Raw genomic sequence first — 72,089 nt, forward strand, 5'->3', positions numbered from 1 at the left:
AGGCTGGGGGTCTGATTAGCAGGCCCACAGCCTCAGTAAGTCGAAAACCAGTGAAGCAAAAAGCAAAAATTGGGGTGACCATAGGATAGCAGACCCTACTCTCCTACATAACCCCCCCCCAAACGCAGGGACATTAAACTTAACCTTGACCAGATAAGTCTTCATGTTCTAAGTGGAAGTACCTGGAGAGACCATCTGCATTACCATGGTCAGTCCCTGGGCGGTGCTCCACTGTAAAGTCCATCCCCTGTAGGGAAATGGACCACCTGAGCAGTTTGGGATTTTCACCCTTCATCTGATTTAGCCACAAGAGGGGCTTATGGTCTGTCTGAATTAGGAAGTGAGTACCAAACAAGTATGGCCTCAACTTCTTCAGGGCCCAAACCACAGCAAAGGCCTCCCTCTCAATAGCTGACCAACGTTTCTCCCTGGGGGTCAGCCTTCTGCTAATAAAAGCAATGGGCTGGTCTTGACCATCTTGATTAAGTTGTGAAAGCACAGCTCCCACCCCCAACTCAGAAGCATCTGTCTGTACAATGAACTGTTTGGAGTAGTCAGGACTCTTCAGGATAGGTGCAGAGCACATGGCCTTCTTCAGGTCATCAAATGCCTTTTGACAGCTAACTGTCCACTGAACCTTTTTGGGCATCTTCTTGGATGTCAAGTCATTCAATGGTGTCACGATGGACCCATAGTTCTTTACAAATTTTCTGTAATACCCAGTCAGGCCCAAGAAGGCTCTGACTTGTGTCTGGGTAGTTGGAGGAGCCCAGTCCTGTATGGTCTGGATCTTGCTCTCCAGTGGTTGAACTTGACCCCCACCTACTAGGTGGCCCAAGTACACAACCTTGCTCTGCCCTATCTGGCACTTAGTAGCCTTGGTAGTCAGGCCTGCCTTTTGCAGGGCCTCCAGAACCTTCTTCAGGTGGATCAGGTGATCCTCCCAGGTGGAGCTAAAGACAGCAATATCATCTAGATATGCTGCACAAAAGTCATCCAGCCCAGCAAGGACTTGGTTCACCAACCTTTGGAAAGTGGCAGGTGCATTCTTCAAGCCAAAGGGCATTACCACAAATTGATAATGTCCACTAGGGGTCGAAAATGCTGTTTTGGCTTTTGACTCCTCAGCTAGTCTGATTTGCCAGTAGCCAGCTGTCAAATCAAATGTGCTCAGAAACTTGGCAGAAGCCAATTTATCAATGAGCTCATCTGCTCTTGGAATGGGATGAGCATCTGTCCTAGTGACAGCATTGAGACCTCTGTAGTCCACACAAAACCTCATTTCTCTCTTCCCATCTTTGGTATGAGGTTTTGGCACAAGGACCACTGGGCTAGCCCATGGGCTCTCTGATGGCTCAATCACTCCAAGCTCCAACATCTTTTGCACCTCAGCCTTTATACAATCCCTGACATGGTCAGGTTGCCTGTAGATCTTATTCTTCACAGGCAGATTGTCACCAGTGTCCACCTCATGGGTGCACCAGTTAGTCTGACTGGGTGTGAGTGAAAACAATTGTCTGTGGGCCTGCAACACCTGTCTGCAGTCCACCTGTTGCTGCTCAGTGAGGCTGCCTGCCAAGGCTACTCCTTCAACTGAACCATCATCAGGGTTCTGGGAAAGCAGGTCTGGGAGAGGGTCACTCTCTTCCTCCTGTTCCCCATCTGTGGCCATGAGGAGACTCATGTCCTCCCTGTCAACAAATGCTTTCAATCTGTTCACATGGAGCACCCTGTGGGGGCTCCTAGGGGTACCAAAGTCAACCAAGTAGGTGACTTCTCCCTTCTTTTCAATGATAGGGTAGGGTCCAGTCCATTTGTCCTGGAGAGCTGCTGGCCCCACTGGGTCCAACACCCACACCTTCTGTCCTGGCTGGAACTCAACCATAACAGCCTTTTGGTCATGCCAGGCTTTCTGTAATTCCTGACTTGCCTCAAGGTTTTTGGATGCTCTCTCCATGTATTCAGCCATCCTGGAGCGGAGACCAAGTACATAGTCCACAATGTCTAGTTTAGGCTTTTTGAGAGGTAACTCCCATCCTTCCTTCACCAAACTCAATGGACCTCTTACAGGGTGGCCAAACAAAAGTTCAAAAGGGCTGTAGCCAACCCCCTTCTGTGGGACCTCTCTGTAAGCAAAGAGCAAGCAGGGTAAAAGGATGTCCCATTTCCGCCTAAGCTTCTCTGGTAAACCTTTTATCATTCCCTTTAGGGTCTTGTTGAATCTTTCCACAAGCCCATTGCACTGTGGATGGTAGGGTGTGGTAAACTTATAGTTTACTCCACACTCTTTCCACATTGCTTTTAAGTATCCAGACATAAAGTTAGTACCTCTGTCTGAAAGAACCTCCTTTGGAAAGCCCACTCTTGAGAAAACTGCAATGAGGGCTTTTGCCACCACAGGAGCTGTGGTGGTCCTCAGGGGAATTGCCTCTGGGTACCTGGTGGCATGATCCACTACCACCAGTATAAATCTGTGCCCAGATGCTGTTTGAGGATCCATGGGACCCACAATGTCTATTCCAACTCTTTCAAAGGGTACCCCCACCACAGGTAGTGGTATCAGGGGGGCCTTTGTGGTGCCACCTGACTTACCACTGGCTTGGCAAGTGACACAGGAGCGACAAAACTCCTTGACATTTTCTGACATGTGAGGCCAGTGAAAGTGTGGAACAAGCCTGTCCCAAGTCTTATTCTGGCCTAAGTGTCCTGCAAGGGGAATATCATGGGCCAAGGTAAGAAGGAAGCCCCTAAACTTCAAAGGTATAACCAACCTCCTGGTGGGGCCAGGCTTGGGGTCTCTAGCCTCTGAATAAAGGAGCCCTTCATCCCAATACACCTTATGGGTACCTTGAGCATTCCCTGCAGCCTCAGCAGCAGCTTGCTGTCTGAGGGGTTCAAGTGAAGGGCAATCTAATTGGGCCTGCCCCAGGTCTGCCCTTGAGGGTCCCCCTGTCCCCAGAAACTCAACCTGTTCAGGTTCAAGCTCATCTGAGACAGTCTCCTCTTGAACTGCAGAATCAGTTTCCTGTGAAACTTGATCCTCAACCTGGGGCAAGTGGGAAGGCACAGCCTTAACCCTCTTGCTCCTCCTCTTGGGTTGTGGTTGGTCTATTGTTTCAAGATCCACCACTGGTTCAGGAAGGCACTTCTTAGCCTGAGACCTTGTCACTGCAAGGACATGAGCTGAAATCCCTAGCATTTCTGCATGAGTCCTGTACTCCACTTCTGACCAAACTGAGCTTTCAAGATCATTGCCTAACAGACAGTCTACTGGGAGGTCTGCACTCACAACAACTTTCTTTAGGCCATCTACCCCTCCCCAGGAGAAGTTCACAACAGCCACACTATGGGAAGTAGTGGAGTTGCTTGCATTGGTCACTAGGTAACTTTCACCTAGTACAATCTGTCCAGGGTCCACAAAGCCAGGTGTCACCATTGTGACACTGGCACAAGTGTCCCTGTAGGCCTGAGCCAGTTTCTCATTAATTAAGGGAGTCTGCCTATATTTGCCCAGATTACTGGGGCTTACTGCAGTGGGCAAAGATAAGTCCACATCATATAGGAGAACTGCCTGTGTGGGGATTCTGACTAGGCCAGATTCCACCTCAGTACCCAGGGTCAACCCTACTAAACCCTTTGGCTGTGTACCACCACTGCTGACTGTACTAGGGGGTGCAGTTGCTTTAGGAGCTGCAGTGGTGGGGACTGGATTTTTCTTAGTGCATTCACTGCCCCAGTGTGAAACTGATTTGCAGGTATTACACCAAGGTTTCTTTGGGCCATCATTCTTCTTTTTCTTGTTTCCATTTTGGGAACCCCCCTCCTTATTGCTAGTTTGGGGGCCTGAAGACTTCTGGTCCTTTTCTTTATCTTTCTGATTCCCACCCTTCTGGTCTGTTTTCTTCTGGTCACCTTGGTTCTGGTTTTTCTGCTTAATCCTTGTTCTGACCCATTTGTCTGCCTTCTTTCCCAATTCTTGGGGAGAGGTCAAATCAGAGTCAACAAGGTATTGATGCAACAGCTGGTTCTGACAGTTATTAAGGATCTGCTCTCTCATCATAAGATTGTACAATCCTGTATAGTCTGAAACTTTACTTCCCTGCAGCCAACCCTCCAGAGCCTTAGTGGCACAATCTACAAAATCAGTCCAGTCCTGAGTCTGTGCTTTTTGGGTGTCTCTGAACAACAACCTGTATTGCTCAGTGGTTAGGCCAAACCCTTCAATAAGAGCACTCTTCAGAACAGAGTAGTTTTTGGCATCCTCAGGTCTAACAGTGAGGAGCCTGTCCCTCCCTTTCTCAGAAAAGGAGTACCATAAAATTGCTGCCCACTGATCCTCAGGGACCTGCTGTACCATGCAGGCCCTCTCAAGAGCAGTCATCCATTTGTGGATATCATCCCCTTCCTTGTAGGGGGGCACAATTTTTGTCAGGTTTCTATTGTCATAGGCCCTGTCTTTTTCTTTAGGAACTTTGCTGCCACCAGTGGCATCTAAGCCACACAATTTTCTCTCTCTTGCTAAAGCAAGTTTAGCTTGAGCCAAGGCTACCTCTTCCCTTTCTATTTGGAGTTGGACAGCCCTCATCCTGGCCCTATGCTCTTTTCTCTGGGAGGAAGTCATTCCTCTTTGAGATTCTCTTGAGGCACTAGAAAGGTGAGAGTCCCTTGACAGAGATCTCTCCCTTCTATTGCCTGGGAGAATTAGGTTGTGAGATCTGGGGTGGTGCTGGCCCCCCCCATTCCCATGTAGGTCCAAGTTGGCCTGGTTAAGGCTGGCAACCTGTACCTGGTTTCCCCTCTGATCCTGATCTTCAGGCTCTTCTAAATCAGAGCCTTCCTCTTCCTCTTCCTCCTCCACTACATCATCATCTGGAAGATCCTCATTCTCAGGGGAGTTTATCCCTTCACCTGATTCTAAGGGAGCCTGACTCACCTTATCTAGGTCATCCTTTTCTAGGAGAGCTATTAGGGAAGGAATGGTAGGGCCTCTGCCCTTTTTTAGCCCCCTGGCTGTGCACAAGGCACTCAGGTCTTTGTGGCTAAGGTTGTCATATCTGGATGTTGTCCCTATAGGATCAACTTCTACAGGAGCAGAACCTGAGGGTCTACCTGTATCAGACATGACTGCTAGTGAGGTGTAAGTGGTGCACTTACCTACACTAAGTGGTTTCCTACTGTACCTTGCTAGTGAGTTGTAGTCAGGGTGTGCTAATCCCTTTAATCTACAACTACTAAGTTCAGTAGAACTTAATATGCTAAGCTTTTGATTTATATGTACCTAGAGGTACTTGATGTGATCTTTCAATTTGATAAAGATTGCAATGGTAAAACAAACAGCAAGCTCAAATCCGCACCGCTGCACACCAATGTGAGAAGTTGGCCTGATATGTAGTGTTTCCAATTCTGGAACCACTGGGTATCAGTCCAAACAAACCCCAAAGATGTCTGGTTGTAAGTCAACCTTGTTAGACAAGCTATCCTAGTGGTAGCATGGACTAAGCAGCCTAAAGGCTAAACTTAAGAGGTCGTGTTAAGCGAGCTGTTTTACCACATACAATCCTGTAATCAAATGAAAGGACACCACACAAGTGTATTGTAAAAATATATGTATTTATTTCTAAATTACTCCCCAGTACTCTTTATGAGGAAAGGGGCACAAGCGTTAAATCAAAAGCACTGTTAAACATATAAAGTTGGCACAATTATGGCTGAGGGCGGGGGGCCACTCAGACCATATACTAAAAAAATGGTATAAGTAACACTTATCGAGCAATGGTTAGGCCTAGGGCCTAGAGATTCGCTGGGAGCAGTCAGGACAAGCAATGAAGAAGTCGGGAGTAGCCCACAGGATACGGGTGCAGCACGGAAAGTGCGGCGCGCACCAATGTAAAGTCAATGGTGCGTAAAAGTTAGTTAAAGTGAATTAAATGATACTTCCGCTGAACCTAGGAACACAAAACTTCAGACACAGACCCTAGAGGTGTGTGCCAGTGTAAGGACACCGGCGTTGCAAAGTTACCTCACCCACAGGCCGTGGGTGCACAGGGTCGAAGTGGCGTCGGGTTCTGTCACGCAGGTTCTTGGTGCTTGGAGCTGTTGCAGCTGCAGGCGCTGTGAAGCAGAAGTGTCCGGTGCGATCCAAGGGTGGATCGAAGTAGAAAAGTACCTGAAAGCAGAGGGGACAGAGTCTGGGTCACTCAGCAGTGACCAGGGTGGAACCAGGACGGAACCAGGCAATGTCGGGCGCAATCAGGCGGTTGTCGATAGGCTTCTCTCCGCTGTCACGTGGGCTCTGGGGCATCTGCGACGTCCAGGAGCAGGTCACGATCTGTCCCACGTAGGCTCTCGCCGTCAGCACCGTCGGCTTGAAGATTGTAGCAAACAGCACTTGGCAAAAGCAATCCACGCGGAACCGGGAGATTGCTTATCACTCGAACCAGGAGGGTCAGAGTGGGTGCTCCTTTTCACGGGAGCTGGTGCAGATCTGGAGCAACCAGAAAAGCAGGTCGGATTTCAAGTTTCGTCGGCACAGGGGCCACAAGCCAGCTGGCAAGTGACCGGGCCAACGCGTCGAGCACACACAGGCAGAAGGGCCCCACGCAGCACTCGTCGAGTGTGGAGGGGTGAGCTTTGGTGCAAGTGGAGCTCGGGGCTGGGGCTTCTCAAACCCCGGTGTACAGCTTCGAGGGTCACTCGTGGGCTGCACGGTCAGCGTCTCGTGGCCTTTTCAAGATGGCGTGCCCCACGCTTCCGGTCGCCTCCACGGGTCTCAGCTCTGCAGGGACTGTGGATCGGGCAGGTAGAAGGCAGGCAAGCTTGATCTCGTCGATCTCTGTCGCTCGAGTTCCGGCGGGAACTGCAACAAAGCAAGGGTCGAGGGCTGGATGGTGCCTGTTTGCACAGGGTGGTCACTCCTTGACCACAAGGGAGATTCTTCAGTCTTCTCACGTCGTGTAGAAAGTCGAAGGGTCCAGATTTCGTTTCTTATGTTTCTTCAGGATGATCTGAAGTCCGTTGGGACTGCTCCCCCTCTTATTCGAATCTAGGGGGTTGGACATCCTGCTAGGTCCCCTCCTATGGGTGGGACCCAGGAAGGGGGTGGTTACACCCCTCTCCTTTGATCCTGGCCGCGCTGGGACAGGGGCTGGGAGGCCCCAGAACCGGTTTGGCCGGATCCTGCAAGGGGCAGCCTTGTGCTCCCCAGGCAGTGTCTGGTTTCTTTGAAACCTCCCTACTCCAATCCACTATCTCCTGTCTGGGGTGGTTTGACACCGCCCCGTGACAGGAAACTCTTTGTCCAGGCCTCCTCTGCCGGGTTTCGGTCAGCAGCAGGAGGCCAGACCCGTGTCTGTGGCAGGGGCATCCATTTTGTGGATCTGAGGCTCATTTTAAATCAACCGCGTTTCAGTAAAGTAACATGTCTTCTCCCTCTAGAAGGGTGGAATGCTACCCCCGTCGCCAGAACTGGCGAGGGGGTAGTATTCCAATTCGTATGACACCTTACACGACATGTTTTGATAAAGCCAAACCAAAGTTGCTATATAACCGCGAGGATTATAAGGCGCTTAAGAGTATATGGTATGGCATTATCCCGGATCAGCTTAGGGAGTTGTTCCCGACAGCTGCAGACAGGCTCAGCTCATGCCAGAGCTCCATCTCACATAAAACCACGCACTCTGCCTCCAGGATTGATGAGGCCTTCCATAGGAGTGGCTCACAGGTTATATATGTGTCCAGATATAGGTTTAGATATAGGTATACTATATCTAAGCAAGGGGTGGTTACACCCACTTGCCCCAGCTGAGTGATCAGCCAGTTGTGTCAATTTAAGAACCAGCCAGGGGTGGCAAAAGCTATGCTTCAGCCCCTGGTAGGCCTTGGTGGCACCTATGCCCTGAGCACCTATAGTGCATGGTACAGGGGCTGACAAGGAGTCCATTTCCAATTGTGGTATGTACCTATAGCACATGTATTATAAATTTAGAGAGAGAACAGCAGGCTGGGGGTCTGATTAGCAGGCCCACAGCCTCAGTAAGTCGAAAACCAGTGAAGCAAAAAGCAAAAATTGGGGTGACCATAGGATAGCAGACCCTACTCTCCTACACTTACTACTGCCATGGGATGATTTGTTTGGATGCCATCAATGTTTGTTACCTGGTATGTGGCACCTGGTAAAAGTTGTTTAGAGGGGACTATACAGTCAGCCACCATGGTGATGCTAGCCCCTGTGTCTCTAAAAGCTTCAACTTTCAAACCATTGATGATGGGTTCTTGTCTATATTTGCTCAAGGTATTTGGGCAAACAGAGAAGTTGGCAAACCCCATGCCAGTCTCATGAACAAGATTATTTGGGGATGGGGACCTGGATAGGCCAGGGTCCCCTTGGGCTCCAAAAGTAAACCCACCCAGATTCCTGGGTGTGCTCCCACTTCCTGGGGGATTACTGCTGACAGTAACAGGAGGTGTTGGAGCTGGCTTTGGAGGTATGTTTTCTTTATTGCCATTCTTGGGACAACAGCTTTCTGTTTTGTAATGCCCAACCTGTTTACAGGCATGGCAATAAGGCTTTTTCTCTGTTGAAGAAGTGTCTTGGGACCCACCCCCCTTCTTGGAGTTTTGGGGCCCTGGGGAAGTGTTTTCCTTACTTTTATCCCCACCCTTATCTTGAGGCTTGGTAGACTCCTTCTTCTGGTTATTGTCCTGATTCTTAGGCCTAATCCTGGTTCTGACCCACTTATCTGCCCTCTTTCCCAATTCTTGGGGAGAGGTCAAATCTGAGTCCACCAGGTGCTGGTGTAAGAGCTGGTTCTGACAATTACTAAGGATCTGCTCCCTCATAATCAAATTATACAATCCTGTGAAGTCATGTACTTTGCTGCCATTCAGCCAACCCTCCAGAGCCTTAGTTGCACAATCAACAAAATCAGTCCAGTCCTGAGTCTGTGTCTTCTGGGTATCTCTGAACTTTAACCTGTACTGTTCAGTGGTTAAGCCAAACCCATCTATTAGGACACTCTTCAGGACTTTGTAATTGCTGGCATCCTCATGTCTGACAGTGAGGAGCCTATCTCTCCCTTTCTCTGAAAAGGAGTACCATAAGATTGCTGCCCACTGTTCCTCAGGAACCTGCTGTACCATGCAGGCTCTCTCCAGAGCAGTCATCCATTTGTGGATGTCATCCCCTTCCTTGTAGGGGGGCACAATCTTTGTCAGGTTTCTACTATCATAGGACCTGGGTTTCTCTTTAGGATTTTTGCTGCCACCAGTGGCATCTAAGCCACACAATTTTCTTTCTCTTGCTAAAGCAAGTTTAGCTTGAGCCAAGGCTACCTCTTCCCTTTCTATTTGGAGTTGGACAGCCCTCATCCTGGCCCTATGCTCTTTTCTCTGGGAGGGAGTCATCCCTCTCTGAGATTCTCTTGAGGCACTAGAAAGGTGAGAGTCCCTTGATTGAGATCTCACCCTCCCGTTACCTGGGAGAATTTGGTTATGAGATCTGGAGTGGTGCTGGCCCTCTCCATTCTCATGTAGGTCTAGGTTGGCCTGGTTAAGCCTGGCAACCTGTACCTGGTTCACCCTCTGATCCTGATCTTCAGGCTCTTCTACATCTGAGCCTTCCTCTTCTTCTTCCTCCTCTTCATCTTCTGGAAGATCCTCATTCTCAGGGGAGTGTAACCCTTCACCTGATTCTAAGGGAGCCTGACTCACCTTATCTAAGTCATCCTTTTCTAGGATAGCTATTAGGGAAGGAATTGTAGGGCCTCTGCCCTTTTTTAGCCCCCTGGCTGTGCACAAGGCACTCAGGTCTTTGTGGCTAAGGTTGTCATATCTGGATGTTGTCCCTATAGGATCAACTATTACAGGAGCAGAGCCTGAGTGTGAGAAGTTGGCCTGATATGTAGTGTTTCCAATTCTGGAACCACTGGGTATCAGTCCAAACAAACCCCAAAGATGTCTGGTTGTAAGTCAACCTTGTTAGACAAGCTATCCTAGTGGTAGCATGGACTAAGCAGCCTAAAGGCTAAACTTAAGAGGTCGTGTTAAGCGAGCTGTTTTACCACATACAATCCTGTAATCAAATGAAAGGACACCACACAAGTATATATTGTAAAAATATATGTATTTATTTCTGAATTACCCCCCAGTACTCTTTATGAGGAAAGGGGCACAAGCGTTAAATCAAAAGCACTGTTAAACATATAAAGTTGGCACAATTATGGCTGAGGGCGGGGGGGCCACTCAGACCATATACTAAAAAAATGGTATAAGTAACACTTATCGAATATTGGTTAGGCCTAGGGCCTAGAGATTCGCTGGGAGCAGTCAGGACAAGCAATGAAGAAGTCGGGAGTAGCCCACAGGATACGGGTGCAGCACGGAAAGTGCGGCGCGCACCAATGTAAAGTCAATGGTGCGTAAAAGTTAGTTAAAGTGAATTAAATGATACTTCCGCTGAACCTAGGAACACAAAACTTCAGACACAGACCCTAGAGGTGTGTGCCAGTGTAAGGACACCGGCGTTGCAAAGTTACCTCACCCACAGGCCGTGGGTGCACAGGGTCGAAGTGGCGTCGGGTTCTGTCACGCAGGTTCTTGGTGCTTGGAGCTGTTGCAGCTGCAGGCGCTGTGAAGCAGAAGTGTCCGGTGCGATCCAAGGGTGGATCGAAGTAGAAAAGTACCTGAAAGCAGAGGGGACAGAGTCTGGGTCACTCAGCAGTGACCAGGGTGGAACCAGGACGGAACCAGGCAATGTCGGGCGCAATCAGGCGGTTGTCGATAGGCTTCTCTCCGCTGTCACGTGGGCTCTGGGGCATCTGCGATGTCCAGGAGCAGGTCACGATCTGTCCCACGTAGGCTCTCGCCGTCAGCACCGTCGGCTTGAAGATTGTAGCAAACAGCACTTGGCAAAAGCAATCCACGCGGAATCGGGAGATTGCTTATCACTCGAACCAGGAGGGTCAGAGTGGGTGCTCCTTTTCACAGGAGCTGGTGCAGATCTGGAGCAACCAGAAAAGCAAGTCGGTTTTCAAGTTTCGTCGGCACAGGGGCCACAAGCCAGCTGGCAAGTGACCGGGCCAACGCGTCGAGCACACACAGGCAGAAGGGCCCCACGCAGCACTCGTCGAGTGTGGAGGGGTGAGCTTTGGTGCAAGTGGAGCTCGGGGCTGGGGCTTCTCAAACCCCGGTGTACAGCTTCGAGGGTCACTCGTGGGCTGCACGGTCAGCGTCTCGTGGCCTTTTCAAGATGGCGTGCCCCACGCTTCCGGTCGCCTCCACGGGTCTCAGCTCTGCAGGGACTGTGGATCGGGCAGGTAGAAGGCAGGCAAGCTTGATCTCGTCGATCTCTGTCGCTCGAGTTCCGGCGGGAACTGCAACAAAGCAAGGGTCGAGGGCTGGATGGTGCCTGTTTGCACAGGGTGGTCACTCCTTGACCACAAGGGAGATTCTTCAGTCTTCTCACGTCGTGTAGAAAGTCGAAGGGTCCAGATTTCGTTTCTTATGTTTCTTCAGGATGATCTGAAGTCCGTTGGGACTGCTCCCCCTCTTATTCGAATCTAGGGGGTTGGACATCCTGCTAGGTCCCCTCCTATGGGTGGGACCCAGGAAGGGGGTGGTTACACCCCTCTCCTTTGATCCTGGCCGCGCTGGGACAGGGGCTGGGAGGCCCCAGAACCGGTTTGGCCGGATCCTGCAAGGGGCAGCCTTGTGCTCCCCAGGCAGTGTCTGGTTTCTTTGAAACCTCCCTACTCCAATCCACTATCTCCTGTCTGGGGTGGTTTGACACCGCCCTGTGACAGGAAACTCTTTGTCCAGGCCTCCTCTGCCGGGTTTCGGTCAGCAGCAGGAGGCCAGACCCGTGTCTGTGGCAGGGGCATCCATTTTGTGGATCTGAGGCTCATTTTAAATCAACCGCGTTTCAGCAAAGTAACATGTCTTCTCCCTCTAGAAGGGTGGAATGCTACCCCCGTCGCCAGAACTGGCGAGGGGGTAGTATTCCAATTCGTATGACACCTTTCACGACATGTTTTGATAAAGCCAAACCAAAGTTGCTATATAACCGCGAGGATTATAAGGCGCTTAAGAGTATATGGTATGGCATTATCCCGGATCAGCTTAGGGAGTTGTTCCCGACAGCTGCAGACAGGCTCAGCTCATGCCAGAGCTCCATCTCACATAAAACCACGCACTCTGCCTCCAGGATTGATGAGGCCTTCCATAGGAGTGGCTCACAGGTTATATATGTGTCCAGATATAGGTTTAGATATAGGTATACTATATCTAAGCAAGGGGTGATTACACCCACTTGCCCCAGCTGAGTGATCAGCCAGTTGTGTCAATTTAAGAACCAGCCAGGGGTGGCAAAAGCTATGCTTCAGCCCCTGGTAGGCCTTGGTGGCACCTATGCCCTGAGCACCTATAGTGCATGGTACAGGGGCTGACAAGGAGTCCATTTCCAATTGTGGTATGTACCTATAGCACATGTATTATAAATTTAGAGAGAGAACAGCAGGCTGGGGGTCTGATTAGCAGGCCCACAGCCTCAGTAAGTCGAAAACCAGTGAAGCAAAAAGCAAAAATTGGGGTGACCATAGGATAGCAGACCCTACTCTCCTACATAACCCCCCCCCAAACGCAGGGACATTAAACTTAACCTTGACCAGATAAGTCTTCATGTTCTAAGTGGAAGTACCTGGAGAGACCATCTGCATTACCATGGTCAGTCCCTGGGCGGTGCTCCACTGTAAAGTCCATCCCCTGTAGGGAAATGGACCACCTGAGCAGTTTGGGATTTTCACCCTTCATCTGATTTAGCCACAAGAGGGGCTTATGGTCTGTCTGAATTAGGAAGTGAGTACCAAACAAGTATGGCCTCAACTTCTTCAGGGCCCAAACCACAGCAAAGGCCTCCCTCTCAATAGCTGACCAACGTTTCTCCCTGGGGGTCAGCCTTCTGCTAATAAAAGCAATGGGCTGGTCTTGACCATCTTGATTAAGTTGTGAAAGCACAGCTCCCACCCCCAACTCAGAAGCATCTGTCTGTACAATGAACTGTTTGGAGTAGTCAGGACTCTTCAGGATAGGTGCAGAGCACATGGCCTTCTTCAGGTCATCAAATGCCTTTTGACAGCTAACTGTCCACTGAACCTTTTTGGGCATCTTCTTGGATGTCAAGTCATTCAATGGTGTCACAATGGACCCATAGTTCTTTACAAATTTTCTGTAATACCCAGTCAGGCCCAAGAAGGCTCTGACTTGTGTCTGGGTAGTTGGAGGAGCCCAGTCCTGTATGGTCTGGATCTTGCTCTCCAGTGGTTGAACTTGACCCCCACCTACTAGGTGGCCCAAGTACACAACCTTGCTCTGCCCTATCTGGCACTTAGTAGCCTTGATAGTCAGGCCTGCCTTTTGCAGGGCCTCCAGAACCTTCTTCAGGTGGATCAGGTGATCCTCCCAGGTGGAGCTAAAGACAGCAATATCATCTAGATATGCTGCACAAAAGTCATCCAACCCAGCAAGGACTTGGTTCACCAACCTTTGGAAAGTGGCAGGTGCATTCTTCAAGCCAAAGGGCATTACCACAAATTGATAATGTCCACTAGGGGTCGAAAATGCTGTTTTGGCTTTTGACTCCTCAGCTAGTCTGATTTGCCAGTAGCCAGCTGTCAAATCAAATGTGCTCAGAAACTTGGCAGAAGCCAATTTATCAATGAGCTCATCTGCTCTTGGAATGGGATGAGCATCTGTCCTAGTGACAGCATTGAGACCTCTGTAGTCCACACAAAACCTCATTTCTCTCTTCCCATCTTTGGTATGAGGTTTTGGCACAAGGACCACTGGGCTAGCCCATGGGCTCTCTGATGGCTCAATCACTCCAAGCTCCAACATCTTTTGCACCTCAGCCTTTATACAATCCCTGACATGGTCAGGTTGCCTGTAGATCTTATTCTTCACAGGCAGATTGTCACCAGTGTCCACCTCATGGGTGCACCAGTTAGTCTGACTGGGTGTGAGTGAAAACAATTGTCTGTGGGCCTGCAACACCTGTCTGCAGTCCACCTGTTGCTGCTCAGTGAGGCTGCCTGCCAAGGCTACTCCATCAACTGAACCATCATCAGGGTTCTGGGAAAGCAGGTCTGGGAGAGGGTCACTCTCTTCCTCCTGTTCCCCATCTGTGGCCATGAGGAGACTCATGTCCTCCCTGTCAACAAATGCTTTCAATCTGTTTACATGGAGCACCCTGTGGGGGCTCCTAGGGGTACCAAAGTCAACCAAGTAGGTGACTTCTCCCTTCTTTTCAATGATAGGGTAGGGTCCAGTCCATTTGTCCTGGAGAGCTGCTGGCCCCACTGGGTCCAACACCCACACCTTCTGTCCTGGCTGGAACTCAACCATAACAGCCTTTTGGTCATGCCAGGCTTTCTGTAATTCCTGACTTGCCTCAAGGTTTTTGGATGCTCTCTCCATGTATTCAGCCATCCTGGAGCGGAGACCAAGTACATAGTCCACAATGTCTAGTTTAGGCTTTTTGAGAGGTAACTCCCATCCTTCCTTCACCAAACTCAATGGACCTCTTACAGGGTGGCCAAACAAAAGTTCAAAAGGGCTGTAGCCAACCCCCTTCTGTGGGACCTCTCTGTAAGCAAAGAGCAAGCAGGGTAAAAGGATGTCCCATTTCCGCCTAAGCTTCTCTGGTAAACCTTTTATCATTCCCTTTAGGGTCTTGTTGAACCTTTCCACAAGCCCATTGCACTGTGGATGGTAGGGTGTGGTAAACTTATAGTTTACTCCACACTCTTTCCACATTGCTTTTAAGTATCCAGACATAAAGTTAGTACCTCTGTCTGAAAGAACCTCCTTTGGAAAGCCCACTCTTGAGAAAACTGCAATGAGGGCTTTTGCCACCACAGGAGCTGTGGTGGTCCTCAGGGGAATTGCCTCTGGGTACCTGGTGGCATGATCCACTACCACCAGTATAAATCTGTGCCCAGATGCGGTTTGAGGATCCATGGGACCCACAATGTCTATTCCAACTCTTTCAAAGGGTACCCCCACCACAGGTAGTGGTATCAGGGGGGCCTTTGTTGTGCCACCTGACTTACCACTGGCTTGGCAAGTGACACAGGAGCGACAAAACTCCTTGACATTTTCTGACATGTGAGGCCAGTGAAAGTGTGGAACAAGCCTGTCCCAAGTCTTATTCTGGCCTAAGTGTCCTGCAAGGGGAATATCATGGGCCAAGGTAAGAAGGAAGCCCCTAAACTTCAAAGGTATAACCAACCTCCTGGTGGTGCCAGGCTTGGGGTCTCTAGCCTCTGAATAAAGGAGCCCTTCATCCCAATACACCTTATGGGTACCTTGAGCATTCCCTGCAGCCTCAGCAGCAGCTTGCTGTCTGAGGGGTTCAAGTGAAGGGCAATCTAATTGGGCCTGCCCCAGGTCTGCCCTTGAGGGTCCCCCTGTCCCCAGAAACTCAACCTGTTCAGGTTCAAGCTCATCTGAGACAGTCTCCTCTTGGACTGCAGAATCAGTTTCCTGTGAAACTTGATCCTCAACCTGGGGCAAGTGGGAAGGCACAGCCTTAACCCTCTTGCTCCTCCTCTTGGGTTGTGGTTGGTCTATTGTTTCAAGATCCACCACTGGTTCAGGAAGGCACTTCTTAGCCTGAGACCTTGTCACTGCAAGGACATGAGCTGAAATCCCTAGCATTTCTGCATGAGTCCTGTACTCCACTTCTGACCAAACTGAGCTTTCAAGATCATTGCCTAACAGACAGTCTACTGGGAGGTCTGCACTCACAACAACTTTCTTTAGGCCATCTACCCCTCCCCAGGAGAAGTTCACAACAGCCACACTATGGGAAGTAGTGGAGTTGCTTGCATTGGTCACTAGGTAACTTTCACCTAGTACAATCTGTCCAGGGTCCACAAAGCCAGGTGTCACCATTGTGACACTGGCACAAGTGTCCCTGTAGGCCTGAGCCAGTTTCTCATTAATTAAGGGAGTCTGCCTATATTTGCCCAGGTTACTGGGGCCTACTGCAGTGGGCAAAGATAAGTCCACATCATATAGGAGAACTGCCTGTGTGGGGATTCTGACTAGGCCAGATTCCACCTCAGTACCCAGGGTCAACCCTACTAAACCCTTTGGCTGTGTACCACCACTGCTGACTGTACTAGGGGGTGCAGTTGCTTTAGGAGCTGCAGTGGTGGGGACTGGATTTTTCTTAGTGCATTCACTGCCCCAGTGTGAAACTGATTTGCAGGTATTACACCAAGGTTTCTTTGGGCCATCATTCTTCTTTTTCTTGTTTCCATTTTGGGAACCCCCCTCCTTATTGCTAGTTTGGGGGCCTGAAGACTTCTGGTCCTTTTCTTTATCTTTCTGATTCCCACCCTTCTGGTCTGTTTTCTTCTGGTCACCTTGGTTCTGGTTTTTCTGCTTAATCCTTGTTCTGACCCATTTGTCTGCCTTCTTTCCCAATTCTTGGGGAGAGGTCAAATCAGAGTCAACAAGGTATTGATGCAACAGCTGGTTCTGACAGTTATTAAGGATCTGTTCTCTCATCATAAGATTGTACAATCCTGTATAGTCTGAAACTTTACTTCCCTGCAGCCAACCCTCCAGAGCCTTAGTGGCACAATCTACAAAATCAGTCCAGTCCTGAGTCTGTGCTTTTTGGGTGTCTCTGAACAACAACCTGTATTGCTCAGTGGTTAGGCCAAACCCTTCAATAAGAGCACTCTTCAGAACAGAGTAGTTTTTGGCATCCTCAGGTCTAACAGTGAGGAGCCTGTCCCTCCCTTTCTCAGAAAAGGAGTACCATAAAATTGCTGCCCACTGATCCTCAGGGACCTGCTGTACCATGCAGGCCCTCTCAAGAGCAGTCATCCATTTGTGGATATCATCCCCTTCCTTGTAGGGGGGCACAATTTTTGTCAGGTTTCTATTGTCATAGGCCCTGTCTTTTTCTTTAGGAATTTTGCTGCCACCAGTGGCATCTAAGCCACTTATTTTTTTTTCCCTTGCCAAGGTAAGTTTAGCTTGTTCCAAGGTAAGCTTAGCTTGAGCCAGGGCTACCTCTTCCCTCTCTATCTGGAGTTGGACAGCCCTCATTCTGGCCCTATGCTCTTTTCTCTGGGAGGAAGTCATCCCTCTTTGAGATTCTCTTGAGGCACTAGAAAGGTGAGAGTCCCCTGATAGAGACCTCTCCCTCCTATTACCTGGGAGAATTAGGTTATGAGATCTGGGGTGGTGCTGGCCCCCCCCATTCCCATGTAGGTCCAAGTTGGCCTGGTTAAGGCTGGCAACCTGTACCTGGTTTCCCTGCTGATCCTGATCTTCAGGCTCTTCTAAATCAGAGCCTTCCTCTTCCTCTTCCTCCTCTACTGCATCATCATCGGGAAGATCCTCATTCTCAGGGGAGTTTATCCCTTCACCTGATTCTAAGGGAGCCTGACTCACCTTATCTAGGTCATCCTTTTCTAGGAGAGCTATTAGGGAAGGAATGGTAGGGCCTCTGCCCTTTTTTAGCCCCCTGGCTGTGCACAAGGCACTCAGGTCTTTGTGGCTAAGGTTGTCATATCTGGATGTTGTCCCTATAGGATCAACTTCTACAGGAGCAGAACCTGAGGGTCTACCTGTATCAGACATGACTGCTAGTGAGGTGTAAGTGGTGCACTTACCTACACTAAGTGGTTTCCTACTGTACCTTGCTAGTGAGTTGTAGTCAGGGTGTGCTACTCCCTTTAATCTACAACTACTAAGTTCAGTAGAACTTAATATGCTAAGCTTTTGATTTATATGTACCTAGAGGTACTTGATGTGATCTTTCAATTTGATAAAGATTGCAATGGTAAAACAAACAGCAAGCTCAAATCCGCACCGCTGCACACCAATGTGAGAAGTTGGCCTGATATGTAGTGTTTCCAATTCTGGAACCACTGGGTATCAGTCCAAACAAACCCCAAAGATGTCTGGTTGTAAGTCAACCTTGTTAGACAAGCTATCCTAGTGGTAGCATGGACTAAGCAGCCTAAAGGCTAAACTTAAGAGGTCGTGTTAAGCGAGCTGTTTTACCACATACAATCCTGTAATCAAATGAAAGGACACCACACAAGTATATATTGTAAAAATATATGTATTTATTTCTGAATTACCCCCCAGTACTCTTTATGAGGAAAGGGGCACAAGCGTTAAATCAAAAGCACTGTTAAACATATAAAGTTGGCACAATTATGGCTGAGGGCGGGGGGGCCACTCAGACCATATACTAAAAAAATGGTATAAGTAACACTTATCGAATATTGGTTAGGCCTAGGGCCTAGAGATTCGCTGGGAGCAGTCAGGACAAGCAATGAAGAAGTCGGGAGTAGCCCACAGGATACGGGTGCAGCACGGAAAGTGCGGCGCGCACCAATGTAAAGTCAATGGTGCGTAAAAGTTAGTTAAAGTGAATTAAATGATACTTCCGCTGAACCTAGGAACACAAAACTTCAGACACAGACCCTAGAGGTGTGTGCCAGTGTAAGGACACCGGCGTTGCAAAGTTACCTCACCCACAGGCCGTGGGTGCACAGGGTCGAAGTGGCGTCGGGTTCTGTCACGCAGGTTCTTGGTGCTTGGAGCTGTTGCAGCTGCAGGCGCTGTGAAGCAGAAGTGTCCGGTGCGATCCAAGGGTGGATCGAAGTAGAAAAGTACCTGAAAGCAGAGGGGACAGAGTCTGGGTCACTCAGCAGTGACCAGGGTGGAACCAGGACGGAACCAGGCAATGTCGGGCGCAATCAGGCGGTTGTCGATAGGCTTCTCTCCGCTGTCACGTGGGCTCTGGGGCATCTGCGACGTCCAGGAGCAGGTCACGATCTGTCCCACGTAGGCTCTCGCCGTCAGCACCGTCGGCTTGAAGATTGTAGCAAACAGCACTTGGCAAAAGCAATCCACGCGGAACCGGGAGATTGCTTATCACTCGAACCAGGAGGGTCAGAGTGGGTGCTCCTTTTCACAGGAGCTGGTGCAGATCTGGAGCAACCAGAAAAGCAAGTCGGTTTTCAAGTTTCGTCGGCACAGGGGCCACAAGCCAGCTGGCAAGTGACCGGGCCAACGCGTCGAGCACACACAGGCAGAAGGGCCCCACGCAGCACTCGTCGAGTGTGGAGGGGTGAGCTTTGGTGCAAGTGGAGCTCGGGGCTGGGGCTTCTCAAACCCCGGTGTACAGCTTCGAGGGTCACTCGTGGGCTGCACGGTCAGCGTCTCGTGGCCTTTTCAAGATGGCGTGCCCCACGCTTCCAGTCGCCTCCACGGGTCTCAGCTCTGCAGGGACTGTGGATCGGGCAGGTAGAAGGCAGGCAAGCTTGATCTCGTCGATCTCTGTCGCTCGAGTTCCGGCGGGAACTGCAACAAAGCAAGGGTCGAGGGCTGGATGGTGCCTGTTTGCACAGGGTGGTCACTCCTTGACCACAAGGGAGATTCTTCAGTCTTCTCACGTCGTGTAGAAAGTCGAAGGGTCCAGATTTCGTTTCTTATGTTTCTTCAGGATGATCTGAAGTCCGTTGGGACTGCTCCCCCTCTTATTCGAATCTAGGGGGTTGGACATCCTGCTAGGTCCCCTCCTATGGGTGGGACCCAGGAAGGGGATGGTTACACCCCTCTCCTTTGATCCTGGCCGCGCTGGGACAGGGGCTGGGAGGCCCCAGAACCGGTTTGGCCGGATCCTGCAAGGGGCAGCCTTGTGCTCCCCAGGCAGTGTCTGGTTTCTTTGAAACCTCCCTACTCCAATCCACTATCTCCTGTCTGGGGTGGTTTGACACCGCCCTGTGACAGGAAACTCTTTGTCCAGGCCTCCTCTGCCGGGTTTCGGTCAGCAGCAGGAGGCCAGACCCGTGTCTGTGGCAGGGGCATCCATTTTGTGGATCTGAGGCTCATTTTAAATCAACCGCGTTTCAGTAAAGTAACATGTCTTCTCCCTCTAGAAGGGTGGAATGCTACCCCCGTCGCCAGAACTGGCGAGGGGGTAGTATTCCAATTCGTATGACACCTTACACGACATGTTTTGATAAAGCCAAACCAAAGTTGCTATATAACCGCGAGGATTATAAGGCGCTTAAGAGTATATGGTATGGCATTATCCCGGATCAGCTTAGGGAGTTGTTCCCGACAGCTGCAGACAGGCTCAGCTCATGCCAGAGCTCCATCTCACATAAAACCACGCACTCTGCCTCCAGGATTGATGAGGCCTTCCATAGGAGTGGCTCACAGGTTATATATGTGTCCAGATATAGGTTTAGATATAGGTATACTATATCTAAGCAAGGGGTGATTACACCCACTTGCCCCAGCTGAGTGATCAGCCAGTTGTGTCAATTTAAGAACCAGCCAGGGGTGGCAAAAGCTATGCTTCAGCCCCTGGTAGGCCTTGGTGGCACCTATGCCCTGAGCACCTATAGTGCATGGTACAGGGGCTGACAAGGAGTCCATTTCCAATTGTGGTATGTACCTATAGCACATGTATTATAAATTTAGAGAGAGAACAGCAGGCTGGGGGTCTGATTAGCAGGCCCACAGCCTCAGTAAGTCGAAAACCAGTGAAGCAAAAAGCAAAAATTGGGGTGACCATAGGATAGCAGACCCTACTCTCCTACAACGCCCCTTTGAGAGACCCCCAGTTTTTTCATCCCACTTAAAGCCCTGCATATATGACACATATGACATATATGACACATATGACACATATGACATATGACACATATGACATATATGACACATATGACATATGACATATATGACATATGACACATATGACCTATATGACACATGACATATATGACACATATGACACATATGACACATATGACACATATGACATATATGACACATATGGCACATATGACATATATGACACATATGACATATGACACATATGACATATGACATATGACACATATGACATATATGACACATATGACATATGACATATATGACATATGACACATATGACCTATATGGCACATGACATATATGACATATATGACACTTATGACACATATGACACATATGACATATGACATATATGACACACATGACATATGACACATGACACATATGACATTTATGACACATATGACACATAAGACATATATGACACATATGACATATGACATATATGACACATATAACACATATGACACATATGAGAGATATGACACATATGACACATATGACAAATATGAGACATATGACATATGACATATATATGACATATATGACATATATGACACATATGACATATATGACATATATGACACATATGACATAAGACATATATGACATAAATGTCATATGACACATATGACATATGACACATATGACATATATGACACGTATGACATATATGACACATATGTCATATATGGCACATATGACATACATCACACATATGACATATGACATATATGACACATATGACATATATGACACATGATATATATGACACATATGACACATATGACACATATGACATATATGACATATGACACATATGACATATATGACACATGACATATATGACTGTGAGAAGTTGGCCTGATATGTAGTGTTTCCAATTCTGGAACCACTGGGTATCAGTCCAAACAAACCCCAAAGATGTCAGGTTGTAAGTCAACCTTGTTAGACAAGCTATCCTAGTGGTAGCATGGACTAAGCAGCCTTAAAGGCTTAACTTAAGAGGTCGTGTTAAGCGAGCTGTTTTACCACATACAATCCTGTAATCAAATGAAAGGACACCACACAAGTATATATTGTAAAAATATATGTATTTATTTCTAAATTACTCCCCAGTACTCTTTATGAGGAAAGGGGCACAAGCGTTAAATCAAAAGCACAGTAAAACATATAAAGTTGCACAATTATGGATGAGGGCGGGTGGCCACTCAGACCATATACTAAAAAAGTGGTATAAGGAACACTTATCGAACAGTGGTTAGGCCTAGGGCCTAGAGATTCGCTGGGAGCAGTCAGGACTAGCAATGCTGAAGTCGGGAGTAGCCCACAGGAGACGGGTGCAGCACGGAAAGTGCAGCTCGCACCAATGCAAAGTCAATGGTGCGTAAAAGTTAGATAAAGTGAATTAAAAGATACTTCCGCTGAACCTAGAGGAACAAAAATTTAGACACAGACCCTAGAGGTGTGTACCAGTGTGGGAACAACAGCGTTGCAATGTTACCTCACCCACAGGCCGTGGGTGCACAGGGTCGAAGTGGCGTCGGGTTCTGACACGCAGGCTCTTGGTGCTTGAAGCTGAAGATGCTGCAGGCGATGGGAAGCAGAAGTGTCCGGTGGATCCAAGGGTGGATCTGAAGTGGTGAAGACCTGAAAGCAGAGGGGACAATGTTCAAAGTCACTGACCAGTGACCACCGTGGAACCAGATTGGAACCAGGCAAAGTCGGGTGCAAACAGGTGATCAGCGGTTGCTTCTCTCTGCAGCTGCGTGGACACGAAGAGGTCAAGGACGTCCAGGAGTCGAACAAGAGCTGTCCCTCAAAGGCTCTAGCTGATGGCGGTGTCGGCAACTCGATTGAAGCAAACAAGCCTTGGCTAATGCAAGCCACGGGGAAAGTGAAAAAGGCTTATTACTCGGACCAGCAAGGTTAGAGCGGGTACTCCTTTCTACAGGAGCGAGGGCAGATCTGGAGCAACCAGACCCACAGTGTAAATTGTAGGTTTCGTCGCCAAGATGGCCGCTGACCACGTGACAAGCGGACGGGATGGCGAGTCGAGTGGCACAAAACAAAAGGGCCCCACGCAGATCGTGGAGATGCTGGAGGGCTGATCTTTGGTGCAAATGCTGCTCGGTTATGGGGCTTCTCAAACCCCAAAGCACAGAGTCGAGGGTGCCTCGGGTGCTGCGCAGTCAGCGTCTCGGGGGTCTTTCAAGATGGCCGCTCCCACGTCTCTCGGTGCCTCCACGGGTCCCTTCTTTGCAGGGACTGTGGATCGAGCTAGGAGAAGTCTGGGAAGCTGTGTCTTGTCAGGCTCTGCACTCGGGCTCCGGCGGGAGGCGGCGGCAAAGCAGACGTCGAGGTGCTGGGTGGTGCCTGTGTTCACAGGGTGGCCCCTCCTAGGCCACAAGGGAGATGCTCTTCAGTCTTCTATCATCAGAATGTCGAAGTCCAGTCGTCTTCTTAGTTTAAAGTTGATTTCAGGATGATCTGAGTTGCATTGGCACTGCTCCCCCTCTTATTCCAATCTGAGGGGTGGATCTCCTGCTAGGTCCCTCCCCTATGGGTGGGACCAGGAAGGGGGGTGGTTACACCCCCTTTCCTTTGTCCAGGTCTCACTGGAGCTGGGGCTGGGCTGCCCCAGAACCGGTTTGACCGGATTATGCAAGGGGAAGCCTTGTGCTCCCCAGGCACTGTCTGGTTTCTTTCAAACCTCCCTGCTACAATCCACTATCTCCTGTCTGGGGTGGTGTCACACCTCCCTGTGACAGGAAAGCCTTTGTCCAGGCCTCCTCTGCTGAGTTTCGGTCAGCAGCAGGAGGTCAGACATGTGTCTGTGGCAGAAGCATCCATTTTGTGGATCTGAGGCTCTTTTAAAAATCAACCGCGTTTTAGCAAAAGTAACATGTCGTCCCCTCTAGAGGGGTGGAATGCTACCCCCGTCGCCAGGACTGGCGAGGGGGTAGTATTCCAATTCGTATGACACCTTACACGACATGATTTGATAAAGCCAAACCAAAGTTAACATATAACCGCGAGGATTATAATGCACTTAATAGTATATGGTTTGGCATTATCCCGGAACAGCTAAGGGAATTGGTCCCGACAGCTTGTGAGAAGTTGGCCTGATATGTAGTGTTTCCAATTCTGGAACCACTGGGTATCAGTCCAAACAAACCCCAAAGATGTCAGGTTGTAAGTCAACCTTGTAGACAAGCTATCCTAATGGTAGCATGGACTAAGCAGCCTTAAAGGCTTAACTTAAGAGGTCGTGTTAAGCGAGCTTGTTTTACCACATACAATCCTGTAATCAAATGAAAGGACACCACACAAGTATATATTGTAAAAATATATGTATTTATTTCTAAATTACTCCCCAGTACTCTTTATGAGGAAAGGGGCACAAGCGTTAAATCAAAAGCACTGTTAAACATATAAAGTTGGCACAATTATGGCTGAGGGCGGGGGGCCACTCAGACCATATACTAAAAAAATGGTATAAGTAACACTTATCGAGCAATGGTTAGGCCTAGGGCCTAGAGATTCGCTGGGGGCAGTCAGGACAAGCAATGAAGAAGTCGGGAGTAGCCCACAGGATACGGGTGCAGCACGGAAAGTGCGGTGCGCACCAATGTAAAGTCAATGGTGCGTAAAAGTTAGTTAAAGTGAATTAAATGATACTTCCGCTGAACCTAGGAACACAAAACTTCAGACACAGACCCTAGAGGTGTGTGCCAGTGTAAGGACACCGGCGTTGCAAAGTTACCTCACCCACAGGCCGTGGGTGCACAGGGTCGAAGTGGCGTCGGGTTCTGTCACGCAGGTTCTTGGTGCTTGGAGCTGTTGCAGCTGCAGGCGCTGTGAAGCAGAAGTGTCCGGTGCGATCCAAGGGTGGATCGAAGTAGAAAAGTACCTGAAAGCAGAGGGGACAGAGTCTGGGTCACTCAGCAGTGACCAGGGTGGAACCAGGACGGAACCAGGCAATGTCGGGCGCAATCAGGCGGTTGTCGATAGGCTTCTCTCTGCTGTCACGTGGGCTCTGGGGCATCTGCGACGTCCAGGAGCAGGTCACGATCTGTCCCACGTAGGCTCTCGCCGTCAGCACCGTCGGCTTGAAGATTGTAGCAAACAGCACTTGGCAAAAGCAATCCACGCGGAACCGGGAGATTGCTTATCACTCGAACCAGGAGGGTCAGAGTGGGTGCTCCTTTTCACAGGAGCTGGTGCAGATCTGGAGCAACCAGAAAAGCAAGTCGGTTTTCAAGTTTCGTCGGCACAGGGGCCACAAGCCAGCTGGCAAGTGACCGGGCCAACGCGTCGAGCACACACAGGCAGAAGGGCCCCACGCAGCACTCGTCGAGTGTGGAGGGGTGAGCTTTGGTGCAAGTGGAGCTCGGGGCTGGGGCTTCTCAAACCCCGGTGTACAGCTTCGAGGGTCACTCGTGGGCTGCACGGTCAGCGTCTCGTGGCCTTTTCAAGATGGCGTGCCCCACGCTTCCGGTCGCCTCCACGGGTCTCAGCTCTGCAGGGACTGTGGATCGGGCAGGTAGAAGGCAGGCAAGCTTGATCTCGTCGATCTCTGTCGCTCGAGTTCCGGCGGGAACTGCAACAAAGCAAGGGTCGAGGGCTGGATGGTGCCTGTTTGCACAGGGTGGTCACTCCTTGACCACAAGGGAGATTCTTCAGTCTTCTCACGTCGTGTAGAAAGTCGAAGGGTCCAGATTTCGTTTCTTATGTTTCTTCAGGATGATCTGAAGTCCGTTGGGACTGCTCCCCCTCTTATTCGAATCTAGGGGGTTGGACATCCTGCTAGGTCCCCTCCTATGGGTGGGACCCAGGAAGGGGGTGGTTACACCCCTCTCCTTTGATCCTGGCCGCGCTGGGACAGGGGCTGGGAGGCCCCAGAACCGGTTTGGCCGGATCCTGCAAGGGGCAGCCTTGTGCTCCCCAGGCAGTGTCTGGTTTCTTTGAAACCTCCCTACTCCAATCCACTATCTCCTGTCTGGGGTGGTTTGACACCGCCCTGTGACAGGAAACTCTTTGTCCAGGCCTCCTCTGCCGGGTTTCGGTCAGCAGCAGGAGGCCAGACCCGTGTCTGTGGCAGGGGCATCCATTTTGTGGATCTGAGGCTCATTTTAAATCAACCGCGTTTCAGTAAAGTAACATGTCTTCTCCCTCTAGAAGGGTGGAATGCTACCCCCGTCGCCAGAACTGGCGAGGGGGTAGTATTCCAATTCGTATGACACCTTACACGACATGTTTTGATAAAGCCAAACCAAAGTTGCTATATAACCGCGAGGATTATAAGGCGCTTAAGAGTATATGGTATGGCATTATCCCGGATCAGCTTAGGGAGTTGTTCCCGACAGCTGCAGACAGGCTCAGCTCATGCCAGAGCTCCATCTCACATAAAACCACGCACTCTGCCTCCAGGATTGATGAGGCCTTCCATAGGAGTGGCTCACAGGTTATATATGTGTCCAGATATAGGTTTAGATATAGGTATACTATATCTAAGCAAGGGGTGGTTACACCCACTTGCCCCAGCTGAGTGATCAGCCAGTTGTGTCAATTTAAGAACCAGCCAGGGGTGGCAAAAGCTATGCTTCAGCCCCTGGTAGGCCTTGGTGGCACCTATGCCCTGAGCACCTATAGTGCATGGTACAGGGGCTGACAAGGAGTCCATTTCCAATTGTGGTATGTACCTATAGCACATGTATTATAAATTTAGAGAGAGAACAGCAGGCTGGGGGTCTGATTAGCAGGCCCACAGCCTCAGTAAGTCGAAAACCAGTGAAGCAAAAAGCAAAAATTGGGGTGACCATAGGATAGCAGACCCTACTCTCCTACATAACCCCCCCCCAAACGCAGGGACATTAAACTTAACCTTGACCAGATAAGTCTTCATGTTCTAAGTGGAAGTACCTGGAGAGACCATCTGCATTACCATGGTCAGTCCCTGGGCGGTGCTCCACTGTAAAGTCCATCCCCTGTAGGGAAATGGACCACCTGAGCAGTTTGGGATTTTCACCCTTCATCTGATTTAGCCACAAGAGGGGCTTATGGTCTGTCTGAATTAGGAAGTGAGTACCAAACAAGTATGGCCTCAACTTCTTCAGGGCCCAAACCACAGCAAAGGCCTCCCTCTCAATAGCTGACCAACGTTTCTCCCTGGGGGTCAGCCTTCTGCTAATAAAAGCAATGGGCTGGTCTTGACCATCTTGATTAAGTTGTGAAAGCACAGCTCCCACCCCCAACTCAGAAGCATCTGTCTGTACAATGAACTGTTTGGAGTAGTCAGGACTCTTCAGGATAGGTGCAGAGCACATGGCCTTCTTCAGGTCATCAAATGCCTTTTGACAGCTAACTGTCCACTGAACCTTTTTGGGCATCTTCTTGGATGTCAAGTCATTCAATGGTGTCACAATGGACCCATAGTTCTTTACAAATTTTCTGTAATACCCAGTCAGGCCCAAGAAGGCTCTGACTTGTGTCTGGGTAGTTGGAGGAGCCCAGTCCTGTATGGTCTGGATCTTGCTCTCCAGTGGTTGAACTTGACCCCCACCTACTAGGTGGCCCAAGTACACAACCTTGCTCTGCCCTATCTGGCACTTAGTAGCCTTGATAGTCAGGCCTGCCTTTTGCAGGGCCTCCAGAACCTTCTTCAGGTGGATCAGGTGATCCTCCCAGGTGGAGCTAAAGACAGCAATATCATCTAGATATGCTGCACAAAAGTCATCCAACCCAGCAAGGACTTGGTTCACCAACCTTTGGAAAGTGGCAGGTGCATTTTTCAAGCCAAAGGGCATTACCACAAACTGATAATGTCCACTAGGGGTCGAAAATGCTGTTTTGGCTTTTGACTCCTCAGCTAGTCTGATTTGCCAGTAGCCAGCTGTCAAATCAAATGTGCTCAGAAACTTGGCAGAAGCCAATTTATCAATGAGCTCATCTGCTCTTGGAATGGGATGAGCATCTGTCCTAGTGACAGCATTGAGACCTCTGTAGTCCACACAAAACCTCATTTCTCTCTTCCCATCTTTGGTATGAGGTTTTGGCACAAGGACCACTGGGCTAGCCCATGGGCTCTCTGATGGCTCAATCACTCCAAGCTCCAACATCTTTTGCACCTCAGCCTTTATACAATCCCTGACATGGTCAGGTTGCCTGTAGATCTTATTCTTCACAGGCAGATTGTCACCAGTGTCCACCTCATGGGTGCACCAGTTAGTCTGACTGGGTGTGAGTGAAAACAATTGTCTGTGGGCCTGCAACACCTGTCTGCAGTCCACCTGTTGCTGCTCAGTGAGGCTGCCTGCCAAGGCTACTCCATCAACTGAACCATCATCAGGGTTCTGGGAAAGCAGGTCTGGGAGAGGGTCACTCTCTTCCTCCTGTTCCCCATCTGTGGCCATGAGGAGACTCATGTCCTCCCTGTCAACAAATGCTTTCAATCTGTTCATATGGAGCACCCTGTGGGGGCTCCTAGGGGTACCAAAGTCAACTAAGTAGGTGACTTCTCCCTTCTTTTCAATGATAGGGTAGGGTCCAGTCCATTTGTCCTGGAGAGCTGCTGGCCCCACTGGGTCCAACACCCACACCTTCTGTCCTGGCTGGAACTCAACCATAACAGCCTTTTGGTCATGCCAGGCTTTCTGTAATTCCTGACTTGCCTCAAGGTTTTTGGATGCTCTCTCCATGTATTCAGCCATCCTGGAGCGGAGACCAAGTACATAGTCCACAATGTCTAGTTTAGGCTTTTTGAGAGGTAACTCCCATCCTTCCTTCACCAAACTCAATGGACCTCTTACAGGGTGGCCAAACAAAAGTTCAAAAGGGCTGTAGCCAACCCCCTTCTGTGGGACCTCTCTGTAAGCAAAGAGCAAGCAGGGTAAAAGGATGTCCCATTTCCGCCTAAGCTTCTCTGGTAAACCTTTTATCATTCCCTTTAGGGTCTTGTTGAACCTTTCCACAAGCCCATTGCACTGTGGATGGTAGGGTGTGGTAAACTTATAGTTTACTCCACACTCTTTCCACATTGCTTTTAAGTATCCAGACATAAAGTTAGTACCTCTGTCTGAAAGAACCTCCTTTGGAAAGCCCACTCTTGAGAAAACTGCAATGAGGGCTTTTGCCACCACAGGAGCTGTGGTGGTCCTCAGGGGAATTGCCTCTGGGTACCTGGTGGCATGATCCACTACCACCAGTATAAATCTGTGCCCAGATGCTGTTTGAGGATCCATGGGACCCACAATGTCTATTCCAACTCTTTCAAAGGGTACCCCCACCACAGGTAGTGGTATCAGGGGGGCCTTTGTTGTGCCACCTGACTTGCCACTGGCTTGGCAAGTGACACAGGAGCGACAAAACTCCTTGACATTTTCTGACATGTGAGGCCAGTGAAAGTGTGGAACAAGCCTGTCCCAAGTCTTATTCTGGCCTAAGTGTCCTGCAAGGGGAATATCATGGGCCAAGGTAAGAAGGAAGCCCCTAAACTTCAAAGGTATAACCAACCTCCTGGTGGTGCCAGGCTTGGGGTCTCTAGCCTCTGAATAAAGGAGCCCTTCATCCCAATACACCTTATGGGTACCTTGAGCATTCCCTGCAGCCTCAGCAGCAGCTTGCTGTCTGAGGGGTTCAAGTGAAGGGCAATCTAATTGGGCCTGCCCCAGGTCTGCCCTTGAGGGTCCCCCTGTCCCCAGAAACTCAACCTGTTCAGGTTCAAGCTCATCTGAGACAGTCTCCTCTTGGACTGCAGAATCAGTTTCCTGTGAAACTTGATCCTCAACCTGGGGCAAGTGGGAAGGCACAGCCTTAACCCTCTTGCTCCTCCTCTTGGGTTGTGGTTGGTCTATTGTTTCAAGATCCACCACTGGTTCAGGAAGGCACTTCTTAGCCTGAGACCTTGTCACTGCAAGGACATGAGCTGAAATCCCTAGCATTTCTGCATGAGTCCTGTACTCCACTTCTGACCAAACTGAGCTTTCAAGATCATTGCCTAACAGACAGTCTACTGGGAGGTCTGCACTCACAACAACTTTCTTTAGGCCATCTACCCCTCCCCAGGAGAAGTTCACAACAGCCACACTATGGGAAGTAGTGGAGTTGCTTGCATTGGTCACTAGGTAACTTTCACCTAGTACAATCTGTCCAGGGTCCACAAAGCCAGGTGTCACCATTGTGACACTGGCACAAGTGTCCCTGTAGGCCTGAGCCAGTTTCTCATTAATTAAGGGAGTCTGCCTATATTTGCCCAGATTACTGGGGCTTACTGCAGTGGGCAAAGATAAGTCCACATCATATAGGAGAACTGCCTGTGTGGGGATTCTGACTAGGCCAGATTCCACCTCAGTACCCAGGGTCAACCCTACTAAACCCTTTGGCTGTGTACCACCACTGCTGACTGTACTAGGGGGTGCAGTTGCTTTAGGAGCTGCAGTGGTGGGGACTGGATTTTTCTTAGTGCATTCACTGCCCCAGTGTGAAACTGATTTGCAGGTATTACACCAAGGTTTCTTTGGGCCATCATTCTTCTTTTTCTTGTTTCCATTTTGGGAACCCCCCTCCTTATTGCTAGTTTGGGGGCCTGAAGACTTCTGGTCCTTTTCTTTATCTTTCTGATTCCCACCCTTCTGGTCTGTTTTCTTCTGGTCACCTTGGTTCTGGTTTTTCTGCTTAATCCTTGTTCTGACCCATTTGTCTGCCTTCTTTCCCAATTCTTGGGGAGAGGTCAAATCAGAGTCAACAAGGTATTGATGCAACAGCTGGTTCTGACAGTTATTAAGGATCTGCTCTCTCATCATAAGATTGTACAATCCTGTATAGTCTGAAACTTTACTTCCCTGCAGCCAACCCTCCAGAGCCTTAGTGGCACAATCTACAAAATCAGTCCAGTCCTGAGTCTGTGCTTTTTGGGTGTCTCTGAACAACAACCTGTATTGCTCAGTGGTTAGGCCAAACCCTTCAATAAGAGCACTCTTCAGAACAGAGTAGTTTTTGGCATCCTCAGGTCTAACAGTGAGGAGCCTGTCCCTCCCTTTCTCAGAAAAGGAGTACCATAAAATTGCTGCCCACTGATCCTCAGGGACCTGCTGTACCATGCAGGCCCTCTCAAGAGCAGTCATCCATTTGTGGATATCATCCCCTTCCTTGTAGGGGGGCACAATTTTTGTCAGGTTTCTATTGTCATAGGCCCTGTCTTTTTCTTTAGGAACTTTGCTGCCACCAGTGGCATCTAAGCCACACAATTTTCTCTCTCTTGCTAAAGCAAGTTTAGCTTGAGCCAAGGCTACCTCTTCCCTTTCTATTTGGAGTTGGACAGCCCTCATCCTGGCCCTATGCTCTTTTCTCTGGGAGGAAGTCATTCCTCTTTGAGATTCTCTTGAGGCACTAGAAAGGTGAGAGTCCCTTGATAGAGATCTCTCCCTTCTATTGCCTGGGAGAATTAGGTTATGAGATCTGGGGTGGTGCTGGCCCCCCCCATTCCCATGTAGGTCCAAGTTGGCCTGGTTAAGGCTGGCAACCTGTACCTGGTTTCCCCTCTGATCCTGATCTTCAGGCTCTTCTAAATCAGAGCCTTCCTCTTCCTCTTCCTCCTCTACTACATCATCTTCTGGAAGATCCTCATTCTCAGGGGAGTTTATCCCTTCACCTGATTCTAAGGGAGCCTGACTCACCTTATCTAGGTCATCCTTTTCTAGGAGAGCTATTAGGGAAGGAATGGTAGGGCCTCTGCCCTTTTTTAGCCCCCTGGCTGTGCACAAGGCACTCAGGTCTTTGTGGCTAAGGTTGTCATATCTGGATGTTGTCCCTATAGGATCAACTTCTACAGGAGCAGAACCTGAGGGTCTACCTGTATCAGACATGACTGCTAGTGAGGTGTAAGTGGTGCACTTACCTACACTAAGTGGTTTCCTACTGTACCTTGCTAGTGAGTTGTAGTCAGGGTGTGCTAATCCCTTTAATCTACAACTACTAAGTTCAGTAGAACTTAATATGCTAAGCTTTTGATTTATATGTACCTAGAGGTACTTGATGTGATCTTTCAATTTGATAAAGATTGCAATGGTAAAACAAACAGCAAGCTCAAATCCGCACCGCTGCACACCAATGTGAGAAGTTGGCCTGATATGTAGTGTTTCCAATTCTGGAACCACTGGGTATCAGTCCAAACAAACCCCAAAGATGTCAGGTTGTAAGTCAACCTTGTAGACAAGCTATCCTAATGGTAGCATGGACTAAGCAGCCTTAAAGGCTTAACTTAAGAGGTCGTGTTAAGCGAGCTTGTTTTACCACATACAATCCTGTAATCAAATGAAAGGACACCACACAAGTATATATTGTAAAAATATATGTATTTATTTCTAAATTACTCCCCAGTACTCTTTATGAGGAAAGGGGCACAAGCGTTAAATCAAAAGCACTGTTAAACATATAAAGTTGGCACAATTATGGCTGAGGGCGGGGGGCCACTCAGACCATATACTAAAAAAATGGTATAAGTAACACTTATCGAGCAATGGTTAGGCCTAGGGCCTAGAGATTCGCTGGGGGCAGTCAGGACAAGCAATGAAGAAGTCGGGAGTAGCCCACAGGATACGGGTGCAGCACGGAAAGTGCGGTGCGCACCAATGTAAAGTCAATGGTGCGTAAAAGTTAGTTAAAGTGAATTAAATGATACTTCCGCTGAACCTAGGAACACAAAACTTCAGACACAGACCCTAGAGGTGTGTGCCAGTGTAAGGACACCGGCGTTGCAAAGTTACCTCACCCACAGGCCGTGGGTGCACAGGGTCGAAGTGGCGTCGGGTTCTGTCACGCAGGTTCTTGGTGCTTGGAGCTGTTGCAGCTGCAGGCGCTGTGAAGCAGAAGTGTCCGGTGCGATCCAAGGGTGGATCGAAGTAGAAAAGTACCTGAAAGCAGAGGGGACAGAGTCTGGGTCACTCAGCAGTGACCAGGGTGGAACCAGGACGGAACCAGGCAATGTCGGGCGCAATCAGGCGGTTGTCGATAGGCTTCTCTCTGCTGTCACGTGGGCTCTGGGGCATCTGCGACGTCCAGGAGCAGGTCACGATCTGTCCCACGTAGGCTCTCGCCGTCAGCACCGTCGGCTTGAAGATTGTAGCAAACAGCACTTGGCAAAAGCAATCCACGCGGAACCGGGAGATTGCTTATCACTCGAACCAGGAGGGTCAGAGTGGGTGCTCCTTTTCACAGGAGCTGGTGCAGATCTGGAGCAACCAGAAAAGCAAGTCGGTTTTCAAGTTTCGTCGGCACAGGGGCCACAAGCCAGCTGGCAAGTGACCGGGCCAACGCGTCGAGCACACACAGGCAGAAGGGCCCCACGCAGCACTCGTCGAGTGTGGAGGGGTGAGCTTTGGTGCAAGTGGAGCTCGGGGCTGGGGCTTCTCAAACCCCGGTGTACAGCTTCGAGGGTCACTCGTGGGCTGCACGGTCAGCGTCTCGTGGCCTTTTCAAGATGGCGTGCCCCACGCTTCCGGTCGCCTCCACGGGTCTCAGCTCTGCAGGGACTGTGGATCGGGCAGGTAGAAGGCAGGCAAGCTTGATCTCGTCGATCTCTGTCGCTCGAGTTCCGGCGGGAACTGCAACAAAGCAAGGGTCGAGGGCTGGATGGTGCCTGTTTGCACAGGGTGGTCACTCCTTGACCACAAGGGAGATTCTTCAGTCTTCTCACGTCGTGTAGAAAGTCGAAGGGTCCAGATTTCGTTTCTTATGTTTCTTCAGGATGATCTGAAGTCCGTTGGGACTGCTCCCCCTCTTATTCGAATCTAGGGGGTTGGACATCCTGCTAGGTCCCCTCCTATGGGTGGGACCCAGGAAGGGGGTGGTTACACCCCTCTCCTTTGATCCTGGCCGCGCTGGGACAGGGGCTGGGAGGCCCCAGAACCGGTTTGGCCGGATCCTGCAAGGGGCAGCCTTGTGCTCCCCAGGCAGTGTCTGGTTTCTTTGAAACCTCCCTACTCCAATCCACTATCTCCTGTCTGGGGTGGTTTGACACCGCCCTGTGACAGGAAACTCTTTGTCCAGGCCTCCTCTGCCGGGTTTCGGTCAGCAGCAGGAGGCCAGACCCGTGTCTGTGGCAGGGGCATCCATTTTGTGGATCTGAGGCTCATTTTAAATCAACCGCGTTTCAGTAAAGTAACATGTCTTCTCCCTCTAGAAGGGTGGAATGCTACCCCCGTCGCCAGAACTGGCGAGGGGGTAGTATTCCAATTCGTATGACACCTTACACGACATGTTTTGATAAAGCCAAACCAAAGTTGCTATATAACCGCGAGGATTATAAGGCGCTTAAGAGTATATGGTATGGCATTATCCCGGATCAGCTTAGGGAGTTGTTCCCGACAGCTGCAGACAGGCTCAGCTCATGCCAGAGCTCCATCTCACATAAAACCACGCACTCTGCCTCCAGGATTGATGAGGCCTTCCATAGGAGTGGCTCACAGGTTATATATGTGTCCAGATATAGGTTTAGATATAGGTATACTATATCTAAGCAAGGGGTGGTTACACCCACTTGCCCCAGCTGAGTGATCAGCCAGTTGTGTCAATTTAAGAACCAGCCAGGGGTGGCAAAAGCTATGCTTCAGCCCCTGGTAGGCCTTGGTGGCACCTATGCCCTGAGCACCTATAGTGCATGGTACAGGGGCTGACAAGGAGTCCATTTCCAATTGTGGTATGTACCTATAGCACATGTATTATAAATTTAGAGAGAGAACAGCAGGCTGGGGGTCTGATTAGCAGGCCCACAGCCTCAGTAAGTCGAAAACCAGTGAAGCAAAAAGCAAAAATTGGGGTGACCATAGGATAGCAGACCCTACTCTCCTACACAGCTGCAGACAGGCTCAGCTCATGCTAGAGCACCATCTCACATTAAACCACGCACTCTGCCTTCAGGATTGTTAAGGCCTGCCATAGGAGTGGCTCACAGGTTTATATGTGTCCAGATAGGTTTAGATATAGGCATACTATATCTAAGCAAGGGGGGATTACACCACCTTGCCCCAGCTGAGTGATCAGCCAGTTGTGTCAATTTTAGATAGCCAGCCAGGGGTGGCAAAAGATATGCTGCAGCCCCTGGTAGTCCTTGGATGCACCTATGCCCTGGGCACCTATAGTGCATAGTACAGGGGCTGATAAGGTGACCCAAGCCAATCTAGTTATGCACCTAGGGTACATGGAATCCATTTTACAGAGAGAGCAGATAGCCTGGGGCCCTGATTAGCAGGGAACCAGGCCAACTAAGTCGAAAACCAGCTAAACACAAGGCAAAAAATCTGGGGTAACCATAGTCAGGTAGCCACCTTCCTACACAACCCCCCCCCAAACGAAAGGAGATAAGGCTATCCTTGGCCAGGTAAGCCTTTATTGCCTGAGTGGCCATATAAGGAAGTACCTGCACTAGCATGGGTACCCCCTGTCTCTTGGTCCACTAAGCAGTCCCTCACCCTAGGGGTATTAGAGGGTCTCCACCATAGGGAATCACTACCTTGGGTGTGTTTATGCAAAGTTAAAGGCTGGTTTGGATATGGAGTATTGAAGTGAGGCTCCACTATTTTTGGGCTCAACTTCCTCCAATTATCTTCCACCATGTGTGCCTTTCTTTCTTCAACTGAGTTGCACTGAGCTCTCAGGGTCAACCTCTGGCTACCTAAAGCTGGAGGCTGGGTCCCTCTGTGTGGCTTGCTGGAGGGACAGTTCAGGTTTGGGCCCTTTGGGTCCCAGGTTTGGCTGTGCCCAACAGAATCCATCTGTGGGAGTGTGAGAAGTTGGCCTGATATGTAGTGTTTCCAATTCTGGAACCACTGGGTATCAGTCCAAACAAACCCCAAAGATGTCAGGTTGTAAGTCAACCTTGTAGACAAGCTATCCTAATGGTAGCATGGACTAAGCAGCCTTAAAGGCTTAACTTAAGAGGTCGTGTTAAGCGAGCTGTTTTACCACATACAATCCTGTAATCAAATGAAAGGACACCACACAAGTATATATTGTAAAAATATATGTATTTATTTCTAAATTACTCCCCAGTACTCTTTATGAGGAAAGGGGCACAAGCGTTAAATCAAAAGCACTGTTAAACATATAAAGTTGGCACAATTATGGCTGAGGGCGGGGGGCCACTCAGACCATATACTAAAAAAATGGTATAAGTAACACTTATCGAACAATGGTTAGGCCTAGGGCCTAGAGATTCGCTGGGAGCAGTCAGGACAAGCAATGAAGAAGTCGGGAGTAGCCCACAGGAGACGGGTGCAGCACGGAAAGTCCGGCGCGCACCAATGTAAAGTCAATGGTGCGTAAAAGTTAGTTAAAGTGAATTAAATGATACTTCCGCTGAACCTAGGAACACAAAACTTCAGACACAGACCCTAGAGGTGTGTACCAATGTAAGGACACCGGCGTTGCAAAGTTACCTCACCCACAGGCCGTGGGTGCACAGGGTCGGAGTGGTGTCGGGTTCTGTCACGCAGGTTCTTGGTGCTTGGAGCTGTTGCAGCTGCAGGCGCTGTGAAGCAGAAGTGTCCGGTGCGATCCAAGGGTGGATCGAAGTAGAAAAGTACCTGAAAGCAGAGGGGACAGAGTCTGGGTCACTCAGCAGTGACCAGGGTGGAACCAGGACGGAACCAGGCAATGTCGGGCGCAATCAGGCGGTTGTCGATAGGCTTCTCTCCGCTGTCACGTGGGCTCTGGGGCATCTGCGACGTCCAGGAGCAGGTCACGATCTGTCCCACGTAGGCTCTCGCCGTCAGCACCGTCGGCTTCAAGATTGCAGCAAACAGCACTTGGCAAAAGCAATCCACGCAGAACCGGGAGATTGCTTATCACTCGAACCAGGAGGGTCAGAGTGGGTGCTCCTTTTCACAGGAGCTGGTGCAGATCTGGAGCAACCAGAAAAGCAAGTCGGATTTCAAGTTTCGTCGGCACAGGGGCCACAAGCCAGCTGGCAAGTGACCGGGCCAACGCGTCGAGCACACACAGGCAGAAGGGCCCCACGCAGCACTCGTCGAGTGTGGAGGGGTGAGCTTTGGTGCAAGTGGAGCTCGGGGCTGGGGCTTCTCAAACCCCGGTGTACAGCTTCGAGGGTCACTCGTGGGCTGCACGGTCAGCGTCTCGTGGCCTTTTCAAGATGGCGTGCCCCACGCTTCCGGTCGCCTCCACGGGTCTCAGCTCTGCAGGGACTGTGGATCGGGCAGGTAGAAGGCAGGCAAGCTTGATCTCGTCGATCTCTGTCGCTCGAGTTCCGGCGGGAACTGCAACAAAGCAAGGGTCGAGGGCTGGATGGTGCCTGTTTGCACAGGGTGGTCACTCCTTGACCACAAGGGAGATTCTTCAGTCTTCTCACGTCGTGTAGAAAGTCGAAGGGTCCAGATTTCGTTTCTTATGTTTCTTCAGGATGATCTGAAGTCCGTTGGGACTGCTCCCCCTCTTATTCGAATCTAGGGGGTTGGACATCCTGCTAGGTCCCCTCCTATGGGTGGGACCCAGGAAGGGGGTGGTTACACCCCTCTCCTTTGATCCTGGCCGCGCTGGGACAGGGGCTGGGAGGCCCCAGAACCGGTTTGGCCGGATCCTGCAAGGGGCAGCCTTGTGCTCCCCAGGCAGTGTCTGGTTTCTTTGAAACCTCCCTACTCCAATCCACTATCTCCTGTCTGGGGTGGTTTGACACCGCCCTGTGACAGGAAACTCTTTGTCCAGGCCTCCTCTGCCGGGTTTCGGTCAGCAGCAGGAGGCCAGACCCGTGTCTGTGGCAGGGGCATCCATTTTGTGGATCTGAGGCTCATTTTAAATCAACCGCGTTTCAGTAAAGTAACATGTCTTCTCCCTCTAGAAGGGTGGAATGCTACCCCCGTCGCCAGAACTGGCGAGGGGGTAGTATTCCAATTCGTATGACACCTTACACGACATGTTTTGATAAAGCCAAACCAAAGTTGCTATATAACCGCGAGGATTATAAGGCGCTTAAGAGTATATGGTATGGCATTATCCCGGATCAGCTTAGGGAGTTGTTCCCGACAGCTGCAGACAGGCTCAGCTCATGCCAGAGCTCCATCTCACATAAAACCACGCACTCTGCCTCCAGGATTGATGAGGCCTTCCATAGGAGTGGCTCACAGGTTATATATGTGTCCAGATATAGGGTTAGATATAGGTATACTATATCTAAGCAAGGGGTGATTACACCCACTTGCCCCAGCTGAGTGATCAGCCAGTTGTGTCAATTTAAGAACCAGCCAGGGGTGGCAAAAGCTATGCTTCAGCCCCTGGTAGGCCTTGGTGGCACCTATGCCCTGAGCACCTATAGTGCATGGTACAGGGGCTGACAAGGAGTCCATTTCCAATTGTGGTATGTACCTATAGCACATGTATTATAAATTTAGAGAGAGAACAGCAGGCTGGGGGTCTGATTAGCAGGCCCACAGCCTCAGTAAGTCGAAAACCAGTGAAGCAAAAAGCAAAAATTGGGGTGACCATAGGATAGCAGACCCTACTCTCCTACATAACCCCCCCCCAAACGCAGGGACATTAAACTTAACCTTGACCAGATAAGTCTTCATGTTCTAAGTGGAAGTACCTGGAGAGACCATCTGCATTACCATGGTCAGTCCCTGGGCGGTGCTCCACTGTAAAGTCCATCCCCTGTAGGGAAATGGACCACCTGAGCAGTTTGGGATTTTCACCCTTCATCTGATTTAGCCACAAGAGGGGCTTATGGTCTGTCTGAATTAGGAAGTGAGTACCAAACAAGTATGGCCTCAACTTCTTCAGGGCCCAAACCACAGCAAAGGCCTCCCTCTCAATAGCTGACCAACGTTTCTCCCTGGGGGTCAGCCTTCTGCTAATAAAAGCAATGGGCTGGTCTTGACCATCTTGATTAAGTTGTGAAAGCACAGCTCCCACCCCCAACTCAGAAGCATCTGTCTGTACAATGAACTGTTTGGAGTAGTCAGGACTCTTCAGGATAGGTGCAGAGCACATGGCCTTCTTCAGGTCATCAAATGCCTTTTGACAGCTAACTGTCCACTGAACCTTTTTGGGCATCTTCTTGGATGTCAAGTCATTCAATGGTGTCACAATGGACCCATAGTTCTTTACAAATTTTCTGTAATACCCAGTCAGGCCCAAGAAGGCTCTGACTTGTGTCTGGGTAGTTGGAGGAGCCCAGTCCTGTATGGTCTGGATCTTGCTCTCCAGTGGTTGAACTTGACCCCCACCTACTAGGTGGCCCAAGTACACAACCTTGCTCTGCCCTATCTGGCACTTAGTAGCCTTGATAGTCAGGCCTGCCTTTTGCAGGGCCTCCAGAACCTTCTTCAGGTGGATCAGGTGATCCTCCCAGGTGGAGCTAAAGACAGCAATATCATCTAGATATGCTGCACAAAAGTCATCCAACCCAGCAAGGACTTGGTTCACCAACCTTTGGAAAGTGGCAGGTGCATTCTTCAAGCCAAAGGGCATTACCACAAATTGATAATGTCCACTAGGGGTCGAAAATGCTGTTTTGGCTTTTGACTCCTCAGCTAGTCTGATTTGCCAGTAGCCAGCTGTCAAATCAAATGTGCTCAGAAACTTGGCAGAAGCCAACTTATCAATGAGCTCATCTGCTCTTGGAATGGGATGAGCATCTGTCCTAGTGACAGCATTGAGACCTCTGTAGTCCACACAAAACCTCATTTCTCTCTTCCCATCTTTGGTATGAGGTTTTGGCACAAGGACCACTGGGCTAGCCCATGGGCTCTCTGATGGCTCAATCACTCCAAGCTCCAACATCTTTTGCACCTCAGCCTTTATACAATCCCTGACATGGTCAGGTTGCCTGTAGATCTTATTCTTCACAGGCAGATTGTCACCAGTGTCCACCTCATGGGTGCACCAGTTAGTCTGACTGGGTGTGAGTGAAAACAATTGTCTGTGGGCCTGCAACACCTGTCTGCAGTCCACCTGTTGCTGCTCAGTGAGGCTGCCTGCCAAGGCTACTCCATCCACTGAACCATCATCAGGGTTCTGGGAAAGCAGGTCTGGGAGAGGGTCACTCTCTTCCTCCTGTTCCCCATCTGTGGCCATGAGGAGACTCATGTCCTCCCTGTCAACAAATGCTTTCAATCTGTTCACATGGAGCACCCTGTGGGGGCTCCTAGGGGTACCAAAGTCAACCAAGTAGGTGACTTCTCCCTTCTTTTCAATGATAGGGTAGGGTCCAGTCCATTTGTCCTGGAGAGCTGCTGGCCCCACTGGGTCCAACACCCACACCTTCTGTCCTGGCTGGAACTCAACCATAACAGCCTTTTGGTCATGCCAGGCTTTCTGTAATTCCTGACTTGCCTCAAGGTTTTTGGATGCTCTCTCCATGTATTCAGCCATCCTGGAGCGGAGACCAAGTACATAGTCCACAATGTCTAGTTTAGGCTTTTTGAGAGGTAACTCCCATCCTTCCTTCACCAAACTCAATGGACCTCTTACAGGGTGGCCAAACAAAAGTTCAAAAGGGCTGTAGCCAACCCCCTTCTGTGGGACCTCTCTGTAAGCAAAGAGCAAGCAGGGTAAAAGGATGTCCCATTTCCGCCTAAGCTTCTCTGGTAAACCTTTTATCATTCCCTTTAGGGTCTTGTTGAACCTTTCCACAAGCCCATTGCACTGTGGATGGTAGGGTGTGGTAAACTTATAGTTTACTCCACACTCTTTCCACATTGCTTTTAAGTATCCAGACATAAAGTTAGTACCTCTGTCTGAAAGAACCTCCTTTGGAAAGCCCACTCTTGAGAAAACTGCAATGAGGGCTTTTGCCACCACAGGAGCTGTGGTGGTCCTCAGGGGAATTGCCTCTGGGTACCTGGTGGCATGATCCACTACCACCAGTATAAATCTGTGCCCAGATGCTGTTTGAGGATCCATGGGACCCACAATGTCTATTCCAACTCTTTCAAAGGGTACCCCCACCACAGGTAGTGGTATCAGGGGGGCCTTTGTTGTGCCACCTGACTTGCCACTGGCTTGGCAAGTGACACAGGAGCGACAAAACTCCTTGACATTTTCTGACATGTGAGGCCAGTGAAAGTGTGGAACAAGCCTGTCCCAAGTCTTATTCTGGCCTAAGTGTCCTGCAAGGGGAATATCATGGGCCAAGGTAAGAAGGAAGCCCCTAAACTTCAAAGGTATAACCAACCTCCTGGTGGTGCCAGGCTTGGGGTCTCTAGCCTCTGAATAAAGGAGCCCTTCATCCCAATACACCTTATGGGTACCTTGAGCATTCCCTGCAGCCTCAGCAGCAGCTTGCTGTCTGAGGGGTTCAAGTGAAGGGCAATCTAATTGGGCCTGCCCCAGGTCTGCCCTTGAGGGTCCCCCTGTCCCCAGAAACTCAACCTGTTCAGGTTCAAGCTCATCTGAGACAGTCTCCTCTTGGACTGCAGAATCAGTTTCCTGTGAAACTTGATCCTCAACCTGGGGCAAGTGGGAAGGCACAGCCTTAACCCTCTTGCTCCTCCTCTTGGGTTGTGGTTGGTCTATTGTTTCAAGATCCACCACTGGTTCAGGAAGGCACTTCTTAGCCTGAGACCTTGTCACTGCAAGGACATGAGCTGAAATCCCTAGCATTTCTGCATGAGTCCTGTACTCCACTTCTGACCAAACTGAGCTTTCAAGATCATTGCCTAACAGACAGTCTACTGGGAGGTCTGCACTCACAACAACTTTCTTTAGGCCATCTACCCCTCCCCAGGAGAAGTTCACAACAGCCACACTATGGGAAGTAGTGGAGTTGCTTGCATTGGTCACTAGGTAACTTTCACCTAGTACAATCTGTCCAGGGTCCACAAAGCCAGGTGTCACCATTGTGACACTGGCACAAGTGTCCCTGTAGGCCTGAGCCAGTTTCTCATTAATTAAGGGAGTCTGCCTATATTTGCCCAGGTTACTGGGGCTTACTGCAGTGGGCAAAGATAAGTCCACATCATATAGGAGAACTGCCTGTGTGGGGATTCTGACTAGGCCAGATTCCACCTCAGTACCCAGGGTCAACCCTACTAAACCCTTTGGCTGTGTACCACCACTGCTGACTGTACTAGGGGGTGCAGTTGCTTTAGGAGCTGCAGTGGTGGGGACTGGATTTTTCTTAGTGCATTCACTGCCCCAGTGTGAAACTGATTTGCAGGTATTACACCAAGGTTTCTTTGGGCCATCATTCTTCTTTTTCTTGTTTCCATTTTGGGAACCCCCCTCCTTATTGCTAGTTTGGGGGCCTGAAGACTTCTGGTCCTTTTCTTTATCTTTCTGATTCCCACCCTTCTGGTCTGTTTTCTTCTGGTCACCTTGGTTCTGGTTTTTCTGCTTAATCCTTGTTCTGACCCATTTGTCTGCCTTCTTTCCCAATTCTTGGGGAGAGGTCAAATCAGAGTCAACAAGGTATTGATGCAACAGCTGGTTCTGACAGTTATTAAGGATCTGTTCTCTCATCATAAGATTGTACAATCCTGTATAGTCTGAAACTTTACTTCCCTGCAGCCAACCCTCCAGAGCCTTAGTGGCACAATCTACAAAATCAGTCCAGTCCTGAGTCTGTGCTTTTTGGGTGTCTCTGAACAACAACCTGTATTGCTCAGTGGTTAAGCCAAACCCTTCAATAAGAGCAATCTTCAGAACAGAGTAGTTTTTGGCATCCTCAGGTCTAACAGTGAGGAGCCTGTCCCTCCCTTTCTCAGAAAAGGAGTACCATAAAATTGCTGCCCACTGATCCTCAGGGACCTGCTGTACCATGCAGGCCCTCTCAAGAGCAGTCATCCATTTGTGGATATCATCCCCTTCCTTGTAGGGGGGCACAATTTTTGTCAGGTTTCTATTGTCATAGGCCCTGTCTTTTTCTTTAGGAACTTTGCTGCCACCAGTGGCATCTAAGCCACACAATTTTCTCTCTCTTGCTAAAGCAAGTTTAGCTTGAGCCAAGGCTACCTCTTCCCTTTCTATTTGGAGTTGGACAGCCCTCATCCTGGCCCTATGCTCTTTTCTCTGGGAGGAAGTCATTCCTCTTTGAGATTCTCTTGAGGCACTAGAAAGGTGAGAGTCCCCTGATAGAGATCTCTCCCTCCTATTACCTGGGAGAATTTGGTTATGAGATCTGGGGTGGTGCTGGCCCCCCCCATTCCCATGTAGGTCCAAGTTGGCCTGGTTAAGGCTGGCAACCTGTACCTGGTTTCCCCTCTGATCCTGATCTTCAGGCTCTTCTAAATCAGAGCCTTCCTCTTCCTCTTCCTCCTCCACTACATCATCATCTGGAAGATCCTCATTCTCAGGGGAGTTTATCCCTTCACCTGCACCTAAGGGAGCCTGACTCACCTTATCTAGATCATCCTTTTCTAGGAGAGCTATTAGGGAAGGAATGGTAGGGCCTCTGCCCTTTTTTAGCCCCCTGGCTGTGCACAAGGCACTCAGGTCTTTGTGGCTAAGGTTGTCATATCTGGATGTTGTCCCTATAGGATCAACTTCTACAGGAGCAGAGCCTGAGGCTCTATCTGCATCAGACATGACTGCTAGTGAGGTGTAAGTGGTGCACTTACCTACACTAAGTGGTTTCCTACTGTACCTTGCTAGTGAGTTGTAGTCAGGGTGTGCTAATCCCTTTAATCTACAACTACTAAGTTCAGTAGAACTTAATATGCTAAGCTTTTGATTTATATGTACCTAGAGGTACTTGATGTGATCTTTCAATTTGATAAAGATTGCAATGGTAAAACAAACAGCAAGCTCAAATCCGCACCGCTGCACACCAATGTGAGAAGTTGGCCTGATATGTAGTGTTTCCAATTCTGGAACCACTGGGTATCAGTCCAAACAAACCCCAAAGATGTCAGGTTGTAAGTCAACCTTGTAGACAAGCTATCCTAATGGTAGCATGGACTAAGCAGCCTTAAAGGCTTAACTTAAGAGGTCGTGTTAAGCGAGCTGTTTTACCACATACAATCCTGTAATCAAATGAAAGGACACCACACAAGTATATATTGTAAAAATATATGTATTTATTTCTAAATTACTCCCCAGTACTCTTTATGAGGAAAGGGGCACAAGCGTTAAATCAAAAGCACTGTTAAACATATAAAGTTGGCACAATTATGGCTGAGGGCGGGGGGCCACTCAGACCATATACTAAAAAAATGGTATAAGTAACACTTATCGAACAATGGTTAGGCCTAGGGCCTAGAGATTCGCTGGGAGCAGTCAGGACAAGCAATGAAGAAGTCGGGAGTAGCCCACAGGAGACGGGTGCAGCACGGAAAGTGCGGCGCGCACCAATGTAAAGTCAATGGTGCGTAAAAGTTAGTTAAAGTGAATTAAATGATACTTCCGCTGAACCTAGGAACACAAAACTTCAGACACAGACCCTAGAGGTGTGTACCAATGTAAGGACACCGGCGTTGCAAAGTTACCTCACCCACAGGCCGTGGGTGCACAGGGTCGGAGTGGTGTCGGGTTCTGTCACGCAGGTTCTTGGTGCTTGGAGCTGTTGCAGCTGCAGGCGCTGTGAAGCAGAAGTGTCCGGTGCGATCCAAGGGTGGATCGAAGTAGAAAAGTACCTGAAAGCAGAGGGGACAGAGTCTGGGTCACTCAGCAGTGACCAGGGTGGAACCAGGACGGAACCAGGCAATGTCGGGCGCAATCAGGCGGTTGTCGATAGGCTTCTCTCCGCTGTCACGTGGGCTCTGGGGCATCTGCGACGTCCAGGAGCAGGTCACGATCTGTCCCACGTAGGCTCTCGCCGTCAGCACCGTCGGCTTCAAGATTGCAGCAAACAGCACTTGGCAAAAGCAATCCACGCAGAACCGGGAGATTGCTTATCACTCGAACCAGGAGGGTCAGAGTGGGTGCTCCTTTTCACAGGAGCTGGTGCAGATCTGGAGCAACCAGAAAAGCAAGTCGGATTTCAAGTTTCGTCGGCACAGGGGCCACAAGCCAGCTGGCAAGTGACCGGGCCAACGCGTCGAGCACACACAGGCAGAAGGGCCCCACGCAGCACTCGTCGAGTGTGGAGGGGTGAGCTTTGGTGCAAGTGGAGCTCGGGGCTGGGGCTTCTCAAACCCCGGTGTACAGCTTCGAGGGTCACTCGTGGGCTGCACGGTCAGCGTCTCGTGGCCTTTTCAAGATGGCGTGCCCCACGCTTCCGGTCGCCTCCACGGGTCTCAGCTCTGCAGGGACTGTGGATCGGGCAGGTAGAAGGCAGGCAAGCTTGATCTCGTCGATCTCTGTCGCTCGAGTTCCGGCGGGAACTGCAACAAAGCAAGGGTCGAGGGCTGGATGGTGCCTGTTTGCACAGGGTGGTCACTCCTTGACCACAAGGGAGATTCTTCAGTCTTCTCACGTCGTGTAGAAAGTCGAAGGGTCCAGATTTCGTTTCTTATGTTTCTTCAGGATGATCTGAAGTCCGTTGGGACTGCTCCCCCTCTTATTCGAATCTAGGGGGTTGGACATCCTGCTAGGTCCCCTCCTATGGGTGGGACCCAGGAAGGGGGTGGTTACACCCCTCTCCTTTGATCCTGGCCGCGCTGGGACAGGGGCTGGGAGGCCCCAGAACCGGTTTGGCCGGATCCTGCAAGGGGCAGCCTTGTGCTCCCCAGGCAGTGTCTGGTTTCTTTGAAACCTCCCTACTCCAATCCACTATCTCCTGTCTGGGGTGGTTTGACACCGCCCTGTGACAGGAAACTCTTTGTCCAGGCCTCCTCTGCCGGGTTTCGGTCAGCAGCAGGAGGCCAGACCCGTGTCTGTGGCAGGGGCATCCATTTTGTGGATCTGAGGCTCATTTTAAATCAACCGCGTTTCAGTAAAGTAACATGTCTTCTCCCTCTAGAAGGGTGGAATGCTACCCCCGTCGCCAGAACTGGCGAGGGGGTAGTATTCCAATTCGTATGACACCTTACACGACATGTTTTGATAAAGCCAAACCAAAGTTGCTATATAACCGCGAGGATTATAAGGCGCTTAAGAGTATATGGTATGGCATTATCCCGGATCAGCTTAGGGAGTTGTTCCCGACAGCTGCAGACAGGCTCAGCTCATGCCAGAGCTCCATCTCACATAAAACCACGCACTCTGCCTCCAGGATTGATGAGGCCTTCCATAGGAGTGGCTCACAGGTTATATATGTGTCCAGATATAGGGTTAGATATAGGTATACTATATCTAAGCAAGGGGTGATTACACCCACTTGCCCCAGCTGAGTGATCAGCCAGTTGTGTCAATTTAAGAACCAGCCAGGGGTGGCAAAAGCTATGCTTCAGCCCCTGGTAGGCCTTGGTGGCACCTATGCCCTGAGCACCTATAGTGCATGGTACAGGGGCTGACAAGGAGTCCATTTCCAATTGTGGTATGTACCTATAGCACATGTATTATAAATTTAGAGAGAGAACAGCAGGCTGGGGGTCTGATTAGCAGGCCCACAGCCTCAGTAAGTCGAAAACCAGTGAAGCAAAAAGCAAAAATTGGGGTGACCATAGGATAGCAGACCCTACTCTCCTACAGGGAGGTCCCTAACTACTTTTAAGGGGGCTCCCTCAGGAGTTTTTAAAGTTTTCACCTTACAAGGGCTACTAGTTTTGGTGCCCCTAATCTGTTGATGGGGGTGCTTTATTTGACAGGGGGCCCGCTGGGTCTCACTGTCCTTCTTGTCCTCTGCAGCCCTGGGCTGACTAAGGCAAGGTAGAGAGGGGCAGGTTACCTGCTCCAGACTGGATCCCACCTGAGAAGGGTCCACTGCCATCAGAGGCTCTGCCAGGCCAGGCCTAACAACCTCTGGGGCAGTTCCTTCATCAGGGGTAAGATCAGTTCCCTGAGGAGGCTGATCCTGTCCTACTGTCTGGTGAGGGGGAGATTTCTCTTCCTCCTCCATGCTCTCAGTTTGGGCGGAGTGATCCATCATTTCAGGCTTCACAACACACATATCTGTTTGAGTTTGGGCTGTGGCCATCACAGCCCCACCAACCTTTTCAGGAGGAGACTCAGTTTGGGTTTCTGCTGTTATCATAACAGCTTTGCTATTCTGTTTGGGAAGAGCTTCTGTTAAAGATGGGGCAGAGAGTTGCTCAGCCCTACCAACCTTTTCAGGAAGGACATCTAGGATTGGGGCTATAGCAAGTACAGCCCCACTAACCTTTCCATTAGAGTTTACCATTCTAGAATGGATTTCCTGTTCAACCTCAGCCCAGGCTGAGATTTCTAAATCATTGCCCAGTAGGCAGTCTACAGGCAAGTTTGGTGACACTGCCACTCTCTTTGGGCCAGTGACACCTCACCAGCTGAGACTTACTACTGCCATGGGATGATTTGTTTGGATACCATCAATGTTTGTTACCTGGTATGTGGCACCTGGTAAAAGTTGCTTAGAGGGGACTATACAGTCAGCCACCATGGTGATGCTAGCCCCTGTGTCTCTAAAAGCTTCAACTTTCAAACCATTGATGATGGGTTCTTGTTTATATTTGCTCAAGGTATTTGGGCAAACAGAGAAGTTGGCAAACCCCATGCCAGTCTCATAAACAAGATCATTTGGGGATGGGGACCTGGATAGGCCAGGGTCCCCTTGGGCTCCAAAAGTAAACCCACCCAGATTCCTGGGTGTGCTCCCACTTCCTGGGGGATTACTGCTGACAGTAACAGGAGGTGTTGGAGCTGGCTTTGGAGGTATGTTTTCTTTATTGCCATTCTTGGGACAACAGCTGTCTGTTTTGTAATGCCCAACCTGTTTACAGGCATGACAATAAGGTTTTTTCTCAGTTGATGAAGTGTCTTGGGACCCACCCCCCTTCTTGGAGTTTTGGGGCCCTGGGGAAGTGTTTTCTTTACTTTTATCCCCACCCTTATCTTGAGGCTTGGTAGACTCCTTCTTCTGGTTATTGTCCTGATTGTGAGAAGTTGGCCTGATATGTAGTGTTTCCAATTCTGGAACCACTGGGTATCAGTCCAAACAAACCCCAAAGATGTCTGGTTGTAAGTCAACCTTGTTAGACAAGCTATCCTAGTGGTAGCATGGACTAAGCAGCCTAAAGGCTAAACTTAAGAGGTCGTGTTAAGCGAGCTGTTTTACCACATACAATCCTGTAATCAAATGAAAGGACACCACACAAGTATATATTGTAAAAATATATGTATTTATTTCTAAATTACTCCCCAGTACTCTTTATGAGGAAAGGGGCACAAGCGTTAAATCAAAAGCACTGTCAAACATATAAAGTTGGCACAATTATGGCTGAGGGCGGGGGGGCCACTCAGACCATATACTAAAAAAATGGTATAAGTAACACTTATCGAGCAATGGTTAGGCCTAGGGCCTAGAGATTCGCTGGGAGCAGTCAGGACAAGCAATGAAGAAGTCGGGAGTAGCCCACAGGATACGGGTGCAGCACGGAAAGTGCGGCGCGCACCAATGTAAAGTCAATGGTGCGTAAAAGTTAGTTAAAGTGAATTAAATGATACTTCCGCTGAACCTAGGAACACAAAACTTCAGACACAGACCCTAGAGGTGTGTGCCAGTGTAAGGACACCGGCGTTGCAAAGTTACCTCACCCACAGGCCGTGGGTGCACAGGGTCGAAGTGGCGTCGGGTTCTGTCACGCAGGTTCTTGGTGCTTGGAGCTGTTGCAGCTGCAGGCGCTGTGAAGCAGAAGTGTCCGGTGCGATCCAAGGGTGGATCGAAGTAGAAAAGTACCTGAAAGCAGAGGGGACAGAGTCTGGGTCACTCAGCAGTGACCAGGGTGGAACCAGGACGGAACCAGGCAATGTCGGGCGCAATCAGGCGGTTGTCGATAGGCTTCTCTCCGCTGTCACGTGGGCTCTGGGGCATCTGCGACGTCCAGGAGCAGGTCACGATCTGTCCCACGTAGGCTCTCGCCGTCAGCACCGTCGGCTTGAAGATTGTAGCAAACAGCACTTGGCAAAAGCAATCCACGCGGAACCGGGAGATTGCTTATCACTCGAACCAGGAGGGTCAGAGTGGGTGCTCCTTTTCACAGGAGCTGGTGCAGATCTGGAGCAACCAGAAAAGCAAGTCGGATTTCAAGTTTCGTCGGCACAGGGGCCACAAGCCAGCTGGCAAGTGACCGGGCCAACGCGTCGAGCACACACAGGCAGAAGGGCCCCACGCAGCACTCGTCGAGTGTGGAGGGGTGAGCTTTGGTGCAAGTGGAGCTCGGGGCTGGGGCTTCTCAAACCCCGGTGTACAGCTTCGGGGGTCACTCGTGGGCTGCACGGTCAGCGTCTCGTGGCCTTTTCAAGATGGCGTGCCCCACGCTTCCGGTCGCCTCCACGGGTCTCAGCTCTGCAGGGACTGTGGATCGGGCAGGTAGAAGGCAGGCAAGCTTGATCTCGTCGATCTCTGTCGCTCGAGTTCCGGCGGGAACTGCAACAAAGCAAGGGTCGAGGGCTGGATGGTGCCTGTTTGCACAGGGTGGTCACTCCTTGACCACAAGGGAGATTCTTCAGTCTTCTCACGTCGTGTAGAAAGTCGAAGGGTCCAGATTTCGTTTCTTATGTTTCTTCAGGATGATCTGAAGTCCGTTGGGACTGCTCCCCCTCTTATTCGAATCTAGGGGGTTGGACATCCTGCTAGGTCCCCTCCTATGGGTGGGACCCAGGAAGGGGGTGGTTACACCCCTCTCCTTTGATCCTGGCCGCGCTGGGACAGGGGCTGGGAGGCCCCAGAACCGGTTTGGCCGGATCCTGCAAGGGGCAGCCTTGTGCTCCCCAGGCAGTGTCTGGTTTCTTCGAAACCTCCCTACTCCAATCCACTATCTCCTGTCTGGGGTGGTTTGACACCGCCCTGTGACAGGAAACTCTTTGTCCAGGCCTCCTCTGCCGGGTTTCGGTCAGCAGCAGGAGGCCAGACCCGTGTCTGTGGCAGGGGCATCCATTTTGTGGATCTGAGGCTCATTTTAAATCAACCGCGTTTCAGTAAAGTAACATGTCTTCTCCCTCTAGAAGGGTGGAATGCTACCCCCGTCGCCAGAACTGGCGAGGGGGTAGTATTCCAATTCGTATGACACCTTACACGACATGTTTTGATAAAGCCAAACCAAAGTTGCTATATAACCGCGAGGATTATAAGGCGCTTAAGAGTATATGGTATGGCATTATCCCGGATCAGCTTAGGGAGTTGTTCCCGACAGCTGCAGACAGGCTCAGCTCATGCCAGAGCTCCATCTCACATAAAACCACGCACTCTGCCTCCAGGATTGATGAGGCCTTCCATAGGAGTGGCTCACAGGTTATATATGTGTCCAGATATAGGGTTAGATATAGGTATACTATATCTAAGCAAGGGGTGATTACACCCACTTGCCCCAGCTGAGTGATCAGCCAGTTGTGTCAATTTAAGAACCAGCCAGGGGTGGCAAAAGCTATGCTTCAGCCCCTGGTAGGCCTTGGTGGCACCTATGCCCTGAGCACCTATAGTGCATGGTACAGGGGCTGACAAGGAGTCCATTTCCAATTGTGGTATGTACCTATAGCACATGTATTATAAATTTAGAGAGAGAACAGCAGGCTGGGGGTCTGATTAGCAGGCCCACAGCCTCAGTAAGTCGAAAACCAGTGAAGCAAAAAGCAAAAATTGGGGTGACCATAGGATAGCAGACCCTACTCTCCTACATAACCCCCCCCCAAACGCAGGGACATTAAACTTAACCTTGACCAGATAAGTCTTCATGTTCTAAGTGGAAGTACCTGGAGAGACCATCTGCATTACCATGGTCAGTCCCTGGGCGGTGCTCCACTGTAAAGTCCATCCCCTGTAGGGAAATGGACCACCTGAGCAGTTTGGGATTTTCACCCTTCATCTGATTTAGCCACAAGAGGGGCTTATGGTCTGTCTGAATTAGGAAGTGAGTACCAAACAAGTATGGCCTCAACTTCTTCAGGGCCCAAACCACAGCAAAGGCCTCCCTCTCAATAGCTGACCAACGTTTCTCCCTGGGGGTCAGCCTTCTGCTAATAAAAGCAATGGGCTGGTCTTGACCATCTTGATTAAGTTGTGAAAGCACAGCTCCCACCCCCAACTCAGAAGCATCTGTCTGTACAATGAACTGTTTGGAGTAGTCAGGACTCTTCAGGATAGGTGCAGAGCACATGGCCTTCTTCAGGTCATCAAATGCCTTTTGACAGCTAACTGTCCACTGAACCTTTTTGGGCATCTTCTTGGATGTCAAGTCATTCAATGGTGTCACAATGGACCCATAGTTCTTTACAAATTTTCTGTAATACCCAGTCAGGCCCAAGAAGGCTCTGACTTGTGTCTGGGTAGTTGGAGGAGCCCAGTCCTGTATGGTCTGGATCTTGCTCTCCAGTGGTTGAACTTGACCCCCACCTACTAGGTGGCCCAAGTACACAACCTTGCTCTGCCCTATCTGGCACTTAGTAGCCTTGATAGTCAGGCCTGCCTTTTGCAGGGCCTCCAGAACCTTCTTCAGGTGGATCAGGTGATCCTCCCAGGTGGAGCTAAAGACAGCAATATCATCTAGATATGCTGCACAAAAGTCATCCAACCCAGCAAGGACTTGGTTCACCAACCTTTGGAAAGTGGCAGGTGCATTCTTCAAGCCAAAGGGCATTACCACAAATTGATAATGTCCACTAGGGGTCGAAAATGCTGTTTTGGCTTTTGACTCCTCAGCTAGTCTGATTTGCCAGTAGCCAGCTGTCAAATCAAATGTGCTCAGAAACTTGGCAGAAGCCAATTTATCGATGAGCTCATCTGCTCTTGGAATGGGATGAGCATCTGTCCTAGTGACAGCATTGAGACCTCTGTAGTCCACACAAAACCTCATTTCTCTCTTCCCATCTTTGGTATGAGGTTTTGGCACAAGGACCACTGGGCTAGCCCATGGGCTCTCTGATGGCTCAATCACTCCAAGCTCCAACATCTTTTGCACCTCAGCCTTTATACAATCCCTGACATGGTCAGGTTGCCTGTAGATCTTATTCTTCACAGGCAGATTGTCACCAGTGTCCACCTCATGGGTGCACCAGTTAGTCTGACTGGGTGTGAGTGAAAACAATTGTCTGTGGGCCTGCAACACCTGTCTGCAGTCCACCTGTTGCTGCTCAGTGAGGCTGCCTGCCAAGGCTACTCCATCAACTGAACCATCCTCAGGGTTCTGGGAAAGCAGGTCTGGGAGAGGGTCACTCTCTTCCTCCTGTTCCCCATCTGTGGCCATGAGGAGACTCATGTCCTCCCTGTCAACAAATGCTTTCAATCTGTTCACATGGAGCACCCTGTGGGGGCTCCTAGGGGTACCAAAGTCAACCAAGTAGGTGACTTCTCCCTTCTTTTCAATGATAGGGTAGGGTCCAGTCCATTTGTCCTGGAGAGCTGCTGGCCCCACTGGGTCCAACACCCACACCTTCTGTCCTGGCTGGAACTCAACCATAACAGCCTTTTGGTCATGCCAGGCTTTCTGTAATTCCTGACTTGCCTCAAGGTTTTTGGATGCTCTCTCCATGTATTCAGCCATCCTGGAGCGGAGACCAAGTACATAGTCCACAATGTCTAGTTTAGGCTTTTTGAGAGGTAACTCCCATCCTTCCTTCACCAAACTCAATGGACCTCTTACAGGGTGGCCAAACAAAAGTTCAAAAGGGCTGTAGCCAACCCCCTTCTGTGGGACCTCTCTGTAAGCAAAGAGCAAGCAGGGTAAAAGGATGTCCCATTTCCGCCTAAGCTTCTCTGGTAAACCTTTTATCATTCCCTTTAGGGTCTTGTTGAACCTTTCCACAAGCCCATTGCACTGTGGATGGTAGGGTGTGGTAAACTTATAGTTTACTCCACACTCTTTCCACATTGCTTTTAAGTATCCAGACATAAAGTTAGTACCTCTGTCTGAAAGAACCTCCTTTGGAAAGCCCACTCTTGAGAAAACTGCAATGAGGGCTTTTGCCACCACAGGAGCTGTGGTGGTCCTCAGGGGAATTGCCTCTGGGTACCTGGTGGCATGATCCACTACCACCAGTATAAATCTGTGCCCAGATGCTGTTTGAGGATCCATGGGACCCACAATGTCTATTCCAACTCTTTCAAAGGGTACCCCCACCACAGGTAGTGGTATCAGGGGGGCCTTTGTTGTGCCACCTGACTTGCCACTGGCTTGGCAAGTGACACAGGAGCGACAAAACTCCTTGACATTTTCTGACATGTGAGGCCAGTGAAAGTGTGGAACAAGCCTGTCCCAAGTCTTATTCTGGCCTAAGTGTCCTGCAAGGGGAATATCATGGGCCAAGGTAAGAAGGAAGCCCCTAAACTTCAAAGGTATAACCAACCTCCTGGTGGTGCCAGGCTTGGGGTCTCTAGCCTCTGAATAAAGGAGCCCTTCATCCCAATACACCTTATGGGTACCTTGAGCATTCCCTGCAGCCTCAGCAGCAGCTTGCTGTCTGAGGGGTTCAAGTGAAGGGCAATCTAATTGGGCCTGCCCCAGGTCTGCCCTTGAGGGTCCCCCTGTCCCCAGAAACTCAACCTGTTCAGGTTCAAGCTCATCTGAGACAGTCTCCTCTTGGACTGCAGAATCAGTTTCCTGTGAAACTTGATCCTCAACCTGGGGCAAGTGGGAAGGCACAGCCTTAACCCTCTTGCTCCTCCTCTTGGGTTGTGGTTGGTCTATTGTTTCAAGATCCACCACTGGTTCAGGAAGGCACTTCTTAGCCTGAGACCTTGTCACTGCAAGGACATGAGCTGAAATCCCTAGCATTTCTGCATGAGTCCTGTACTCCACTTCTGACCAAACTGAGCTTTCAAGATCATTGCCTAACAGACAGTCTACTGGGAGGTCTGCACTCACAACAACTTTCTTTAGGCCATCTACCCCTCCCCAGGAGAAGTTCACAACAGCCACACTATGGGAAGTAGTGGAGTTGCTTGCATTGGTCACTAGGTAACTTTCACCTAGTACAATCTGTCCAGGGTCCACAAAGCCAGGTGTCACCATTGTGACACTGGCACAAGTGTCCCTGTAGGCCTGAGCCAGTTTCTCATTAATTAAGGGAGTCTGCCTATATTTGCCCAGGTTACTGGGGCTTACTGCAGTGGGCAAAGATAAGTCCACATCATATAGGAGAACTGCCTGTGTGGGGATTCTGACTAGGCCAGATTCCACCTCAGTACCCAGGGTCAACCCTACTAAACCCTTTGGCTGTGTACCACCACTGCTGACTGTACTAGGGGGTGCAGTTGCTTTAGGAGCTGCAGTGGTGGGGACTGGATTTTTCTTAGTGCATTCACTGCCCCAGTGTGAAACTGATTTGCAGGTATTACACCAAGGTTTCTTTGGGCCATCATTCTTCTTTTTCTTGTTTCCATTTTGGGAACCCCCCTCCTTATTGCTAGTTTGGGGGCCTGAAGACTTCTGGTCCTTTTCTTTATCTTTCTGATTCCCACCCTTCTGGTCTGTTTTCTTCTGGTCACCTTGGTTCTGGTTTTTCTGCTTAATCCTTGTTCTGACCCATTTGTCTGCCTTCTTTCCCAATTCTTGGGGAGAGGTCAAATCAGAGTCAACAAGGTATTGATGCAACAGCTGGTTCTGACAGTTATTAAGGATCTGTTCTCTCATCATAAGATTGTACAATCCTGTATAGTCTGAAACTTTACTTCCCTGCAGCCAACCCTCCAGAGCCTTAGTGGCACAATCTACAAAATCAGTCCAGTCCTGAGTCTGTGCTTTTTGGGTGTCTCTGAACAACAACCTGTATTGCTCAGTGGTTAGGCCAAACCCTTCAATAAGAGCACTCTTCAGAACAGAGTAGTTTTTGGCATCCTCAGGTCTAACAGTGAGGAGCCTGTCCCTCCCTTTCTCAGAAAAGGAGTACCATAAAATTGCTGCCCACTGATCCTCAGGGACCTGCTGTACCATGCAGGCCCTCTCAAGAGCAGTCATCCATTTGTGGATATCATCCCCTTCCTTGTAGGGGGGCACAATTTTTGTCAGGTTTCTATTGTCATAGGCCCTGTCTTTTTCTTTAGGAACTTTGCTGCCACCAGTGGCATCTAAGCCACACAATTTTCTCTCTCTTGCTAAAGCAAGTTTAGCTTGAGCCAAGGCTACCTCTTCCCTTTCTATTTGGAGTTGGACAGCCCTCATCCTGGCCCTATGCTCTTTTCTCTGGGAGGAAGTCATTCCTCTTTGAGATTCTCTTGAGGCACTAGAAAGGTGAGAGTCCCCTGATAGAGATCTCTCCCTCCTATTACCTGGGAGAATTTGGTTATGAGATCTGGGGTGGTGCTGGCCTCCTCCATTCCCATGTAGGTCCAAGTTGGCCTGGTTAAGGCTGGCAACCTGTACCTGGTTTCCCCTCTGATCCTGATCTTCAGGCTCTTCTAAATCAGAGCCTTCCTCTTCCTCTTCCTCCTCCACTACATCATCATCTGGAAGATCCTCATTCTCAGGGGAGTTTATCCCTTCACCTGCACCTAAGGGAGCCTGACTCACCTTATCTAGATCATCCTTTTCTAGGAGAGCTATTAGGGAAGGAATGGTAGGGCCTCTGCCCTTTTTTAGCCCCCTGGCTGTGCACAAGGCACTCAGGTCTTTGTGGCTAAGGTTGTCATATCTGGATGTTGTCCCTATAGGATCAACTTCTACAGGAGCAGAGCCTGAGGCTCTATCTGCATCAGACATGACTGCTAGTGAGGTGTAAGTGGTGCACTTACCTACACTAAGTGGTTTCCTACTGTACCTTGCTAGTGAGTTGTAGTCAGGGTGTGCTAATCCCTTTAATCTACAACTACTAAGTTCAGTAGAACTTAATATGCTAAGCTTTTGATTTATATGTACCTAGAGGTACTTGATGTGATCTTTCAATTTGATAAAGATTGCAATGGTAAAACAAACAGCAAGCTCAAATCCGCACCGCTGCACACCAATGTGAGAAGTTGGCCTGATATGTAGTGTTTCCAATTCTGGAACCACTGGGTATCAGTCCAAACAAACCCCAAAGATGTCTGGTTGTAAGTCAACCTTGTTAGACAAGCTATCCTAGTGGTAGCATGGACTAAGCAGCCTAAAGGCTAAACTTAAGAGGTCGTGTTAAGCGAGCTGTTTTACCACATACAATCCTGTAATCAAATGAAAGGACACCACACAAGTATATATTGTAAAAATATATGTATTTATTTCTAAATTACTCCCCAGTACTCTTTATGAGGAAAGGGGCACAAGCGTTAAATCAAAAGCACTGTCAAACATATAAAGTTGGCACAATTATGGCTGAGGGCGGGGGGGCCACTCAGACCATATACTAAAAAAATGGTATAAGTAACACTTATCGAGCAATGGTTAGGCCTAGGGCCTAGAGATTCGCTGGGAGCAGTCAGGACAAGCAATGAAGAAGTCGGGAGTAGCCCACAGGATACGGGTGCAGCACGGAAAGTGCGGCGCGCACCAATGTAAAGTCAATGGTGCGTAAAAGTTAGTTAAAGTGAATTAAATGATACTTCCGCTGAACCTAGGAACACAAAACTTCAGACACAGACCCTAGAGGTGTGTGCCAGTGTAAGGACACCGGCGTTGCAAAGTTACCTCACCCACAGGCCGTGGGTGCACAGGGTCGAAGTGGCGTTGGGTTCTGTCACGCAGGTTCTTGGTGCTTGGAGCTGTTGCAGCTGCAGGCGCTGTGAAGCAGAAGTGTCCGGTGCGATCCAAGGGTGGATCGAAGTAGAAAAGTACCTGAAAGCAGAGGGGACAGAGTCTGGGTCACTCAGCAGTGACCAGGGTGGAACCAGGACGGAACCAGGCAATGTCGGGCGCAATCAGGCGGTTGTCGATAGGCTTCTCTCCGCTGTCACGTGGGCTCTGGGGCATCTGCGACGTCCAGGAGCAGGTCACGATCTGTCCCACGTAGGCTCTCGCCGTCAGCACCGTCGGCTTGAAGATTGTAGCAAACAGCACTTGGCAAAAGCAATCCACGCGGAACCGGGAGATTGCTTATCACTCGAACCAGGAGGGTCAGAGTGGGTGCTCCTTTTCACAGGAGCTGGTGCAGATCTGGAGCAACCAGAAAAGCAAGTCGGATTTCAAGTTTCGTCGGCACAGGGGCCACAAGCAAGCTGGCAAGTGACCGGGCCAACGCGTCGAGCACACACAGGCAGAAGGGCCCCACGCAGCACTCGTCGAGTGTGGAGGGGTGAGCTTTGGTGCAAGTGGAGCTCGGGGCTGGGGCTTCTCAAACCCCGGTGTACAGCTTCGGGGGTCACTCGTGGGCTGCACGGTCAGCGTCTCGTGGCCTTTTCAAGATGGCGTGCCCCACGCTTCCGGTCGCTTCCACGGGTCTCAGCTCTGCAGGGACTGTGGATCGGGCAGGTAGAAGGCAGGCAAGCTTGATCTCGTCGATCTCTGTCGCTCGAGTTCCGGCGGGAACTGCAACAAAGCAAGGGTCGAGGGCTGGATGGTGCCTGTTTGCACAGGGTGGTCACTCCTTGACCACAAGGGAGATTCTTCAGTCTTCTCACGTCGTGTAGAAAGTCGAAGGGTCCAGATTTCGTTTCTTATGTTTCTTCAGGATGATCTGAAGTCCGTTGGGACTGCTCCCCCTCTTATTCGAATCTAGGGGGTTGGACATCCTGCTAGGTCCCCTCCTATGGGTGGGACCCAGGAAGGGGGTGGTTACACCCCTCTCCTTTGATCCTGGCCGCGCTGGGACAGGGGCTGGGAGGCCCCAGAACCGGTTTGGCCGGATCCTGCAAGGGGCAGCCTTGTGCTCCCCAGGCAGTGTCTGGTTTCTTCGAAACCTCCCTACTCCAATCCACTATCTCCTGTCTGGGGTGGTTTGACACCGCCCTGTGACAGGAAACTCTTTGTCCAGGCCTCCTCTGCCGGGTTTCGGTCAGCAGCAGGAGGCCAGACCCGTGTCTGTGGCAGGGGCATCCATTTTGTGGATCTGAGGCTCATTTTAAATCAACCGCGTTTCAGTAAAGTAACATGTCTTCTCCCTCTAGAAGGGTGGAATGCTACCCCCGTCGCCAGAACTGGCGAGGGGGTAGTATTCCAATTCGTATGACACCTTACACGACATGTTTTGATAAAGCCAAACCAAAGTTGCTATATAACCGCGAGGATTATAAGGCGCTTAAGAGTATATGGTATGGCATTATCCCGGATCAGCTTAGGGAGTTGTTCCCGACAGCTGCAGACAGGCTCAGCTCATGCCAGAGCTCCATCTCACATAAAACCACGCACTCTGCCTCCAGGATTGATGAGGCCTTCCATAGGAGTGGCTCACAGGTTATATATGTGTCCAGATATAGGGTTAGATATAGGTATACTATATCTAAGCAAGGGGTGATTACACCCACTTGCCCCAGCTGAGTGATCAGCCAGTTGTGTCAATTTAAGAACCAGCCAGGGGTGGCAAAAGCTATGCTTCAGCCCCTGGTAGGCCTTGGTGGCACCTATGCCCTGAGCACCTATAGTGCATGGTACAGGGGCTGACAAGGAGTCCATTTCCAATTGTGGTATGTACCTATAGCACATGTATTATAAATTTAGAGAGAGAACAGCAGGCTGGGGGTCTGATTAGCAGGCCCACAGCCTCAGTAAGTCGAAAACCAGTGAAGCAAAAAGCAAAAATTGGGGTGACCATAGGATAGCAGACCCTACTCTCCTACATAACCCCCCCCCAAACGCAGGGACATTAAACTTAACCTTGACCAGATAAGTCTTCATGTTCTAAGTGGAAGTACCTGGAGAGACCATCTGCATTACCATGGTCAGTCCCTGGGCGGTGCTCCACTGTAAAGTCCATCCCCTGTAGGGAAATGGACCACCTGAGCAGTTTGGGATTTTCACCCTTCATCTGATTTAGCCACAAGAGGGGCTTATGGTCTGTCTGAATTAGGAAGTGAGTACCAAACAAGTATGGCCTCAACTTCTTCAGGGCCCAAACCACAGCAAAGGCCTCCCTCTCAATAGCTGACCAACGTTTCTCCCTGGGGGTCAGCCTTCTGCTAATAAAAGCAATGGGCTGGTCTTGACCATCTTGATTAAGTTGTGAAAGCACAGCTCCCACCCCCAACTCAGAAGCATCTGTCTGTACAATGAACTGTTTGGAGTAGTCAGGACTCTTCAGGATAGGTGCAGAGCACATGGCCTTCTTCAGGTCATCAAATGCCTTTTGACAGCTAACTGTCCACTGAACCTTTTTGGGCATCTTCTTGGATGTCAAGTCATTCAATGGTGTCACAATGGACCCATAGTTCTTTACAAATTTTCTGTAATACCCAGTCAGGCCCAAGAAGGCTCTGACTTGTGTCTGGGTAGTTGGAGGAGCCCAGTCCTGTATGGTCTGGATCTTGCTCTCCAGTGGTTGAACTTGACCCCCACCTACTAGGTGGCCCAAGTACACAACCTTGCTCTGCCCTATCTGGCACTTAGTAGCCTTGATAGTCAGGCCTGCCTTTTGCAGGGCCTCCAGAACCTTCTTCAGGTGGATCAGGTGATCCTCCCAGGTGGAGCTAAAGACAGCAATATCATCTAGATATGCTGCACAAAAGTCATCCAACCCAGCAAGGACTTGGTTCACCAACCTTTGGAAAGTGGCAGGTGCATTCTTCAAGCCAAAGGGCATTACCACAAATTGATAATGTCCACTAGGGGTCGAAAATGCTGTTTTGGCTTTTGACTCCTCAGCTAGTCTGATTTGCCAGTAGCCAGCTGTCAAATCAAATGTGCTCAGAAACTTGGCAGAAGCCAATTTATCGATGAGCTCATCTGCTCTTGGAATGGGATGAGCATCTGTCCTAGTGACAGCATTGAGACCTCTGTAGTCCACACAAAACCTCATTTCTCTCTTCCCATCTTTGGTATGAGGTTTTGGCACAAGGACCACTGGGCTAGCCCATGGGCTCTCTGATGGCTCAATCACTCCAAGCTCCAACATCTTTTGCACCTCAGCCTTTATACAATCCCTGACATGGTCAGGTTGCCTGTAGATCTTATTCTTCACAGGCAGATTGTCACCAGTGTCCACCTCATGGGTGCACCAGTTAGTCTGACTGGGTGTGAGTGAAAACAATTGTCTGTGGGCCTGCAACACCTGTCTGCAGTCCACCTGTTGCTGCTCAGTGAGGCTGCCTGCCAAGGCTACTCCATCAACTGAACCATCCTCAGGGTTCTGGGAAAGCAGGTCTGGGAGAGGGTCACTCTCTTCCTCCTGTTCCCCATCTGTGGCCATGAGGAGACTCATGTCCTCCCTGTCAACAAATGCTTTCAATCTGTTCACATGGAGCACCCTGTGGGGGCTCCTAGGGGTACCAAAGTCAACCAAGTAGGTGACTTCTCCCTTCTTTTCAATGATAGGGTAGGGTCCAGTCCATTTGTCCTGGAGAGCTGCTGGCCCCACTGGGTCCAACACCCACACCTTCTGTCCTGGCTGGAACTCAACCATAACAGCCTTTTGGTCATGCCAGGCTTTCTGTAATTCCTGACTTGCCTCAAGGTTTTTGGATGCTCTCTCCATGTATTCAGCCATCCTGGAGCGGAGACCAAGTACATAGTCCACAATGTCTAGTTTAGGCTTTTTGAGAGGTAACTCCCATCCTTCCTTCACCAAACTCAATGGACCTCTTACAGGGTGGCCAAACAAAAGTTCAAAAGGGCTGTAGCCAACCCCCTTCTGTGGGACCTCTCTGTAAGCAAAGAGCAAGCAGGGTAAAAGGATGTCCCATTTCCGCCTAAGCTTCTCTGGTAAACCTTTTATCATTCCCTTTAGGGTCTTGTTGAACCTTTCCACAAGCCCATTGCACTGTGGATGGTAGGGTGTGGTAAACTTATAGTTTACTCCACACTCTTTCCACATTGCTTTTAAGTATCCAGACATAAAGTTAGTACCTCTGTCTGAAAGAACCTCCTTTGGAAAGCCCACTCTTGAGAAAACTGCAATGAGGGCTTTTGCCACCACAGGAGCTGTGGTGGTCCTCAGGGGAATTGCCTCTGGGTACCTGGTGGCATGATCCACTACCACCAGTATAAATCTGTGCCCAGATGCTGTTTGAGGATCCATGGGACCCACAATGTCTATTCCAACTCTTTCAAAGGGTACCCCCACCACAGGTAGTGGTATCAGGGGGGCCTTTGTTGTGCCACCTGACTTGCCACTGGCTTGGCAAGTGACACAGGAGCGACAAAACTCCTTGACATTTTCTGACATGTGAGGCCAGTGAAAGTGTGGAACAAGCCTGTCCCAAGTCTTATTCTGGCCTAAGTGTCCTGCAAGGGGAATATCATGGGCCAAGGTAAGAAGGAAGCCCCTAAACTTCAAAGGTATAACCAACCTCCTGGTGGTGCCAGGCTTGGGGTCTCTAGCCTCTGAATAAAGGAGCCCTTCATCCCAATACACCTTATGGGTACCTTGAGCATTCCCTGCAGCCTCAGCAGCAGCTTGCTGTCTGAGGGGTTCAAGTGAAGGGCAATCTAATTGGGCCTGCCCCAGGTCTGCCCTTGAGGGTCCCCCTGTCCCCAGAAACTCAACCTGTTCAGGTTCAAGCTCATCTGAGACAGTCTCCTCTTGGACTGCAGAATCAGTTTCCTGTGAAACTTGATCCTCAACCTGGGGCAAGTGGGAAGGCACAGCCTTAACCCTCTTGCTCCTCCTCTTGGGTTGTGGTTGGTCTATTGTTTCAAGATCCACCACTGGTTCAGGAAGGCACTTCTTAGCCTGAGACCTTGTCACTGCAAGGACATGAGCTGAAATCCCTAGCATTTCTGCATGAGTCCTGTACTCCACTTCTGACCAAACTGAGCTTTCAAGATCATTGCCTAACAGACAGTCTACTGGGAGGTCTGCACTCACAACAACTTTCTTTAGGCCATCTACCCCTCCCCAGGAGAAGTTCACAACAGCCACACTATGGGAAGTAGTGGAGTTGCTTGCATTGGTCACTAGGTAACTTTCACCTAGTACAATCTGTCCAGGGTCCACAAAGCCAGGTGTCACCATTGTGACACTGGCACAAGTGTCCCTGTAGGCCTGAGCCAGTTTCTCATTAATTAAGGGAGTCTGCCTATATTTGCCCAGGTTACTGGGGCTTACTGCAGTGGGCAAAGATAAGTCCACATCATATAGGAGAACTGCCTGTGTGGGGATTCTGACTAGGCCAGATTCCACCTCAGTACCCAGGGTCAACCCTACTAAACCCTTTGGCTGTGTACCACCACTGCTGACTGTACTAGGGGGTGCAGTTGCTTTAGGAGCTGCAGTGGTGGGGACTGGATTTTTCTTAGTGCATTCACTGCCCCAGTGTGAAACTGATTTGCAGGTATTACACCAAGGTTTCTTTGGGCCATCATTCTTCTTTTTCTTGTTTCCATTTTGGGAACCCCCCTCCTTATTGCTAGTTTGGGGGCCTGAAGACTTCTGGTCCTTTTCTTTATCTTTCTGATTCCCACCCTTCTGGTCTGTTTTCTTCTGGTCACCTTGGTTCTGGTTTTTCTGCTTAATCCTTGTTCTGACCCATTTGTCTGCCTTCTTTCCCAATTCTTGGGGAGAGGTCAAATCAGAGTCAACAAGGTATTGATGCAACAGCTGGTTCTGACAGTTATTAAGGATCTGTTCTCTCATCATAAGATTGTACAATCCTGTATAGTCTGAAACTTTACTTCCCTGCAGCCAACCCTCCAGAGCCTTAGTGGCACAATCTACAAAATCAGTCCAGTCCTGAGTCTGTGCTTTTTGGGTGTCTCTGAACAACAACCTGTATTGCTCAGTGGTTAGGCCAAACCCTTCAATAAGAGCACTCTTCAGAACAGAGTAGTTTTTGGCATCCTCAGGTCTAACAGTGAGGAGCCTGTCCCTCCCTTTCTCAGAAAAGGAGTACCATAAAATTGCTGCCCACTGATCCTCAGGGACCTGCTGTACCATGCAGGCCCTCTCAAGAGCAGTCATCCATTTGTGGATATCATCCCCTTCCTTGTAGGGGGGCACAATTTTTGTCAGGTTTCTATTGTCATAGGCCCTGTCTTTTTCTTTAGGAACTTTGCTGCCACCAGTGGCATCTAAGCCACACAATTTTCTCTCTCTTGCTAAAGCAAGTTTAGCTTGAGCCAAGGCTACCTCTTCCCTTTCTATTTGGAGTTGGACAGCCCTCATCCTGGCCCTATGCTCTTTTCTCTGGGAGGAAGTCATTCCTCTTTGAGATTCTCTTGAGGCACTAGAAAGGTGAGAGTCCCCTGATAGAGATCTCTCCCTCCTATTACCTGGGAGAATTTGGTTATGAGATCTGGGGTGGTGCTGGCCTCCTCCATTCCCATGTAGGTCCAAGTTGGCCTGGTTAAGGCTGGCAACCTGTACCTGGTTTCCCCTCTGATCCTGATCTTCAGGCTCTTCTAAATCAGAGCCTTCCTCTTCCTCTTCCTCCTCCACTACATCATCATCTGGAAGATCCTCATTCTCAGGGGAGTTTATCCCTTCACCTGCACCTAAGGGAGCCTGACTCACCTTATCTAGATCATCCTTTTCTAGGAGAGCTATTAGGGAAGGAATGGTAGGGCCTCTGCCCTTTTTTAGCCCCCTGGCTGTGCACAAGGCACTCAGGTCTTTGTGGCTAAGGTTGTCATATCTGGATGTTGTCCCTATAGGATCAACTTCTACAGGAGCAGAGCCTGAGGCTCTATCTGCATCAGACATGACTGCTAGTGAGGTGTAAGTGGTGCACTTACCTACACTAAGTGGTTTCCTACTGTACCTTGCTAGTGAGTTGTAGTCAGGGTGTGCTAATCCCTTTAATCTACAACTACTAAGTTCAGTAGAACTTAATATGCTAAGCTTTTGATTTATATGTACCTAGAGGTACTTGATGTGATCTTTCAATTTGATAAAGATTGCAATGGTAAAACAAACAGCAAGCTCAAATCCGCACCGCTGCACACCAATGTGAGAAGTTGGCCTGATATGTAGTGTTTCCAATTCTGGAACCACTGGGTATCAGTCCAAACAAACCCCAAAGATGTCTGGTTGTAAGTCAACCTTGTTAGACAAGCTATCCTAGTGGTAGCATGGACTAAGCAGCCTAAAGGCTAAACTTAAGAGGTCGTGTTAAGCGAGCTGTTTTACCACATACAATCCTGTAATCAAATGAAAGGACACCACACAAGTATATATTGTAAAAATATATGTATTTATTTCTAAATTACTCCCCAGTACTCTTTATGAGGAAAGGGGCACAAGCGTTAAATCAAAAGCACTGTCAAACATATAAAGTTGGCACAATTATGGCTGAGGGCGGGGGGGCCACTCAGACCATATACTAAAAAAATGGTATAAGTAACACTTATCGAGCAATGGTTAGGCCTAGGGCCTAGAGATTCGCTGGGAGCAGTCAGGACAAGCAATGAAGAAGTCGGGAGTAGCCCACAGGATACGGGTGCAGCACGGAAAGTGCGGCGCGCACCAATGTAAAGTCAATGGTGCGTAAAAGTTAGTTAAAGTGAATTAAATGATACTTCCGCTGAACCTAGGAACACAAAACTTCAGACACAGACCCTAGAGGTGTGTGCCAGTGTAAGGACACCGGCGTTGCAAAGTTACCTCACCCACAGGCCGTGGGTGCACAGGGTCGAAGTGGCGTTGGGTTCTGTCACGCAGGTTCTTGGTGCTTGGAGCTGTTGCAGCTGCAGGCGCTGTGAAGCAGAAGTGTCCGGTGCGATCCAAGGGTGGATCGAAGTAGAAAAGTACCTGAAAGCAGAGGGGACAGAGTCTGGGTCACTCAGCAGTGACCAGGGTGGAACCAGGACGGAACCAGGCAATGTCGGGCGCAATCAGGCGGTTGTCGATAGGCTTCTCTCCGCTGTCACGTGGGCTCTGGGGCATCTGCGACGTCCAGGAGCAGGTCACGATCTGTCCCACGTAGGCTCTCGCCGTCAGCACCGTCGGCTTGAAGATTGTAGCAAACAGCACTTGGCAAAAGCAATCCACGCGGAACCGGGAGATTGCTTATCACTCGAACCAGGAGGGTCAGAGTGGGTGCTCCTTTTCACAGGAGCTGGTGCAGATCTGGAGCAACCAGAAAAGCAAGTCGGATTTCAAGTTTCGTCGGCACAGGGGCCACAAGCAAGCTGGCAAGTGACCGGGCCAACGCGTCGAGCACACACAGGCAGAAGGGCCCCACGCAGCACTCGTCGAGTGTGGAGGGGTGAGCTTTGGTGCAAGTGGAGCTCGGGGCTGGGGCTTCTCAAACCCCGGTGTACAGCTTCGGGGGTCACTCGTGGGCTGCACGGTCAGCGTCTCGTGGCCTTTTCAAGATGGCGTGCCCCACGCTTCCGGTCGCTTCCACGGGTCTCAGCTCTGCAGGGACTGTGGATCGGGCAGGTAGAAGGCAGGCAAGCTTGATCTCGTCGATCTCTGTCGCTCGAGTTCCGGCGGGAACTGCAACAAAGCAAGGGTCGAGGGCTGGATGGTGCCTGTTTGCACAGGGTGGTCACTCCTTGACCACAAGGGAGATTCTTCAGTCTTCTCACGTCGTGTAGAAAGTCGAAGGGTCCAGATTTCGTTTCTTATGTTTCTTCAGGATGATCTGAAGTCCGTTGGGACTGCTCCCCCTCTTATTCGAATCTAGGGGGTTGGACATCCTGCTAGGTCCCCTCCTATGGGTGGGACCCAGGAAGGGGGTGGTTACACCCCTCTCCTTTGATCCTGGCCGCGCTGGGACAGGGGCTGGGAGGCCCCAGAACCGGTTTGGCCGGATCCTGCAAGGGGCAGCCTTGTGCTCCCCAGGCAGTGTCTGGTTTCTTCGAAACCTCCCTACTCCAATCCACTATCTCCTGTCTGGGGTGGTTTGACACCGCCCTGTGACAGGAAACTCTTTGTCCAGGCCTCCTCTGCCGGGTTTCGGTCAGCAGCAGGAGGCCAGACCCGTGTCTGTGGCAGGGGCATCCATTTTGTGGATCTGAGGCTCATTTTAAATCAACCGCGTTTCAGTAAAGTAACATGTCTTCTCCCTCTAGAAGGGTGGAATGCTACCCCCGTCGCCAGAACTGGCGAGGGGGTAGTATTCCAATTCGTATGACACCTTACACGACATGTTTTGATAAAGCCAAACCAAAGTTGCTATATAACCGCGAGGATTATAAGGCGCTTAAGAGTATATGGTATGGCATTATCCCGGATCAGCTTAGGGAGTTGTTCCCGACAGCTGCAGACAGGCTCAGCTCATGCCAGAGCTCCATCTCACATAAAACCACGCACTCTGCCTCCAGGATTGATGAGGCCTTCCATAGGAGTGGCTCACAGGTTATATATGTGTCCAGATATAGGGTTAGATATAGGTATACTATATCTAAGCAAGGGGTGATTACACCCACTTGCCCCAGCTGAGTGATCAGCCAGTTGTGTCAATTTAAGAACCAGCCAGGGGTGGCAAAAGCTATGCTTCAGCCCCTGGTAGGCCTTGGTGGCACCTATGCCCTGAGCACCTATAGTGCATGGTACAGGGGCTGACAAGGAGTCCATTTCCAATTGTGGTATGTACCTATAGCACATGTATTATAAATTTAGAGAGAGAACAGCAGGCTGGGGGTCTGATTAGCAGGCCCACAGCCTCAGTAAGTCGAAAACCAGTGAAGCAAAAAGCAAAAATTGGGGTGACCATAGGATAGCAGACCCTACTCTCCTACACTGATTCTTAGGCCTAATCCTGGTTCTGACCCATTTATCTGCCCTCTTTCCCAATTCTTGGGGAGAGGTCAAATCTGAGTCCACCAGGTGCTGGTGTAAGAGCTGGTTCTGACAATTACTAAGGATCTGCTCCCTCATAATCAAATTATACAATCCTGTGAAGTCATGTACTTTGCTGCCATTTAGCCAACCTTCCAGAGCCTTAGTTGCACAATCAACAAAATCAGTCCAGTCCTGAGTCTGTGTCTTCTGGGTATCTCTGAACTTTAACCTGTACTGTTCAGTGGTTAAGCCAAACCCATCTATTAGGACACTCTTCAGGACTTTGTAATTGCTGGCATCCTCATGTCTGACAGTGAGGAGCCTATCTCTCCCTTTCTCTGAAAAGGAGTACCATAAGATTGCTGCCCACTGTTCCTCAGGAACCTGCTGTACCATGCAGGCTCTCTCCAGAGCAGTCATCCATTTGTGGATGTCATCCCCTTCCTGATAGGGGGGCACAATCTTTGTCAGGTTTCTACTATCATAGGACCTGGGTTTCTCTTTAGGAACTTTGCTGCCACCAGTGGCATCTAAGCCACACAATTTTCTTTCTCTTGCTAAAGCAAGTTTAGCTTGAGCCAAGGCTACCTCTTCCCTTTCTATTTGGAGTTGGACAGCCCTCATCCTGGCCCTATGCTCTTTCCTCTGGGAGGGAGTCATCCCTCTTTGAGATTCTCTTGAGGCACTAGAAAGATGAGAGTCCCTTGATTGAGATCTCACCCTCCTGTTACCTGGGAGAATTTGGTTATGAGATCTGGAGTGGTGCTGGCCCTCTCCATTCTCATGTAGGTCCAGGTTGGCCTGGTTAAGCCTGGCAACCTGTACCTGGTTTCCCCTCTGATCCTGATCTTCAGGCTCTTCTAAATCAGAGCCTTCCTCTTCCTCTTCTTCTGGAAGATTCTCATTCTCATTCTCAGGGGAGTGTATCCCTTCACCTGATTCTAAGGGAGCCTGACTCACCTTATCTAAGTCATCCTTTTCTAGGATAGCTATTAGGGAAGGAATGGTAGGGCCTCTGCCCCTTTTTAGCCCCCTGGCTGTGCACAAGGCACTCAGGTCTTTGTGGCTAAGGTTGTCATATCTGGATGTTGTCCCTATAGGATCAACTTCTACAGGAGCAGAGCCTGAGGCTCTACCTGTATCAGACATGACTGCTAGTGAGGTGTAAGTGATGCACTTACCTACACTGAGTGTTTTCCTACTGTACCTTGCTAGTGAGTTGTAGTCAGGGTGTGCTAATCCCTTTAATCTACAACTACTAAGTTCAGTAGAACTTAATATGCTAAGCTTTTGATTTATATGTACCTAGAGGTACTTGATGTGATCTTTCAATTTGATGTAAAGATTGCAATGGTAAAACAAACAGCAAGCTCAAATCCGCACCGCTGCACACCAATGTGAGAAGTTGGCCTGATATGTAGTGTTTCCAATTCTGGAACCACTGGGTATCAGTCCAAACAAACCCCAAAGATGTCAGGTTGTAAGTCAACCTTGTTAGACAAGCTATCCTAGTGGTAGCATGGACTAAGCAGCCTTAAAGGCTTAACTTAAGAGGTCGTGTTAAGCGAGCTGTTTTACCACATACAATCCTGTAATCAAATGAAAGGACACCACACAAGTATATATTGTAAAAATATATGTATTTATTTCTAAATTACTCCCCAGTACTCTTTATGAGGAAAGGGGCACAAGCGTTAAATCAAAAGCACAGTAAAACATATAAAGTTGCACAATTATGGATGAGGGCGGGTGGCCACTCAGACCATATACTAAAAAAGTGGTATAAGGAACACTTATCGAACAGTGGTTAGGCCTAGGGCCTAGAGATTCGCTGGGAGCAGTCAGGACTAGCAATGCTGAAGTCGGGAGTAGCCCACAGGAGACGGGTGCAGCACGGAAAGTGCAGCTCGCACCAATGCAAAGTCAATGGTGCGTAAAAGTTAGATAAAGTGAATTAAAAGATACTTCCGCTGAACCTAGAGGAACAAAAATTTAGACACACACCCTAGAGGTGTGTACCAGTGTGGGAACAACAGCGTTGCAATGTTACCTCACCCACAGGCCGTGGGTGCACAGGGTCGAAGTGGCGTCGGGTTCTGACACGCAGGCTCTTGGTGCTTGAAGCTGAAGATGCTGCAGGCGATGGGAAGCAGAAGTGTCCGGTGGATCCAAGGGTGGATCTGAAGTGGTGAAGACCTGAAAGCAGAGGGGACAATGTTCAAAGTCACTGACCAGTGACCACCGTGGAACCAGATTGGAACCAGGCAAAGTCGGGTGCAAACAGGTGATCAGGGGTTGCTTCTCTCTGCAGCTGCGTGGACACGAAGAGGTCAAGGACGTCCAAGAGTCGAACACGAGCTGTCCCTCGAAGGCTCTAGCTGATGGCGGTGTCGGCAACTCGATTGAAGCAAACAAGCCTTGGCTAATGCAAGCCATGGGGAAAGTGAAAAAGGCTTATTACTCGGACCAGCAAGGTCAGAGCGGGTACTCCTTTCTACAGGAGCGAGGGCAGGTCTGGAGCAACCAGACCCACAGTGTAAATTGTAGGTTTCGTCGCCAAGATGGCCGCTGACCACGTGACAAGCGGACGGGATGGCGAGTCGAGTGGCACAAAACAAAAGGGCCCCACGCAGATCGTGGAGATGCTGGAGGGCTGATCTTTGGGGCACATGCTGCTCGGTTATGGGGCTTCTCAAACCCCAAAGCACAGAGTCGAGGGTGCCTCGGGTGCTGCGCAGTCAGCGTCTCGGGGGTCTTTCAAGATGGCCGCTCCCACGTCTCTCGGTGCCTCCGCGGGTCCCTTCTTTGCAGGGACTGTGGATCGAGCTAGGAGAAGTCTGGGAAGCTGTGTCTTGTCAGGCTCTGCACTCGGGCTCCGGCGGGAGGCGGCGGCAAAGCAGACGTCGAGGTGCTGGGTGGTGCCTGTGTTCACAGGGTGGCCCCTCCTAGGCCACAAGGGAGATGCTCTTCAGTCTTCTATCATCAGAATGTCGAAGTCCAGTCGTCTTCTTAGTTTAAAGTTGATTTCAGGATGATCTGAGTTGCATTGGCACTGCTCCCCCTCTTATTCCAATCTGAGGGGTGGATCTCCTGCTAGGTCCCTCCCCTATGGGTGGGACCAGGAAGGGGGGTGGTTACACCCCCTTTCCTTTGTCCAGGTCTCACTGGAGCTGGGGCTGGGCTGCCCCAGAACCGGTTTGACCGGATTATGCAAGGGGAAGCCTTGTGCTCCCCAGGCACTGTCTGGTTTCTTTCAAACCTCCCTGCTACAATCCACTATCTCCTGTCTGGGGTGGTGTCACACCTCCCTGTGACAGGAAAGCCTTTGTCCAGGCCTCCTCTGCTGAGTTTCGGTCAGCAGCAGGAGGTCAGACATGTGTCTGTGGCAGAAGCATCCATTTTGTGGATCTGAGGCTCTTTTAAAAATCAACCGCGTTTTAGCAAAAGTAACATGTCGTCCCCTCTAGAGGGGTGGAATGCTACCCCCGTCGCCAGGACTGGCGAGGGGGTAGTATTCCAATTCGTATGACACCTTACACGACATGATTTGATAAAGCCAAACCAAAGTTAACATATAACCGCGAGGATTATAATGCACTTAATAGTATATGGTTTGGCATTATCCCGGAACAGCTAAGGGAATTGGTCCCGACAGCTGCAGACAGGCTCAGCTCATGCTAGAGCACCATCTCACATTAAACCACGCACTCTGCCTTCAGGATTGTTAAGGCCTGCCATAGGAGTGGCTCACAGGTTTATATGTGTCCAGATAGGTTTAGATATAGGCATACTATATCTAAGCAAGGGGGGATTACACCACCTTGCCCCAGCTGAGTGATCAGCCAGTTGTGTCAATTTTAGATAGCCAGCCAGGGGTGGCAAAAGATATGCTGCAGCCCCTGGTAGTCCTTGGATGCACCTATGCCCTGGGCACCTATAGTGCATAGTACAGGGGCTGATAAGGTGACCCAAGCCAATCTAGTTATGCACCTAGGGTACATGGAATCCATTTTACAGAGAGAGCAGATAGCCTGGGGCCCTGATTAGCAGGGAACCAGGCCAACTAAGTCGAAAACCAGCTAAACACAAGGCAAAAAATCTGGGGTAACCATAGTCAGGTAGCCACCTTCCTACAATGACACATATGACACATATGACACATATGACATATGACATATGACATATATGACACACATGACATATATGACACATATGACACATATGACACATATGACATGTGACATATATGACACATATGACATATATGACACATGACATATATGACACATATGACATATATGACACATGACATACATGACACATATGACATATATGACACATATGACATATGACATATATGACACACATGACATATGACACATATGACATATGACATATATGACAAATATGACACATATGACATATATCACACATATGACATATGACACATATGACATATATGGCACATGACATATATGACATATATGACACATATGACACATATGACACATATGACATATGACATATATGACACACATGGCATATGACACATATGATACATATGACATATGGCATATGATATATATGAGGCATATGACATATGACACATATGACATATATGAGACATATGACATATGACACATATTACATATGCCACATATGCCACATGTGAGAAGTTGGCCTGATATGTAGTGTTTCCAATTCTGGAACCACTGGGTATCAGTCCAAACAAGCCCCAAAGATGTCTGGTTGTAAGTCAACCTTGTTAGACAAGCTATCCTAGAGGTAGCATGGACTAAGCAGCCTTAAAGGCTCAACTTAAGAGGTCGTGTTAAGCGAGCTGTTTTACCACATACAATCCTGTAATCAAATGAAAGGACACCACGCAAGTATATATTATAAAAATATATGTATTTATTTCTAAATTACTCCCCAGTACTCTTTATGAGAAAAGGGGCACAAGCGTTAAATCAAAAGCACAGTATAACATACAAAGTTGCACAATTATGGATGAGGGCGGGTGGCCACTCAAACCATATACTAAAAAAGTGGTATAAGAGATACCAATCGAACAGTGGTTAGGCCTAGGGCCTAGGGAATCGCTGGGAGCAGTCAGGACTAGCAATGCTGAAGTCGGGAGTAGCCCACGGGACTCGGGTGCAGCACGGAAAGTGCGGCTTGCACCAATGCAATGTCAATGGTGCGTAAAAGTTACACAAAGTTAGTTTAAAGGCACTTCCGCTGAACCTAGAGGAACAAAACTTAAGACACAGACCCTAGAGGTGTGTACCAGTGTAGGAACACCGGCGTTGCAATGTTACTTCACCCACAGGAAGTGGGTGCACAGGGTCGAAGTGGCGTCGGGTTTTGACACGCAGGTTCTTGGCGCTTGAAGCTGAAGATGCTGCAGGCGATGTGAAGGAGAGGTGTCCGGTGGATCCAAGGGTGGATCTGAAGTGGTGAAGACCTGAAATCAGAGGGGACAGAGTCTGGGTCACTCAGCAGTGACCAGGGTGGAACCAGGACGGAACCAGGCAATGTCGGGCGCAATCAGGTGGTTGTCGATAGGCTTCTCTCTGCTGTCACGTGGGCTCTGGGGCATCTGTGACGTCCAGGAGCAGGTCACGATCTGTCCCACGTAGGCTCTCGCCGTCAGCACCGTCGGTTTCAAGATTGCAGCAAACAGCACTTAGCAAAAG

The sequence above is a fragment of the Lissotriton vulgaris genome, chromosome 2_2 (genome assembly GCF_964263255.1).
Source record: "Lissotriton vulgaris chromosome 2_2, aLisVul1.2, whole genome shotgun sequence".
Taxonomy (NCBI): domain Eukaryota; kingdom Metazoa; phylum Chordata; class Amphibia; order Caudata; family Salamandridae; genus Lissotriton; species Lissotriton vulgaris.